This window comes from Littorina saxatilis, unplaced genomic scaffold, assembly GCF_037325665.1.
Source record: "Littorina saxatilis isolate snail1 unplaced genomic scaffold, US_GU_Lsax_2.0 scaffold_506, whole genome shotgun sequence".
NCBI classification, from domain to species: Eukaryota; Metazoa; Mollusca; class Gastropoda; order Littorinimorpha; family Littorinidae; genus Littorina; species Littorina saxatilis.
The window spans coordinates 912-73000 of record NW_027126869.1 but is presented as its reverse complement, the minus strand read 5'-3'; the positions used below and the strand labels follow the sequence as shown (position 1 = coordinate 73000).

Below are 72089 nucleotides of genomic sequence, written 5' to 3'. Positions count from 1 at the left end.
GCACAGATTGTTGGTCTGTACGTCTTTCAGAGATGTCTGACGTATGTACACCAACTGTTACATTTATATGCCTGTGACAAAAGGTAATGTTTTGATGTCTGTGGCCGAAAGGACATTAACAGCCTATACTTCTAATTATAATCACACTGTTTCCTTGTTGATATTTTCAAAACTTGTTTATTTAAAATCTAAACAACGAAGTGACTGTGGTAAGATGAACAAAGTTAAAATCTTTGTTAAAATATTTAAAATCTTCTTGTCGAATTGGGTGAAAAAGTACAATAAGAGTTAATTGATGTGTATTTTTGTGCAAAAAGACCCTTCTACAATGTTTTGTGTCACATCCAACACAGCTTTTGCTGAACAGCTATTTGTGTTTTCACTGGCAGTGGTCAGCTTGATGGTACAAAATACTTTTTCTGTATATTTCAGTCAATATGACCTTTTGTCTCAGGCACATATCTGTATAGCAAATTCAGACTTGTTTCTCATCTTGCACTATCGCATTTGCAGTATGATGTTCACAAATTTGTTTCTGTGTCTACAGGAATATTTTAATCAAGAAATCATAAGGGGTGTCTGAGTAGACCTTGGTTCAAACAGCTGGTGTGTTGTAGTTAAAACCCGCCATGGCCTTCAGTGATATAGCTTAAAAACCTAATGAACAATGTAAGCAAATATATTTAATCAAAATATCCCTTATGTATTTATGTTCGGTACTTTTCTATCTATTTATTTTATTAATTGATACATCTATTTATTTTATTTCTGTCTTTCTTTATTTGGTGTTTAACGTCGTTTTCAACCGTTCAAGGTTATATCGTGACGGCTTTATTTATTTTATTAATTGCTACATCTATTTATTTTATTAATTGCTACATCTATTTATTTTATTAATTGCTACATCTATTTATTTTATTAATTGCTACATCTATTTATTTTATTAATTGATACATCTATTTATTTTATGAATTGATACATCTATTTATTTTATGAATTGATACATCTATTTATTTTATGAATTGATACATCTATTTATTTTATTAATTAATACATCCATTTATTTTATTAATTGATACATCTATTTATTTTATTAATTGATGTACATCTATTTATTGTATTAATTGATACATCTATTTATATTATTAATTGATACATCTATTTATTGTATTAATTGATACATCTATTTATTTTATTAATTGATACATCTATTTATTGATTCAATTTGTCAAGTGCTTATTACTTTTTGTCTTCATTTTATCATTCATAAACCTGCTTTTTTTAACACTTTATATTCCTTCTGTACATTACACAACAATATAGTACTGTGCAGTGACCTGTCTTTTTCATATTCGCAGAAATGCGACGACTGATTGGCTGGCTTTGAATCGGTTTTGTGTAACATTTTGTAAATCAAGAATGCACTTTATAGCTCTGATCATGGGTTTATTGACGAATCTACTAATGGATGTATCTACTCATTTATTCCTTTTGTTGCTTATTATTTCTTCTGTGCGAATTGAAACATTTTGTTAGCAGGGGAAAGGTCTTTTGCTGTTCCTTTTGATGGGGTGTATGTTCACTGGGCTCAAGCAAAGTGTAGAAGATGATGCTTGGATCGACGGGCAAAGTGGCGTGGTGGTAAGACGTCGGCCTCCTAATCGGGAGGTTGTGAGTTCGAATCCCGGTCGCTGCCGCCTGGTGGGTTAAGAGTGGAGATTTTTCCGATCTCCCAGGTCAACTTATATGCAGACCTGCCTGTGACTTAACCCCCTTCGTGTGTACACGCAAGCACAAGACCAGGTGTGCACGGAAAAGATCCTGTAATCCATGTCAGATTTCGGTGGGTTATAGAAACACGAACATACCCAGCATGCCTCTCCCGAAATCGGCGTATGCTGCCTGAATGGCGGGGTAAAAACGGTCATACACGTAAACATCCACTCGTGCTAAAATCATGAGTGAACGTGGGAGTCTAAGTCCATGAACGAAGAAGAAGAAGAAGATGCTTGGATTGTTTTGGGACATGTAGAGGAGCCTGAGTCCAGGACATGTTGTCTCATCAATTTATAAGTATAGGGTCGGATCATGTATAATAAAGGGGGGTTCCAAAAATGAGGTAGGGGTCCAGGGACTGCTGAAGCCCCTTGTTAGGTACAGGGGAGACGCCCTGTTGTGATGTTGAGAAAATGTTACATTTCGAGGTACTTCAGGAGGGGGGGGGGATCCTGGGTTCCGGAACCTCCCCCGCCTTTCTGGTGTAACAATTCGGGTCATTATCTCATATATTTTCAGGATTTTACTCAGGATAAGACCATTTGTTGTTTGGGGCACACGCCAAAAATCAACTGCTTGGCTGCTTCTAGTGAAAATTGGAAATGTTTTCATGAATTAATGTAGCTGATTGACACTGTTGTTATTTACAAAATTAATTCATCAAACAAACATTCCCACATTGCACAGAAGGCAGCTAGGTAGTTGATTTTAGATTTGTGTCGTACAGGAGGATCGGTCTTTTCCCTTGTGAAAACTTGGATAGATATGATATAGTCATCCGAATCATTTACACTTGGAGGAATGTGCCTATTGAGGGTACTGGTATGGTAATAAGGTAAGGCCAAAAAAAAAAATTGTCTGTTTCTGGTAACATGGCTAAAAAAAAAATAGGGTCGGTAGGTAGGGATTTTTAATTTTTTTTTAATTTTTTTATTTTTTTACCCCAAATGTAGACCAATAAAACTAACTGTAAAAATCGCGCAAAGAGACTGGATTCACTATACATAGAGACAAGACACTCCACACATTTACAAATCGTCAGCGGACTTTCGTTTTCACACGTTCTTGTTGTTCATTTTCTCACCCTGTCCTTTACCACCAAAAAAACCAAAACATTTTGAGTTTGGAAAAAAAAAGTTTAGGGTCGGCGCCGAAATTTAGGGTCGGTGGGGTGACCAGAAACAGATAATTTTTTTTTTGGCCTTACCCAAGATGAAGTCAAGGATTTAACAAAATGACATGTTTGAAAAATGGTAACTCCCTTTTTTGATGAGCATATGTGTGAATGCTTTGGGTAGTAACTGCTAAGGATCTCATCTGAAGCAAGCATTCTATTTTCCTCTACCACCCAATATTTGTGATAAAGGAGTCTTTGAGTTTTGGCAAATCACGAGATATTACCTACCAAGGACAAATAATGCCAGTGAGACTGATGATGCTGACATACTTGTTTTTTTATTGCTGCATCTACTCTCAGTAAATGCGTGTGAATAATGCATTGGCATCTGTGTACATATTTACTATCTTTCTAATTTGTTCAGAGTCTATATATACACACATGTTTACACATTTATGTTTTTGTTTATTATGGGATACAATGTGATGATGATACACCACGTGCGAGTTGCATAAGTTGTTGATGTAGGAATTGTTGTTTGTTTTGATGAATGTGTGACCTTTTCGTAACCGTTTTATCATTAATACTAGTAGTAATAGTAGAAGTGTAGTATCATAAAGACCCAAGGACCCTAACTTGATTTAACTGACACTACGGGAATGAGGAAAAAAAACAAAGACAAGAACATTTGATTGACAGATTGACCTTCTCCCCACTGAATTGATATGATGCACGTATCACAGGTAATGGAAAGTGGTTGACTTGTAAGTGTTGTGCATCAGCAGGCCTGAGGGTTAACTGACATTATCAATGGTGGTTCGTAAGCAACTTGGTGCATATTCTACACTGCATGCGCCTCGTGCATCTTATTTGAGGAGTAGTCCGACATGTTCAATTACGAGCTAGCACGGCTTAGATTGTAGGTAAAAGTAGGCGTAAAGTAGCCATTGGTTAGTAGTCTAGGCAAGATTCAGGGTTTGTAGAAGAAAATAAGTTCTACGCTAGTATGTGAAGAGTCTGTGGTTGACAAGAGAGAAACTGAGGCTGTCAGCACAGAAAACAAGTCGCGTAAGGCGAAAATACAATATTTAGTCAAGTAGCTGTCGAACTCACAGAATGAAACTGAACGCAATGCCATTTTTCAGCAAGACCGTATACTCGTAGCATCGTCAGTCCACCGCTCATGGCAAAGGCAGTGAAATTGACAAGAAGGGGTAGTAGTTGCGCTAAGAAGGATAGCACGCTTTTCTGTACCTCTCTTTGTTTTAACTTTCTGAGCGTGTTTTTAATCCAAACATATCATATCTATATGTTTTTGGAATGAAGAACCGACAAGGAATAAGATGAAAGTGTTTTTAAATTGATTTCGACAATTTAATTTTGATAATAATTTTTATATATTTAATTTTCAGAGCTTGTTTTTAATCCAAATATAACATATTTATATGTTTTTGGAATCAGCAAATGATGGAGAATAAGATAAACGTAAATTTGGATCGTTTTATAAATTGTTATTTTTTTTTACAATTTTCAGATTTTTAATGACCAAAGTCATTAATTAATTTTTAAGCCACCAAGCTGAAATGCAATACCGAAGTCCGGGCTTCGTCGAAGATTACTTGACCAAAATTTCAACCAATTTGGTTGAACAATGAGGTCGTGACAGGGCCGCCTCAACTTTCACGAAAAGCCGGATATGACGTCATCAAAGACATTTATCAAAAAAATGAAAGAAACGTTCGGGGATTTCATACCCAGGAACTCTCATGTCAAATTTCATAAAGATCGGTCCAGTAGTTTAGTCTGAATCGCTCTACACACACACACACACACACAGACAGACAGACACACAGACACACACACACACACACACACACACACGCACATACACCACGACCCTCGTTTCGATTCCCCCTCGATGTTAAAATATTTAGTCAAAACTTGACTAAATATAAAAAACATGCAGGAAAAGAAAAGCTGTATTGCTGGTCAGAAGTTCTGAGGCTCGGCACCCAAGAAGCTGAAAGAAGACCATATTGCAAGTGATTTCCCTATTGGCCCCTTTTTCCTTTACCAATGAAATAAAAAGAAAAGGAAATATATTTGCCCTTGTCTTAACTTTCACTGACATATTTCCAAATCCTCTTGCTATTAAGAATTGATTATATTTTTTATAAGTGATGGAATTGTAAACAATTGTCAAGAATGTAATATGTTTTCGGTTCCATATTCCGATCACAGATGCGTCTATACAGAAATACAGTGCTCAGAGGTTGCCAGAGGTCCTGGGTCCCCCCGTGGGTTAGGGGGAAGAATTTACCCGATGCTCCCCAGCATGTCGTAAGAGGCGACTAACGGATTTTGTTTCTCCTTTTACCCTTGTTAAGTGTTTCTTGTATAGAATATAGTCAATTTTTGTAAAGATTTTAGTCAAGCAGTATGTAAGAAATGTTAAGTCCTTTGTACTGGAAACTTGCATTCTCCCAGTAAGGTAATATAATTATTGTACTATGTTGCAAGCCCCTGGAGCAAATTTTGTATTAGTGCTTTTGTGAACAAGAAACAATTGACAAGTGGCTCTATCCCATCTTCCCCCTTTCCCCGCCGCGATATAACCCTTCGTGGTTGAAAACGACGTTAAACACCAAATAAAGAAAGAAAGTAAAGAGGTCCTGGATTTTGGAAGTTTAATAATGAGTTATTACATGATCTACAATATGTACAATTTATGAATGCGGCTATAGATAAGTTCATGCATGAGCAAGAACAAACGGATGTCCAGTTAAAATGGGAATTGCTGAAGAGACAAATACGAGATGAGAGTATAGAATATAGCAAAAGTAAAGCAATGAAAAGAAACAAGTCGCGTAAGGCGAAAATACAATATTTAGTCAAGTAGCTGTCGAACTCACAGAATGAAACTGAACGCAACGCAACGCAGCAAGACCGTATACTCGTAGCATCGTCACTCCACCGCCCGTGGCAAAGGCAGTGCCCGTGGAATTGACAAGAAGAGCGGGGTATTCGTTGCGCTGAGAAGGATAGCACGCTTTTCTGTACCTCTCTTCGTTTTAACTTTCTGAGCGTGTTTTTAATCCAAACATATCATATGTATATATTTTTGGAATCAGGAACCGACAAGGAATAAGATGAAAGTGTTTTTAAATTGATTTCGAAAAAAAAATTTGATAATAATTTTTATATATTTAATTTTCAGAGCTTGTTTTTAATCCGAATATAACATATTTATATGTTTTTGGAATCAGCAAATGATGGAGAATAAGATAAACGTAAATTTGGATCGTTTTATAAATTTTTATTTTTTTTTACAATTTTCAGATTTTTAATGACCAAAGTCATTAATTAATTTTTAAGCCACCAAGCTGAAATGCAATACCGAACCCCGGGCTTCGTCGAAGATTACTTGACCAAAATTTCAACCAATTTGGTTGAGAAATGAGGGCGTGACAGTGCCGCCTCAACTTTCACGAAAAGCCGGATATGACGTCATCAAAGACTTTTATCAAAAAAATGAAAAAAACGTTCGGGGATTTCATACCCAGGAACTCTCATGTCAAATTTCATAAAGATCGGTCCAGTAGTTTAGTCTGAATCGCTCTACACACACACACACACACACGCACACACGCACGCACACACACACACACGCACATACACCACGACCCTCGTTTCGATTCCCCCTCGATGTTAAAATATTTAGTCAAAACTTGACTAAATATAAAAATGATAAACTAAGTTTATATATAATAATAATAATAATAATAATAATAATAATAATAATAATAATAATAATAATAATAATAATAATAATAAATGAGCATTTATATAGCGCAACATCATAACTTTACAATTATGCTCTTTGCGCTTGACACATTTAACATTAAATTAAAACACAGTTATACAAGCATTTACATCTACATTCATAGTCAACAGAATTAAACGATTGTGATTTGAACTTAAGTCATGAACCTTTTAATGAATTATGGCAGGAAAGACGACACAAGGTTCGTTTACAGTTAAAAATACATGAACAGATTAGAACAAAAAGTGCCATGATTAGATCGCAAATAAAATAGATTGCAGAAGGGGAAAAATATACGAAGTTTTTTTCTTAATTTAGAAAAGAGTAGAGGGAATTCGAAGGTTATGAGTGTTTTGACAACAGAAGACGGAAATGTACTAACGGACCAAAAACGCATTTTGGAAGCTCAGAGAGAGCACGTTTTGAAATGTTATAAGAAAAAAGTTCCGAATGAAGGTATTTTTGGAAGAGTTGATACGTTTATTGAGGGAGATGAAGTACCTCAATTAAATGATCTAGATAGAGATAGTTGTGAAAGACTAATTACAGTAGAAGAAGCGGCTAGAACCCTGATGACATTAAATAACGGCTCGGCACCAGGATTAGACGGATTAACAGTGGAATTTTATCAATGTTTGTGGGTTAAATTGAAATATGTTATTGTGAATTCGTATAATTATGCATTTCAGAAAGGGAATCTATCATATTCTCAATCCGCAGGAGTAATAACCTGAATACACAAAGGAAAAGAACTCCCCAGAGAAAATTTGAATAACTGGAGGCCAATCACGTTAACAAATGCTGACTATAAAGTGTTAAGAATGCAAAGTGTAGTTGACAGCATTATACAGCCTGACCAGGTTGCTTTTTTAAAGGGGCGGGACATAGCGTCCCTACTGAGAATGGTTGACGATGTGGTATATAGTGCTCAACAAAATCATATACCCGGAGCCATGCTTGCTGTTGATTTTAAGACAGCTTTTGATTCGATATCGCAAGATTACATGACGTATGTGTTGTCCAAGTTTGGGTTTGGCAACGAATTTGTCAGATGGGTAGAGATACTAATGAAAGAAAGCTGGAGCTGCATTGGATACGGTGGGGGGGCTTAGTGAAGAAATTAGGATAGAAGGCGGGATTAGACAGGGATGCTGTTTTTCTCCTTTGGCCTTCATACTCGGTTTGAATTATTAGCCATTAAAATGAGAGGGAAAAACGGAGTACATGGTATACCAATTAATAAAAGTGAAGATATGTATGCATTGTTGAAAATAGCGCTATATGCGGATGACGTGACACAGTTTTTACGAGACAGAGACGATATTAAACTTGCTTTAGACATGTTAGAACAGTTTGCAAGTATCTCCGGTCTTGAGATAAATACAAGAAAGACAGAAGCAATGTGGTTGGGATCGAGCATAGCGAGGAGTGAGTTATGCTTTGACTTGACTTGGAAAAATAAAATAAAACTAGTGGGTATATTTTTCTGTAATAGTGTACCCGCATCAAACCTCTCAGAAAACTGGGAAAGCCGTTTTGAAAACATGAGCCGCGTCATAAGCACGTGGCATAGAAGGAATCTTGGATATTTAGGCAACCTTTGTATTATGAATAGTTTTCTCGTTCCACAATTAGTTTACGAAATGAGAGTAATTAATTTCCCAGATAAGGTGTTAAACAGAGTTACCACAATGTTTTACCACTTTTTGTGGAAAAGAAAAACTACCAACAAAAAAGCATTTGAAAAAGTTAAAAGGTGTGTGTTAAAATCTGATTTTGAAAAAGGAGGGTTGTGTATGCCCGACATTAAAATTATGCAGCAATCGTTTCTGCTGGAATGGATAAGAAAGCTGCATACGGCTACTGATACGGAAAAATGGTCATTCATCCCAATAGCGCAGTTTTCTTAACTGGGTAGAGACCTGACCTGTTTTCAAGCCAAAGTAATATGGAAGCAATTTAAAAAAGAACATGTTAATTTAGCCCCTTTTTGGGAGGAGGCCCTAAAAGTTTGGACAGAGAATAACACCCACACAGAAATAGAGAACCCACTGTTAGTAACAGTCTGGAATAATAAAAACATTATGTACCGAAATAATGTGTTATTTTTTAAGAAATGGACTAAATGTGGGATCGCATTAGTTGATGATATATATGTGTTAATAACAGGCTGTTATCCCTAGAACAGATTAAAGTAAAAGTGGGTACTTATCCTTCACTGATGTTAGAGTATAATGTGGTAAAGACTGCTGTTACCTCGTTTATGAAAAGATATCCGGCGTATATGCTCATGCAATCCAATGAAAACAATGTTCTGCTTTTCGACCATAAAAGCACGTTCTCATAGATTACATTTAATAAGTAAAACCGAACACAACCCTTGTCTGAATTTCTGGATGCACAAGTTTAATATAGAAATAACTAAATGGCATTGGCTCATCGTAAGGAATGTATCTAAAAAATCAAGACTGAGAGAATTGCACTGGAAGATACTGCATAACATATATCCGACTAATATTTTGTTGTGTAAAATGGGAATTAGAATGAATAACAAATGATCATTCTGTCCAGATAAGATTGATTTTGTGGAACATTTCTTTAATGAATGTTCTGCTATACATCCACTTTGGGAAAGAATTACCAATAAGGTATTTCAGCAGTATAATGTTAATATAAAAATTGATGTCCAAACAGAACTGTTAGGATACATGAAAACACCGGGTACGGTATGTCAAACAGTTTAGTAAATTATATCAATTTACTTATTATTGTGGCAAAAATGTGTGTGGGAAAATTCAAAGACGGGAAACCAATAGAAATTGTGTGCATGTTTAATTCAGAGTTAGATTTGCGACACATATAGATCGAGAATAATGGTAATTGTAAAATAATATTTTGATAAAATTGTCCATTATTGGTATAATTTGTCCATGATAGGTGAAAAGGTTAAGGCAAAAGAAGTAAATTTAAGTTGTTTTTTTCTTTTCCCTCCCCCCCCCCCACCCCCCGTTATTTAGGCTGTTGATTTAAAAAAAAAAGTCCTCTTGCTGTTCCCTCATTTAGCTTCTTCTTCTTCTACGTTCGTGGGCTGAAACTCCCACATACACTCGTGTTTTTTGCACGAGTGGAATTTTACGTGTATGACCGTTTTTTACCCCGCCATTTAGGCAGCCATACGCCGTTTTCGGAGGAAGCCCCTCATTTAGCAATTAGGTATTAAGGTATTGCTTTGTATGCCCATATTGTAGATGTGGAAGCTTAGTACGTGTCACTTTTATTCAAGAATAATTAACTAGGGATTAAACGAAACCCTTATCAAAAACGGGTGTAAGTTATTAATCGTCCACCACAATGCATTTCCTTTAATTCCTGTTTTAAGGTTACTGGAAAGCAATGCAAGAACAAGTGAGATATATGAAGTTAAGCATGTTAAATTAAAAATATCCTACCACCTTGTCGAGCCCGTGACAGATGGTGGAGATGCAGTGAACTTACCGTTGAACTTAACCCCTCTTCCCTAACACACACACACACATACACACACACACACGCGCGCACACGCACACACGAACACACACACACACACACACACACACACACACACACACACACACACACACACACACACACATTATTTTTATGTTTTCTTGGTCAATGATTTGGCCTAGGCTTCCTCGAAGTGTTTTCAAAATGGATTGCCTAAACTCTTGACATATTTAGTATGGATTAATAATGGGGACCATTTTCATAGTCTTTCTTTGTTATTATGGATATAACTGCATAAACTGTTGTAGCTCTTATACTCGTTGTTTCGGCTGTGTTAATGTTGGAAACCCAGGCATAAGTTCAATTTATAAATTCCGTAGTTTCATTCTTCAAACTCGTTTCTGTCATCCTTGAACCTGTGTCAAACCTGTGTCTATTTCATCGGGACAGTTTCCTGGCCTTGTTTTTTGTGCTTTTTTTGTCATTGCTATTAATTATATCATTGTTTTACAAAAACAATTCAATTACAGGAGGGATGTTAATGTTTGTGTACAATAAACGAAATTGAAGGTTTTGTCCTGCTTTGTGAGCAAGTTTATTTGAGTTGGACAGAATAATGTCATCATTTACTTACCAGCATTTTGTTTCATTTTTATTTTCATCACTTTATCGTCCGATCGCTTGGAATTCGCTTCCTCCCAGGACACTGACACAGCCACACACACACAGCTACACTCTCACACACACAAACACACACACGCACACACACACACACACACACACACACGTGTAATGCTCGTGTCTGTGTCTGTGTGTGCCTGTGTGTTCCGGCGGTGTGGAATTATAGGACCCGATGCCCCATTTCCAACATCCTTGTGTGTTTCGATTAAGTGTTTCTCAGAAATGCTCTTCCTACCGATCATGGAAAAACCCTAATGCTTCTGTCCCCAAACAGAAAAAAAACAATACTTCTGTCCCCAAAGGAAATTAAGACCGAGCGTCTATACGCCTATCACTGCATTCATGTTGTTCTAAAAGGGTTTAACTTCACGTGTTTCTTTTTACTCCCCACACAACATGAACAAAAACCATTACTGCTTTTAATCCACCCATACCTTCACCACTGTGTGTGCATGAGCATAATTGGATATGGAAAAATCCGTTGAGCTGTTTTTAATAATTGGATAAATCCGGAAAGTGAGGACGTCACACACACACACACACACACACACACACACATACACATACACACACACACACACACACACACACCCTACACATGTAATAAAATGTAATAATTGTTATGTGCTACTTCGAGTCAGTTTAACCTTACCCATTTATCCAAAGATGTGTCGTCAAGCAAGAATTCTTACTTCTGTTGGAATGCTTTTTTTCCAATTGCGATGATATGCGCAGCATAATCTGGTCTAGTTCGTGACCTAAACGCCGGGATTGCGTGTCGGATTCAAGCGGGTTGGACCACCTTAGAATAGTGATCAGTTTCGACCAGCTGAGAAGTATTAACAAGCCAGTCAGGTGCGCATACCTCTGAAGATTAAAACGAACTTGCTTACACTCGTTGGCTCTCATCGCAACTTGTATAAAAAAAAAAAACAGTGGTTTCTCACAGACGCGTGTGGAGATTACTAGGATGATACTATGCAGCTGCGCATTCATAACTTTTTAATATTTGTTTGTGTGTTTCTTTGATTCTTTCTTTCTCTGGATAACATTCTATGTCGGTCATAATGCAGAGTTAATGGATTTTAAAATGTCAATACAGGAATAAAACATTCACTTTTGTTTTAAACTCAGACTATAATATTCAGTTGACGGAGTAGTCGTACGTTAATGTGACAATCGACTGCAAGTCTGTTACCATGAATTGATAATTGCGGTTAAATAGTCACTCAATCCATGTTACTTCGGTGTATTTTAGCAATGAGTACACCAACCATGTTGAAAATTCTGTCAAGGTTCCCCAAAACCCCATTGCATGTTACAACTGTCTGTTTTGCTATGTTTAAGTGTCTGACACTATGACTGTTTCATTTTGAATGCTACATTCTGACTTTCTTCTGTTGCAGTTTACGTCATAACCATAAGCGCCTAACTTCAGCCAAAGCAACACATTGTGAAGTACATCAAAAGAACACAATGCCTTGGATACCTATAGTAAACCTTTTCATCGTCCTTAGTCTGCTGTTAGTGATTTTGTTCCTGCTAAGGACATATTCCTGCATAGACACCAGTAATGACCAGTTGATTAAAGAAACCAGATTCCTGCTCGATGCTGAAACAGGTCGGAATTCGTCTGAGAAATCTCTGCCTGGCGTAAGGGGTATGTCGCCGCTGCAGATACTATTCTTGATAGCTGCGTTGTTCAAACTTATTCAAGAAAATTGTGATGCTGATGAGAAGCAGTCGCCTGATTCCAAGAAAGATTTGTACAAACACAAACCAGCACAGGAGAATTGCCATGAACGGGAAAACAGCGTAGCATCGTCTGCACACAAAGAGGAAATGGCATATGCCATTGGCAGGCAATGCGCCCTTCAGAGGAACGAGATTTCCGTTTATCCAACAGAACCGGTCTACGGAGCAGAGTGTGATCACGGGATGCACCGTGAACAAAACAGATTCGCCTCATTTCATCAGGTTCCTGATGCAGATCTGCCTCTAGGCACACGACCCATCAAACTTGCAAGGGAAGGATTTTATTTTGACAGGCCGTCGCGACAAGTTCGGTGCTTTTCCTGTGGACACATATACTCTGGTCATTTCTCCAATTGTCGCCACATTCAGGATAGTCATCGTTTCAACCAGCCCCCATCACCACCACCGTCGCCAGCCAGTGGAAATCCTCAGGTAAGCTGTGATTTTACACGATTGTTCATTTTTGTCCTTTCACATTCATTTTGCGATGACCATTTGACTAGCTGGCTGGCTCAATGGTTGAATAGATCGATCTACGGGTGGATGGATAGATCGTTGAGTGATTGATGACTCGGTGGTTTAATGGATGATTTGATGGATACATTGACCGATTGATCGAAGAACGGATGGACGGATAAGATTACTCTTCTACTTTTCATTGAAAAGTTTAAAATTGACGTCTCAAAGCACCAAGCTAGCTTTATCTGATATGTTAACTCTAAGTCTGGAAATGCATCATTTATAATAGTTAAGTTAATAACAAAATAGGTGCATCAGATAAGTGAATAAATGAAATGTATCAATAGCATAACATCCATCTTAACACAAAATAATCGTGTTCAACGGCCAACATTATTCTGATTGTTAAGGCTATGGGCATGACGACAAGGGAGATTAACCAGCAGGCTGTGGTGGAAACTGATGTGGCACACAACCTGAACCTTCCTGCCGGCGATGGTGGACTCATCCAGGGTTCCCCCGCAGCACCTGTCTCCCCGGCTACTCAGGGCCCCGGACAAGGGCATAGCCCCTATGTTCTCCAGCAAGCCGCACCAGGTAAGAAACGCATTACTTAAAATTCATACTGGTGCAAAGACGAGTCAACTTTCAGACACAACTGGGTTGCTTTTTATGGTGTTTGTTTTTGTGTTTACTTGGAGAAGACATAAAGCTACTATCCTTTTACCAGCACAAGCATCAATTGCTATTTTATTTACTCCAGCGGTGACTGTCATGGGTTGTTTTGATGGATTTATGACAGTTTCAGAAGTATGGCGGAAGTTGTTTTTTTTGGGGGGGAGAGGGGGTGGGGGGAAGGCAGGCGCGATTTCTCAAAGGTACAATTAAGCCTTTTGTATGAGTGGTTCTGCAACATACATTGCATTTGAGAATACTTAGTCACGAAGATTCTGCTTATTCTTCAAACAGATCATGCATCCTGGACGTTAAATCCTGGATGACATTTAACAAGCTAAAATTAAATGATGAGAAAACGGAAGTCATGGCTGCCTCCTCTCCACGCATGTCTACCTCCATCCAGCTCCCAGAGTCCATCACGATAGGCAATGCAGTTGTCCCCTTCTCGGTTTCAGTGAAGAACTTGGGTGTCACACTAGACTCCCACCTAACTATGAACGCACAGGTACAAAACATCACTCGTGCCGTCAACTTTGAACTCCGCCGTATTGGCTCGATACGCCACTACCTTTCTAAAGAAGCAGCTCTGACTCTAGTCTCTGCATTCATTCTTTCCAGACTGGACTATTGTAATGCACTGCTGTATGGCTGCCCCCAGTACCTCCTAAACAGGTTACAGAAATTGCAGAACAATGCTGCACGCCTGGTCCTCAGAGTCCGCAAGTCCGAACACATTTCCCCTCATCTCCAAGCACTGCACTGGCTTCCAATAGAGTCACGCATCAAATATAAAATCGCATGCCTATCCTATGGTGCACTCACACAGACAGGACCCGCATACCTCACAGACATGACTCAGACATACACACCGGGCAGGACACTCCGCTCCTCAGCAGACACCTCTATCCTTTCCACTCCGAGAGTCAACACTAAATCTTTTGGTGAGCGCTCTTTTTCTGTTTCTGCTCCTCTCGTCTGGAACTCTCTCCCTGTCACTCTTCGTCACTCTGCCTCCTCTGGCTCTTTCCGCACAGGCCTGAAAACGCATCTTTTTTCACTTGCATACACATGATACCTCCCCCCCTGCGTGCATGGAGTGTTTTGAATTTGTATGTATATATATGGCTTTTTCTTTTGAGTTTTGAGTATTGTTTGCATGGAGTTCGGTATTAATTTTGCTTGTATGGTTTTGCTTGTATGACTTTGTTTTGTCTTTACCCTGTTTGCTTGGTCTTGCGTGCTTGGAGTGTGTTAAGCTTTTGTGTTTGCTTGCATGGAGTATGCTGAGTATGCTATGTTATGTAGATTGTGGGTCTTGTTCATTGTGTATGGTTTTATTATTAGTTATGTTAATTCTAGTTATTGTAAAGCGCATTGAGCATATATATGATTATGCGCTATAGCAAATGTCCATTATTATTATTATTATTATTTCATATTTTTCAACAAGAACTCTTTGTCATCGTCATGCAAATATACTCCCGCCGTTTGTTTTTTTAAGTTAATTTCCTTGTTTCTTTATTTTTCATCACCTTCTTTTCTTTCTTCCCAAAAGTGGATACTCTGATACTCAAAACAAATATATTGGTTAATCTTTCAGTGGTTTTCGGCGCAGCCAATCTCAACTATAAATCTCCGTTTGGAGTGACAGGGGGACACGCACCAAGCAGCGAAACCTGTGATGAAACCGTGGAGGATGCATGTCGTATATGCCAACAGAATCCCGTGGAAATTACCTTCCTTCCTTGTGGACATCATGTTTCATGTCGGTCCTGTGCTGCGGGCCGATATGTTTGCAGCCTATGCCATGAAAGAATTTCAGAAACACATCTATGGAAGGGATGACATACGGGTTCTGAAAGCTGGTACAGTGGAACCTCCCGTAACGACCTCTCCCAAGAACGACACCCTCCTTTTGGCGACCGAATTTCTCCGGACGGATGCTTTTCACACTGTAACTAAGAACGACGCCCTCCTTTTTCCGACGACCGACCTACCAACTTAAGGTCAATAATGACTTTGACCTTTTAACCAATGAGTGTCAAAGTTCGTAATTACGCAGCACACGCGGAACATGCACGCCATTAGTCACGCATCAAGAGTCAGGGGTAGTAGTCTATAGTCAGTAGTCCGTGCAAGTCCAGTGGCCCTCGGCTGTCATCTTCTTTTCTATTGCTGTCGCAATTGAAGGACTGCCCTCGAAGTAGGGGGGGGGGAGAAAGGGGATGGAAGGGGTTGGGTAAGGGCAGTGAGAACGACAACTCAATAATGAATTGCTGTGTACGTATTCTGTGAGTGTGTGATCACCAACTTTGACCTCGGGTCAATGACCCACAGTGCCAATGAGCAAGTTTTACCTATGGGAGGTCTCCTTTGATGTCTGAGAGGAAACTCTTCCTGTCCCAGGTTACAGACACTGACATTCTTACCCGGGGTCAATCACCGAGTTGTACCCATAAGACCGCGCGCGCGTGTGTATGTGCGTGTGTGTGTGTTTCCATTTGAAAAGCAAGTTCCTTGAATTGAATGATTGATCCTACTGATAGTCGTGCGTGGCATCAATCTCTCTATGCTGATTACATCACAGCTTTTACGGTCATTTGATGCTATCTTTCTTATAATTCAAAAACTTGAATCTTTTCACCCATGAATCAAGGTGTTATGATGCTTCAATTGTTGTTCCTATTGTTGTTGTGTTTTTCCCTCCAAAGTCTGTACAGCTAAAAACGTTTCGGCAGACGTTGTTGAATCTGAGCAGATGATAATAATTATTTGAAATCTTCTTTAATTCAGTTTCCTTACAGTAAGAAAAATAGCTTGATTTGCCTGGTAAATATACGACGATTCTTTTTTATCACTAACTTCCACATCGAAAAGTTTGTTTGGATTGCAATAAGGCAAAATGAAAATATATGTTCGTTTAGGGTAACCCGACTAACGCTATTTTTTCCCGCCGACCCTAACATTTTTATGGTCTCCCATAAATTAATTTATGCTACTCCCTGGGTTGTGTCAGAAATTACTACGTTTGTTCACGAATTGCCTCCTCTGTCTACTCCACCAGGAATTAACCGCCTTCCACACTCATCAGTGCTATGAACAAACGCAAAGACATTGGTGATGGTATTGTCGCTGAGTGATTTCACTCAGCGACTGCATTATTGAAAGGCACCATCTTGATGTATATCATCAGTCAAATAATATACATTTAACACATCAATTTTTTTATACATATTTCAACAAAGAAATTTTCATCATGTACCAAAATTAATGTAAGGGCATGGGCTGACTAGATAGATGGACACATATGTATCCTGTTTTATCACACCCGCCCTAACACACAAACAATGACTGCCTTTCCACTTGTATATATGCACTATTGGAAAAATGGCAAAAGGATTTACAACAATGCAAAAACATGTAAAAGATGTCTCGCTATACAGCGGTTGGTTAATTGTCAAACTTTTTCACAAAATATCTACACCAATGCAACCAATGCAATAACAAGTCAAATTGTGTTTTAACCCCAAGGGCGGTAAAAAGCCACCAACCAGCCCAGCTGGTACCGCCCCAGAGCATGACACGGACAGTCCAACAACTACAACCACCGCGCAAGCCACCAAATGTACCCTTGCCCGATGAAATTTCAGATATTATGCATTCTAATAATAATAGGAAGTAAGTGCATTTGATGCCCATCGCCCCGCTAGGCGTATCTGTGCATCAGATGCCCCCTGTGATGCTAGGTGTGTAGCTGCGCCGATCCTAAAATTGTGTGTGTTGTATCTCCCCTCTGGATAGCCACTAAACTGAAGCGCTGGCTTGAGCTCTTTACAAAAACTAGAGCGCAAAACGGCTTCTCCAGTGTCCGACAGAAAAAGAGGACCTGTACTACCCCCCCCCTCATCTGCAAATACCATTGAACTAAAGAAACTGCACAGATGCTGCCTTTCTGGCACGGTTTTACTGTATATCTGACCACTGCCCCCATACTGTGTTTAAACTTGCAAAAAGTTATCAACATACCGTCTTCTTCCATAGAAATATCTTCTCGCTGCAAGTTGTTGTGAGATAATGTCATCTTACCTACACGCAAAAGAGCATGGAAAGCTAGTGCACACATTGCCTGAAATATCAGCCCAGCATGCATACCACCAATGACGATGTGACTGGCCTCTACCACCGTTTCTAGAATATGCAATGTGATGGGGAGCTTTTTAATTTATAAGCCGACCTACCGACCCTTTATGTCCCTTCAAACAGGTTTAAATCTGGTGCGTTTACTGTTAAAATCATTCTGTGCCACTGTGTGAGAAATACATTCTTTAGTTTTTTCGTCCCTTAAAAGGCACAGCATTGAATCTTATCGAACTAGTTTTAGCTCTTCCGTTACGCACTAATTCGTTCTTTCTTTCTTTCTTTATTTGTTGTTTAACGTCGTTTTCAACCGTTTAAGGTTATATCGCGACGGACTAATTCGTTCAGTACACAAAATGTAGTAAATGTTGTGTATGTCAGGGGCCAAGGATATTATTCTGCACACTTTTTGTTCTCACAAAATGCAAAGTTAGCTTTCTGTAGTAAAAGCGGGGCGCTAAAAGCCATTTTGAGATTTGTTTCAAGCATTAAAAAATACTTCCTCATGAAGTATGACTATGAGCTGACCCGTGCAAGTTTTTATTTCATTGCGAGCGCACTAGTTTCATGCGTCAGAAATGTCTTTTGGCACAACGCCAAAACTTTTTATATTTTGACAGTTCCCCCGAATTTGTTCTTGACGGTCGGGGAAACCTGATACTAAGGACTCCCGATTTGTTCTCTAGTCTCTGCTGATGTGTTTTTAAAAAAGAACAAAAAGCAATGCATCGCGATTAAACAACATTCCTCGAACCGCGCATTTGGGAATTTCCGGAAGAAGTTCTTGCAAGCAAAGCGCATACCACTACGAATCTTAGAGTATTTTCTAAAAGGTATGCCTTTTAAAGAGAAGAGAAACAGGCTAAACTACTTGATGTGAAGGTAATGTACATAATCTTTCTGCTAATTTACACTTACATACCATTTCGCTTACGGATTGACATTACAAACCCGTTATATTTGTTTCTGTTCCTCTAAGATGCGCAAAAACACATATGCATTATTTATTATTTATGACGTTAAATAAACGATTTTAAGTAAATTATTTATTAAAAACCAAGCTCTACAAACGAAAACATTTGAAACTGTATTTCTGTATTTACTTTTCTAATCAGTAAGTCATTTTTTACGAATCTTATACCTTGGAAAAAGGATGAATGATGACAATCTTATGTCAAGAGAAAGAGAGGTAGGCTTAATTAGATATTGAGAAGCTACGTAAAATAAGAATGAGTAAGACGTTGTTTACAACACAGTGATCGTTCTTTTGTTTCCTTTTTAAATACTCTTAGCCATCTACTTGGTGGTCCCGCGTATACGCAAATATATTCGGTTAAGAATTACATTTTCAAGTGTTGTTTTGTGCACACCAAAATTGACAATTTCCCATGACAGAGTTTGTTCTGTGGTGGTGCGTATTTGTCTTAACCAGACAAATAACTCTCCCTCGGAGACGTTGGGGAGTTTATTCAGGTTCTTTCATATAGCAACTGCTTTCCGTTGCCTTCTTTCCTGTATTAGTCAACTATCAGAGATCCGTCCAGGCTGGTATCAGAGCAACCTTTCACGGAGACGCATACATACCAATACTCTCCAGCCTGGTTACTCTCTGTGCAAAGTGGATTTTTCTGAGTTAAGCTGCAATCTTAAAGACACAGTAAGCCTCCCGTAAACCATCACAAATACTGTCAGGCTTTTAGACACAGTACAAACACCCTTCCATTTGAACGCTCACCAAACGGGAACATCCTAGGTGCCCTACGTAAAGAGCGAGCAATTTTCAAAGAATTAATTTGGCGGATTGTGTCAGAGACAATCGGACCGTGGTGCGTTTTGGCGCTAGACTTAACTTTTAAAATCTAAATAATGTTACACAAACATTCTTAAATCATAAAAGAATTCTTTTTTCATCAAGACAAGATCAGTACAATTCGAAGTTTTGAAACTTTGAAAAAAGAAAAGCCCGGAAGTAGGGTCACGCAAGGTCATGGTTCTCGTAGCAGACGACGGTTTATACCTATCGCCAGTCCCTCTGAACAGTCAAAAGCCATCGCTAGAGTTCCTTGTGAACCACAGCCGTTTGTTTCGTGCATAGTCAGAGGTACTTAATAATGTGCTATTGCAGTAAGCTCACAGCGAGTTGCATTCAAATTACTACATTGTGAAAAAGGGAAACTTGATCACACGGGTCACGATGGCTCAGGGGTAAGATAAACCACGCAAAAATAAATTCTTTGAAAATTGCTCGCTCTTTACGGAGGGCACCTAGGATGTTCCCGTTTGGTGAGCGTTCAAATGGAAGGGTGTTTGTACTGTGTGTAAAAGCCTGACAGTATCTGTGATGGTTTACGGGAGGCTTACTGTGCCTTTAATTCAGCAACATTATTCACGCTTGCACCCAAAGGAGATATTTTGTCAATTATAAAAGAATCACTGTAGCGAATTTACTTTTTCTTGTGCTTTTTTTCTTCTAAGTGAGCTAGTTTGGATTGTTTCTTCTGTGTTGCTATATTTATGTGGTTAGCGATGACATAATGCAATTTATATGGTAGTATTTCATTGTATTACATTTAGTCAAGTTTTGACTAAATGTTTTAACATAGAGGGGGGAATCGAGACGAGGGTCGTGGTGTATGTGGGTGTGTGTGTCTGTGTGTGTAGTGCGATTCAGAGTAAACTACTGGACCGATCTTTATGAAATTTTTCATGAGAGTTTCTGGGTATGATATCCCCAGACATTTTTTTCATTTTTTCGATAAATGTCTTTGATGACGTCATATCCGGCTTTTTGTAAAAGTTGAGGCGGCACTGTCACACCCTCATTTTTCAATAAAATTGATAGAAATTTTGGCCAAGCAATCTTCGACGAAGGCCGGACTTTGGTATTGCATTTCAGCTTGGAGGCTTAAAAATTAATTAATGACTTTGGTCATTAAAAATCAGAAAATTGTAATTAAAATATTTTTTTTATAAAACCATCCAAAATTACGTTTATCGTATTCTTTATCATTTTCTGATTCCAAAAACATATCAATATGTCACATTTGGATTAAAAACAACCTCTGAAAATTAAAAATATAAAAATTATGATTAAAATTAAATTTACGAAATCGATTTAAAAACAATTTCATCTTATTCCTTGTCGGTTCCTGATTCCAAAAACATATAGATATGATATTTTTGGATTAAAAACACGTTCAGAGAGTTAAAAAGAATAGAGATATAGAAAAGCGTGCTATCCTCCTCAGCGCAACCGCTACCGCGCTTTTCTGGATTGTTAATTTCACTGCCTTTGCCACGAGCGGTGGACAGACGATGCTACGAGTGTACGTTCTTGTGGAAAAAATGCAATGTGTTCAGTTTCATTCTGTGAGTTCGACTGAGCTTGACTAAATGTTGTAGTTTCGCCTTACGCGACTTGTTTGACTACAAATACACGTTGCACTCATTTGTTTTTAATTCATGTTCTTAAAAAGAATATAGTATTCTTACAACGTTTAAGGTGGCTGTAGCTTTTCTTCACTTTATTGTGTTACTTTTGATATGTATATCCTGACTTCGTAGTGTTTTCACTATTTTGTTGTTTGTGTTTTCAACTGAAATTGTCCAGGCAAGACAACAACTGTAAAGCTGTTTTTTCTTCGGGGTTATTTTGTTCATGTTCCCTTTTAAGAGCACATATAGTTCTGTTACAGTGCATAAATAGCGTATTAAAAAGCATTTGATCAATCATCTTTTTTTTCTATGAACACCTTATCATCAAAACACGAGCCCAGCATGGGCAATAGTATCCCTTTGCAAACATTGTTCATGAAGTTTGAGACTTAATCCAAAGGCAATATTTTCAAGTACACCTTATTCTCATTGAGTCGAAGAATTGGTACTGTATTGCAGACATTTTCTGTGTAAGTGTACTTTTTAGATATAGGCTATATTATTGCTGTAACTAAACTTGGCCAAAACATTATTGCAACAACTTTCGCACGCTAACAAAAGCGGTAAAACGCAATCCATTTTAGTTTAACTTTATATGCTGGAAAGGGTAATTATGTCCACCGTTCATATCATTTGTCTGATCGGTGGTAATTTGTATAGGCATCCCGTTACTGCCTGTCAAACAAGGTCACCCCTACAATAGACCTGACAAAAACCATAGCCCCGTGTTTTAAAATCTGCAAAAAATCAGAATGTGCACTTGCCAAACACATCTGACTATTGTTGGAAAGGCCCTTCAATTTCCAGTTCAGAGCATTCTGTTTAGTGCACCTTACTTCTCTCATTGTGTAGCCTTTTGACAAAGGCGGTATGGGTCAACCGTTTCAGAGGCCAAAAAAGGCACGTTTTGCGGCCATTTTTGAGGTGGTCCTCCACTCAAAGAGCCATATTTGCTCAAGTTCTCAATAAATTGCTTTAGACATTTTAGAAGTAATGACCAAAAGGCTGACCTAAATCTGTGTTGATTTTTGTGAACATGTATACTAAGCGTGTCTTATGACGCAACGTTTCCGAAAGACCTAAACAAAAAATCGTGACTTTGCTTGCTTGAAAAAAATGGTTGAGGCAATCGTCAACAGGCTACACAAAGACTAGAGAAGTAAGGTGCATCAAACAAAATGCTCTGAACTGGAAATTGAATGGTCTGTCTAACGGTAGTCATAAGTGTTAGGTAAGTGCACATTCTGATTTTTTGGCAGATTTTAAAACACGGGGCTATGGTTTTTGTCAGGTCAGGTGACCTTGTTTGACAGGCTGTAACGGGATGTCTATACAAATTACCACCGATCGGACAAATAATATGAACGGTGGACATAATTACCTTTTTCAGCATATAAAGTTGAACTAAAATGGATTGCGTTTTACCGCTTTTGTTAGCGTGCAAAAGTTGTTGCATTAATTGTTTGGCCAAGTTTATATGAGCAATGTAAGGTAGATAATTCTTAGTAGTCAATGATTCGTTAAAAAAAATTGCTTTCTCTGTTTGTTTTTATTTGTGACAGTAATAATAAGGAGTGAATGTATGATTGTCACAAAGCATTACTCTCATACATCATTTGTATTTTCATGTTCAGACGTTTATATTACATACGTAATAGTACGCATTTCATGTATACTCCACTGGTGTTTATTTTCTACTTCTTACTCTTTATTGATGTTTATTAGTTTTACTTGTTACTCTTTATTCATTTTAGTTGTTGGGTGAGGAAAGATTTGTCTACATTTTTGTGCAGCGTTTTCCTTCTTCTTTTAATGTTGTATTATCAAATAGACTTTCAATTACATTTATTTCATCGACAACAATTATTATTACCAATTCAGTGCCCCATATGGCTTTTTGACCAATCAGGACGGATCACCTGGTGACCTTCAAAATGTTATAACGTTCAGGCAGGGACCCTTTTTGTTTATCAAGCTAAAAAATGACAAAACAAAGTAAAAATGTAAATCAACAATATCAGCGTGATTTATTCTACAGAATGACACTTCAAATGCTGTCAGATAATACTCTTTATCTAAAAAAAAAAAAATACCGATAAGCGAGTTTTGTCGGTGGGTGCTTTACGGAACAGCAAGGTACCGCCCATCCTCTGAGTGTGAAATGCCAGACCCGCTCACTTGAAATCTAAATGACCTAGGTTCGGAAAATCAAGTGAAATTGCGTCACTCGCGTTACGTCAAATGTATCTTTACGTCATTTCCCATCCGTCTTGAGTCGGTTCTAAATCTGTCGCTCTCTATTCAACAAGAAAAAGCGAAGCAACCGAAACGCATGTTGAACATGGTTTATCTTGTGAGATTGTTGTGTGTCAAACGCATTTGATCTGTGAATATTCATCACGTCAGAAGTATTACTCTGATTGGCTGACCCAGGTCACAAGAATTCTTTGACTGACAGGCATAATCAGGCATAATCAGGTAGGAGCGCTCGGGTTCCCATTGCGGCTGTTCTGTCTAATTCGCGGGGTCGCTTCAAAATTTGTTTTGGTCGAATTAAACGGTAATAAAACCGTTATTTCTAATATGCGGACTGTTAGCAAATGACAACAGTCATGTCTCACAAACGATACCAGCATTCGCCTAAAAGGCTCATGCTTGATATCTTTTTTCTCGACATGCCTTGTTATCATTTGCTAACAGTCAGCATATTAGAAATATTGTGTGTGTGTTCCTAATGTTTGTACATGTGTGTGTGTGTGTGTGTGTGTGTGTGTGTGTGTGTGTGTGTGTTTGTGTGTGTGTTTGTGTGTGTGTGTGTGTGTGTGTGTGTGAGTGTTTGTGAGTGTTTGTGTGTGTGTGTGTTGTCCTTAATAATAATAATAATAATAATAATAAATGAGCATTTATATAGCGCAACATCATAACTTTACAATTATGCTCTTTGCGCTTGACACATTTAAAATTAAAACACAGTTATACAAGCATTTACATCTACATTCATAGTCAACAACGCTTAATTAAAAGCATACACCATCAAAGATACATTACAAAAGATTCTTCCACTAACTAAATAATAAAAACATGAATAAAAAATAGGTAGTGAAAAATCACTAAACCAACAAATAACACTAAAATTAAAACACAGTTATACAAGCATTTACATCTACATTCATAGTCAACAACGCTTAATTGAAAGCATACACCATCAAACATACATTACAAAAGATTCTTCCACTAACTAAGTAATAAAAACATGAATAAAATAGGTGGTGAAAAATCACTAAAACAAATAACACTACATGTAGCCTACTGATGGACTGAGAAAACAAAATCAGGGGTTGTATTTCCTGAAGAGGTGCGTTTTAAGTGCTCGTTTGAATGCTTGGGGTGACTGAGAGTGGCGGATGTGAAAGGGGAGAGAATTCCATTGTGTGGGTGCGCAGAAAGTAAAAGTGCGTTGTCCGTATGTTTTGGTTTTGGTGTGTGGAATGGTAAGGATGCGACAGTCAGAAGAGGCACGGAGTTGTCTTGCTGGAGAATAGACGGTGAGGAGTTCAGAGAAGTAAGCAGGAGACGAACCAGAAAAGAAGTTAAAGCAGAGGGTAGACAGTTTGTAGTCAATGCGGGCTTGAATAGGTAACCAGTGCAGTGTGTGAAGAAGTGGTGTTGCGTGATCTCGTTTTCGTGCTTTGAGAATGAGGCGTGCTGCCGAGTTTTGGACTTTTTGTAGTTTATGCAGGAGGTACAGAGGACAGCCAGAGAGAAGAGAGTTGCAGTAGTCAAGTTTAGAAAGAACAAAGGCACAGACAAGATAAGAGTGTTAGTTGTTTGAGAGGAGAGTGTGTGGCGAATGGTGCTGATCTTACGAAGCTCAAAATAAGCTGCTCTACAGACTAAAGATATATGTTTGTTAAGGGTCATGTCAGATGAAAGGGTGAATCCAAGGTTTCTAGCTGATGGTGAGAAAAGAATGTCGGTGTTGCCTATTTGAACAGAAACAGGTTGGGGAGAGGGAAATGTAGTGTTCTTCTTTTTGCACAGTAAGACTTCAGTCTTATCATCATTCAGCTTAAGTTTGTTATCAACCATCCAAGATTTAACATCAGTGATGCATGTCTGAATGGTCTGGTTTAGTTGTTGCATGTTCCTTGTGTGTGTGTGTGTGTGGGGGTGTGTGCGTGTGTGTGTGTGTGTGTGTGTGTGTGTGTGTGTGTGTGTGTGTGTGTGTGTGTGTGTGTGTGTGATGTTAGTTTTATTATTTTGTGTTTGAGGGAGGATCCCCGAATCAGATATTGAAAGAACTTATTTATGTAGACACACGACTTTACATACCTGGTTCAGGTTCAATCAAAACGTGCAGGCAAAAACCTCACACACATTGACAAAAACTTACCAGGCCAGTAATTGTGCTCACAAGTCAAGCAAGCAAAATAATTAAGACAAGCACTTACTTTCAAGATGTCGCTGGGCATGCCTTTCTGTAAACACTGTTGGAATGTTCACCAGTATCCCATGGCGCCTCCTGCACAGATGAACGGGAAGAGGTCGATAGACTCATACAGAATGTCATCGCTGGTGCCTGGGATTCAAGTTCAGAAATAAAGTGTATCCGCTAACAAGCTAGCTGCGAATGAATCCTCAGTGTTGGCACGGTTTCAAAAAAGGATGGTCGCCAGCTGCTTTGTCAGTTCTGCTCATCCCAACATCCAAAATAATTCTAAATGATAACTGATGTCTTATGTGGCATTGCAAAAACGAGTTAAGAAAAGCTGTGTTAAAACTGTCTTCAGGAGAGCAGCTTCATGGGATACTTGATTATAAACGCGTTGTCATCAAACGTTTTGCTGCAAGACACAGATGGAATAAAAACAAAAAAGAGTTGATTTCATGAAATGAGCTAATTACGTGTATCACATCTTCTGAAAAATTGATTTAAGTTTAAATGTGGTCAAGAAAGGACAAATCAGACTTTAAGTGGCGATCATTATCGCGATCAAGGTAGACCCATCGCATATCGGTTGAATCAATAACGACACTATCCCAGATGTTATACAAGGCAAGTCACTGCTTTGCCCACACATTGCTGTTGGTGTCAGTCAGCCAGTACACAGGAAAATACACATCAATATGTTTCCGACTAAGAAGCTGCCGGGCAATCATTCTTAAAGACTGCCAATGTGTGCTTCTGCTACAGTTTTCCGCTGCTGAACACCTTATACACGGTCTTTAAAATCCAGCCTCGAACTCGGCTCCTCACTTTGAATTGACATTTATATGCTTATTAGCAACGCCTTTCACTGTCTTAAGGTCTGCGTTCAACTGTGCGTCTAATCATCTAGACATTCAAGGATTCGTACATATAGGCTTGCCTTCGTTCTGAGAAATACGAATACACAGTCTATTTCGTACACCGTTACGACTGTACGAGTGTGCGTTAAACAAGAATAGGAGGCATCATATTTCTCCATTGACATTTCTTTTTTTCGGAACTGATGCCTGACTAGCTGCTGTTGGTGTAGTTCTGCGAAGAAAAATGCAAGTTGATAATTAGTTTAATAATCTTGCGCTACACACGATTTCTCAACCATACCAAATTATCCCATGGCACAAAACTAATTAACTATGGCAAAAAACTAAACTCACAAGATAAGTTTGTTTGCTCTTTTAGAGGTCTTTGTGCTTAACCTTCAGTAGAGTATCTCTGTTAAAATAATTGCTAGTAGTTGAACGTCTGCTTGTGTATGTGCCGGCAGTCACTGAGGAGTAAAATTCACGTCAAAAACCAATGTTTATGATCTTCTGGGAAAAGGTGCGCTTTATTTGTGCTTGTCACGGTTTTATACCAGAACACGGTAACGTTGCCACCTATTCAAATGCTAATAACTTCTATTATGTGTTTAGCGAATGTCTTCATATGTATTGTGCGTCATGTTCAGCTTATGCACAGTTCCAAGACAGTATGTCAATTGGTCATACTGTTGTGCTCTTTCCAGAGAAAAGTTCCAAATTTGGGGATTGACTCAACGGTAGGAGGTTCGACATTTAGCAGTACCCACTCTCACCAGATTTAAACCTTCCAGACTTTTACCTTCACGATTAAGGTTCAAGTATACAAAAACATCCTAGATAATGGGTAGTCTGTAGACATTAATCACAGCCAGGTTCAGGGCATCTCCATTCAGGAAAGCATTCGTGTCATTGACAATTCCGGCGGGGTTATTTGGAACACATTTTGAGAAGTTAAACTGAAGTCAGACCATTCAATCTACAGACCAAACACTTTGTGGAATGATCATTTTGACATTGAAGTTCATGCACAACAATTATGAAGATATTCGCTTGACTCAAATTGGCCAAAACATTTTTAAAAAGACCTCTTCGTGTAAGTCACACTTGCAAAAGGCGCGCAAAATGTATCAGTGACATGCACGCATTTTTCCATTGGGAATGGCCTGATCCTGGCTGTAATTGCTGTCCTCAAGTCACCGATTGTAAAAGGTGTGACTACCACTCAATGTCATAATTCTTTCTGTTGAGTCGATCCCCGAAATCGGAGCATTTTTTCGAATGAGAAAAAAACAAGTCAGACCAGTTTACCTAGAAACGTGACACTTTGAGAACCGATTATACATAAGCTGGAGTTAATACACACCAAATATGAAGTAATTCGTTGAAAAGATGAAGTTTTTTTGTTTTCTTGTTTTTTTTGGGGGGCGGGTCACCCTATAGCTTCGCGTAACCCAAATCCCGTTATCTGTTTGTATTTTTGTTAAAACAAAACTGCTGCATCGACACTTGCAGAACTGCAGTAAACACAAGTCTAATCCACAAGCGCGAGTGCGGACCGGAATGTCTGTGCACCTTGTGCCTACAACGGCACGGTTCAGGCGTTTTGTGCTGCAACGCGGTACTGCGACTTGCATATTCATTATGCTTTATTATATTATGCAGATACGCGGCTAGTCTTTTGTGATTGGCTGTAAGGTACATAAAGCTCTTCGAGTGAGAAAGGCTACGTCTTTTTCTTGTTTGTTTGTCTATCTGTTGTTGGGTGGTTTTTTTCTGTATGTTTGTTTCTTTGCATGTTTGATTGTTTCTTTGTTTGTTTTCGATGAATATTTGCAACCATGGAGCTTGTAAGAGCTGTTAAACCGTCATGCGTTCAGGAAAATAGAGTGATTATTTGACAACAGGATGTCGTCGAGTATTTTATTTGTAAACTGCTCGTCTGCAATTAAAAGTTATCCGCCAAAAAATTTTTTATGCAAAACACACACGCGCACACACACACACACACACACACACACACACACACACACACACACACACACACACATTTATTCATGCGTTATTATTTTAAAAACCAATCGTGGTTTTGTTTTTTTAAGAAATACAAACATCTCATTCTGCATATAGTGTTCAGAATTGTTTCCACGAAAATGCCTTGAAAACAAATAGCAATACATGTACACGTACTTGTGTGCGGTTACGTTGAAGTTATTAGCATGGTTGTGGGAGAGGGGGGTGGGGGAATGGAGCCTGTCTGTTATTAGTAGAACTTGCTGCATAGCTAAGTGTGGATTTTCCCGGTTTCCAAAAAAAAAGCCAACTCAACCTATTGAGTCGTCTTGATAACAAAGCCCAAATGTACACCAGGTCCACATACATAAAGAAAGAAAAGAAAACAAGTCGCGTAAGGCGAAAATACAACATTTAGTCAAGTAGCTGTCGAACTCACAGAATGAAACTGAACGCAATGCAACGCAGCAAGACCGTATACTCGTAGCATCGTCAGTCCACCGCTCATGGCAAAGGCAGTGAAATTGACAAGAAGAGCGGGGTAGTAGTTGCGCTGAGAAGGATAGCACGCTTTTCTGTACCTCTCTTCGTTTTAACTTTCTGAGCGTGTTTTCAATCCAAACATATCATATCTGTATGTTTTTGGAATCAGGAACCGACAAGGAATAAGATGAAAGTGTTTTTAAATTGATTTCGAAAATTTAATTTTGATCATAATTTTTATATTTTTAATTTTCAGAGCTTGTTTTTAATCCAAATATAACATATTTATATGTTTTTGGAATCAGAAAATGATGGAGAATAAGATAAACGTAAAATTGGATCGTTTTATAAAAGAAATATTTTTTTTACAATTTTCAGATTTTTAATGACCAAAGTCATTAATTAATTTTTAAGCCACCAAGCTGAAATGCAATACCGAAGTCCGGGCTTTGTCGGAGATTACTTGACCAAAATGTCAACCAATTTGGTTGAAAAATGAGAGCGTGACAGTGCCGCCTCAACTTTCACGAAAAGCCGGATATGACGTCATCAAAGACATTTATAAAAAAAATGAAAAAACCGTCTGAGGATATCATACCCAGGAACTCTCATGTCAAATTTCATAAAGATCGGTCCAGTAGTTTAGTCTGAATCGCTCTACACACACACACAGACACACACACATACACCATGACCCTCGTCTCGATTCCCCCCTCTATGTTAAAACATTTAGTCAAAACTGACTAAATGTAAAAAAGAAAGAAAGAGAGAAAGAAAGAAGGAAAGAGAGAAAGAAAGAAAGAAAGAAAGAAAGAAAGAAAGAAAGAAAGAAAGAAAGAAAGAAAGAAAGAAAGAAAGAAAGAAAGAAAGGAAAAAAAAGAAAAAATGGTCAGGTTTTTATCCTTTCACGTTTAAATCAAATCAGCGCACTCGCCAGCGCATAACTGATTTCGGGTTTTCCATCTCTCACCTCATATTTTCAGAACCAGTTATATGATTGAGTTACGTACCCTTCTTTCCCCATGGTTCATGACAGGGAGGACCTGATACAGCACTGATGTCATTTCGCCGTAGAACGCAGTCATGTGAGTATGCATTTGTGCAGTAAACCTTCTTTGTGTTGTTTAGATATTTGTTTTACAACATTTCCGGTTCATTGTTGTGATGTTATGTTTGTTATCCGGTACGTTTTAGTATTGGTTACAACAATCAGTTAAACAAGGTAAGGCCTGCAGAAAACCCTAGGGTTGAATTTGAAACGTTGGTGTTATTCGTTCCGTATTCTTCGTTCACACGTGAGTACGGTGTTTGTTTGTCTTTCCATTAAGGTAAACTACGTTTTTTATTAAACAGTTATACTATTCAAGGCTTTATCTGTCCTTGTTTCTTGAGGTGGTTATTGATTCTAAATGGTCGTTAAACGACTTATTCATGTTAATATACTATGTTAACAATACTGTCAGTATTTACATTTGTTTTATGTGAAGCCACCTTCCTCCTCCTCTTCTTTTTCTCTCAAACCGTCTTTCTGTCTATGCATCTCCGCTGTGTGTGTGTGTGTGTGTGTGTGTGTGTGTGTGTGTGTGTGTGTGTGTGTGTGTGTGTGTGTGTGTATGTGTGTATGTGTGTGTGTGTATGTGTGTGTGTGTGCGTGTGTGTGTGTGTGTGTGCGTGTGTGTGTGTGTGTGCGTGTGCGTGTGTGTGTGTTTGTGTGTATGTGTGTGTGTGTGTGTGTTTGTGTGTTTGTCCACCTGATGTTAGCCAGTATGTGTGTCTGTCAGTCAGACTGTCCGTCTGTTAGACACTGTTTGTGTGCCTGTTCCCCCCACCCCCCTCCCCCCCTCACCCCCACCCACCACCCCTCTCTCTATCTCTCCGCCCCCCGCTCTCTCTCTCTCTATCTCTCTCTCTCTCTCTCTCTCTCTCTCTCTCTCTCTCTCTCTCTCTCTCTCTCTCTCTCTCTCTCTCTCTCTCTCTCATATTTTTGCTCCCTCTTTGCCAATGATTACTTGATGACTGTGTATTTCCAATGATGATACAACCTTACTCGCATTTGTAACGATTTTTCATTAATATACATGATTTTGTCTTCACTATTTTTTCCGGATATTTTTTTTCTCTTTTGTTTGTTTCTGTTTGCTTGTCTTTTTTTTGTGTGTGTGTGCTTTTATTTCGTTTCTGAATTCTAAAGTTATTCTGCAACGGAGGTATCTTAAAAACAGTATCATAGAAGTAGCCTAACAATCGTAAATCGTTCATATGCTTGGGATGTATTTGTGATGCTCATAATTCTGCTCCTGGTCAGTTAGAATTCATTTACATTGCTCCATGTGATCTTGTTCAATCAAATGTCTTTTTTTTATTTTATTTTTTTAGCTTGAACAGTGAATTTTGAATACTATTATTTGTCGTTCTATTTGTGAGTAGGATACGTATTCTAAACGTGTGCTTTAACATTAATGATAACAATAACAGCACTTTATTAATCATTAAAATGAATACATGTAAACGGAATATTGCCTTATGCCATTTTTAGTTGTGTTTATAATGTAATGCCTATGAACTTCAAGAACCATTATCATTCTCGATGATCAGTGTTGCTTTATTTCACGATTGGTGTTGTGACATCCAATGGGCCGTAATTATATATGCTTTATACCCACGCAAAACCATGAAAAAAAATTTCTTATATGAATTAAAACATACTGTACATAAACAAAAATGCTAATCATCACAACATTTAAAAAAATCAGTTTATGGAAATATGGGTCTGAGCTTAAATTAAGATGTCCGCAATTTCTCTTTTTAGATAAAAAAAAAATAATGAAAACATGAACTTGAACAAACATTAACAAAATAAAATTTAAAAAAACGTTTCTCAGTCTGACAGAAATTAACAGATACCACAGCGGCAGTAACACGTCACAAGAAATGTCTCATTGCCATAACCATCAGTCAAATCACATTTAGTTGAACTTACCACATCGTTGAAGGTAACACAGCCTGTCATACGATCTCATCAACATGGGGTAAGCATCTTTTAATCCGAACACAAATATCTAACTGTGTATAATCTGTCCAAGGCAATAACAAATCAAAAACTATTGAAAAAAAACCACTCAAATATATAAATCACTGAGCTATTGATAATGGACGCATTTAATTCCGGATGAAGGCGTTTCTGAGAAATACTTTCTGTCAAGCGGAAAATTGGGTTTTTACATTTACTCAAGTTTTGAGAGTTCCTGAGATAGATATTCCAAGCTGGTTTTTTTTTCATTTGTTTGATAAATGACGTTTATGACGTCATATCCGTGTTTTTTGTTGTAAAAGTTGAGGCCGCACTGTCACACCCTCATTTTCCATCAAATTGATTACAATTTTAGCCAAGCAATCTTTGACAAAGTCCGGTCAAGGGATTGCATTGCAGCTTGGAAGCTTAAACATTAATTAATGAGTTTGCTCATTAAAGTTGTCATTAAAATCTAATTTTCGCAAACATATTTAAACATGATTGCATCGTATTCTTTATTAAATTCTGAATCTAAAAATATATAGATATGTTATGTTTTCTCTAAAACTGTGATCACAATTAACGAAAATAGGTTAATTAGGTACTACCATTAAAATTTTAGAAATCGATCCATCAAAGATTTCATATTATTCTTTATCATTTTCTGATTCCAAAAACATATAGATATGTTATATTTGCATTAAAAAAAACAAGCTCAGAAAGTTAATAAGAATAGAGAAAAGCGTGCTTTCATGTTAAGCGCAAACGCAACAGCGCTATACTCGTTTGTCAATTTCAGAGCGTTTTCCACGTGAACAGTGTCAGCGATTTACTTGCCACGGGGGATTGACGAAGCTGTATTGTTTGGGTGAAAAAATGCAGTGCGTTCAGTTTAATTCTGTGATTTCGACAGATTAACTAAATGCTGTAATTTCGCCTTACGCGATTGTTGGCTCACGTAAGTGTAGCCTATGCGATCGTAACTTTGTCTGTCTGTGCGTGCGTGCGTGCGTGCGTGCGTCTGTGCGTGTGTATGTCTGTGGTAGAAACTCTAACATTTGAAGACGTCACATTACATTGACGTCACATTATGACGTAAGAGGGTTAGACGTCACGCGAAGGAAGTACTGACAGTCTCGGTCATTATTATTTTGAGCGCGCCGAGACTAGTTGGCAGTCGTGTCCTTGTAAGTAGGCTACATGCAGACAGACAGATCTAGATCTAGTGTCTCGCTTTCTTGCACAGTTTCACCTATGCTCTTTCTGTGTGTGTGTGTGTGTGTGTGTGTGTGTGTGTGTGTGTGTGTGTGTGTGTGTGTGTGTGTGTGTGTGTGTGTGTGTGTGTGTGTGTGTGTGTGTGTGTGTGTGTGTGTGTGTGTGTGTGTGTGTGTGTGTGTGTGTGTGATGGAGTGATTGTGTGTGATGGAGTAATTGAGTTTGTGTTACTGTTTGTCGATTTCTTACGTGAGCCTTGATGGCTTCGCCTCTTGTTTTGTTTGCGCTATAACAAGCTAATCGACACAACCACTGTGCTTCCGTTGGTCAGGGAAAAAAAGGCATGTGGCCAAAATACGTGTGTGTGTGTGTGTGTGTGTGTGTGTGTGTGTGTGTGTATGTGTGTGTGTGTGTGTGTGTGTGTGTGTGTGTGTGTGTGCATGTTTGTGATGCAAAAAAACATTGGTATGGTTGGTTTCTGATGGTTGAGTTTTGTCCTTTTGTTGTTGTTGACAGAATTGTCTTTCAAATGATTTTCTTGGGTTTTTTTGTTTTTAAAATACTGTATCTCCCCCCGGAGACGGTGAGGAAAAAACAGATAGATAGATAGATAGATAGATAGATAGATAGATAGATAGATAGATAGATAGATAGAGTAACAGACAGACAGACAGACAGACAGACAGACAGACAGCTTACTAGATAGATAGATAGATAGATAGATAGATAGGTAGATAGATCCGGAGAGAGAGAGAGAGAGAGAGAGAGAGAGAGAGAGAGAGAGAGAGAGAGAGAGAGAGAGAGAGAGAGAGAGAGAGAGAGATTCAGATTCAGATTCAAAACTTTAATACAAAGGGATAAAGGTTTTAGGCAATGCCTAATCTTCCAACCTGTCCCTTTTAGACATACATGACATTATACATTACAATTATATATTTATATAACATGTATTGAACAGCCAAACGAATAACTAATTAACTAAGAATTTGTAATCAGGTTAAAAGTAACAAAACACTAGTTATAATAACGTGGTTCATTGATTAATAAAATGATGATTAAGATGTTATGCAGTAACAGTTATGATTTTAAAGCGTAGGGAGAGAATTATTTTTGACAAAGATATTTTCGAACATTTTTTGAACAGAGAGAGAGAGAGAGGGAGAGAGAGAAAGAGAGAGACAATGTCTGACAATTCTTTATTTTATGAGGGTAACAGAATAAGCATTGGTATACTTTTTTGCATCTGGCCCTCGCCCTAAAGAGGGACTACATCTACTATGATAACTACTACTACATACATACATAATTAGTGAAACAGTATAAGTTTATTAACAGCTATTGTGTTTTCAGCGTAGCAATAGGCCGACGAGTCGAAGACGAGTCGCATTATACTTGTTCGAGTCTAAATATCGGATCCTATTGCTACGATAAAAACACGTTTATATAGCTATTCTGACATTAAATTCTGTGTTAAAATCATGTTTTTGTCATCAACAAGTATCAGAATGGTCCATGTCGTTGATTGCAGCATAGATGTGACAGGATCGCCAACTCGTTGCGCGCGCTCAGCAAGTAGCGGAAAGCGGAAAAGACGATTGTGACAGTAAGTAACTTTACTTCCGGTGCAGTCTTTCAACACATGGAGAAGAAGGAGAATTTCGAAGGGGAGGTGGAGTTTGTGGCTCAGGTAAGTGAAAAGCAAACAAAGCAATACAAAAAGATCATTGCTGATGATTGAAATGAGTCATGTGAATCAACAATAAAGATTGATTGTGGACGGCACGTCATTATTTTTGTTTTTAACACTTGAAACGCGAGAGCATCTGACACACTGGTAAATCCGAAGCTGTGCACGCAAGCTGATCAGCAGATCGTTTTTCTGCAGAATTCTCGCTCACATCGGCCACTATTTTAGCTCAGCGAACCGACACATTTGCAACAGAACAATTTCTGAATGTTAGAAATTCGGCTATAGATTTATACCCTTTCTATTCCATGGTTGTTGTTTTTTTCAGGGGGAAAGTACCGACATCTCAATCGCTGAAAAGATGACAGCATCACCACAAAAGAAACTCCAAGAATTGCCAAAAGTAAGTAAAAATATTGACAGATCTATGTAAAAGACTATGAAAATTTAGAACTGGAACAACAGATATTCAAGAAATAACCGATAAGTGATATATTATAACTGAACCATTGATTGATTTGAATGTACATCATGCATGGAAGTAAACAAGAAGAGCAAACGCTCGATCGAGTCACTTTCGCAGTTCTGAATATTATATGAGGCATCAGATGGACAGGAAGAAATTGCTATTCACAACACAATGAGTCACGTTCACATAAAATTTGAGCCCGGTCACTTTTATAGTTTCCGAGAAAAGCCCAACGTTAAGTTGTGTGTTGCCGAACAGAAAAGGCTAGTTATCTCCCTTGTTTTTCTGATAACGTTCGTAAAAGGCTACAGATGTAAATACTTTGATGTAAAGAATAATCCTACAAAGTTTCAATCACATCCGATGAACTTTGTCAAAGATATAAAATGTCTAATTTTTCCTTTGACGCTGACCTGTGACCTTGAAAAAGGTCAAAGGTCAACGAAACCATCGTTAAAGTGTAGAGGTCATTGGAGGTCACGACTAAACAAAATATGAGCCCGATCGCTTTGATAGTTTCCGAGAAAAGTCCAACGTTAAGGTGGTGTCTACGGACGGCCGGCCGGCCGGACGGCCGGCCGGACGGCCGGCCGGACAGACTAACACTGACCGATTACATAGAGTCACTTTTTCTCAAGTGACTCAAAAATGGTGCAGGAACTGAAGTCAGATCAACACATCAAAAAGATCAGTGCAATATATTTGTTTTCTCTCCCCTCTAGCATAATTCTGTTTTGATATATGTATGCTTGATGTCTTCTGTTGTTTTTAAATTCATTGTCACTTCTAAATTGCATGCTTTATTGCAGAACGCTTGTTCTTTCTGCCTTTCAACTGCCTTTCACCGGAGCTCAGAGAGCTTGTCGACCTATTCTCCACCAAATCGTTCAACTTCAAACGTCTATCAACTGCCATTAATAGCTATCATCCAGCTATTTGTATGGACAGTTCGACTTATTTCTCTAGAAATTTTGTTTTACTAAGGGTTTATTGTTCTGCTTTTTTTCAGACATTCCGTCCCGCACCAGAATTGCCAGAGGTTGCAACTACAACTTTGAAGAACTGTGTCGTGATGTACAGCAGCTTCCCGAGTCGTGGTGCCTCGCGAAGAACGAGGTGAACCAGGTGGTTAAGGTTGTTGTGCTGGAGCCTGGAGGCCAGCTTGGTTAAGGTTTGACTTTGAGTCAGCATTTTCAGTGATTTTTCTACGCAGCCGATGGTGTTTGGATTTAAAGTGTAAAGGAAAAAGTCCCTCCCGAAGCAGCGTGCTGCAGTTTAGACTGGCTTGGCGACAGTGTTGAAGTGAGTGACAAGTAACATTTTCAGTAAATCGCTTTGTGTTACAATTATTCAACACCAATTCTGAGCCAAGAGAATGAATTTTTTTTTTTATTTGGAATGTTGTGTTTTATAGGTTAGGTGTGGAAAATTGGATTTGACTGTAAAGCTCTTTAGCAGAGAATGTAAATAAACTTGACCAAGAAATTATTGCGACAAATTTCAAACTCCCAAATTAAAGCATTGATTAATTCCCGTTAATTAATTAATTAAATTAAATGTCACAAGAATGTATGCTTTAATTTGGGTGCAACATGTTGAAACTTTGTTTGAGAATGTATCTACTTCATTGATTAAATATATGCATGTGTATGAATAGGAATCTTTCTTGTGTCAAATTGTGCGAATTGAGACTGAGTGAGATAGTGAATGTTGGTACATTACAGGGCCGGACTAAGCAAAGAGGAGGGGGGTGGTCCAGGGGGATGTTCCTCTGCCCCTTGTGAAGGGTAGGTCATATTCTGAGATAGGAAAATGGTCGCTCCTTGCATGAAACGGCATAAAATAAACAATAATACATTTTTTGTAAATAAGTGAGGTACATGTTTAGGTTGGGGAGGGGGGGTTGCGCAACCCCCATAACCCCCCCCCCCCCCCCCCCCCAGCCGTAGTCCGGCCCTGCATTAATTGTCACTGTATGGTGTGTGTGTGTCACTGTGACCAGAGATACATATGCTCTATTTGAGTTCATACAACTTCCAATTCCATTCAAACGTTAACAAAGTGTTGCTTTCTTTCTTTCTTTCTTTATTTGGTGTTTAACGTCGTTTTCAACCATTCAAGGTTATAACAAAGTGTTGCTGGTATGCGACTGAACATGTTCTATTAGGAAAGCAAAGCAAATTCCAGTGTACATAGTGGTCAACATAAAAACAATCAGACGCATCGATGCAAGACATTTATCAAGTGGCTGACAATTGATTTTGAAATGAAAACTGTTTGCAAAATATCTCGCTGTCAAAATTATATCTTGAACAAGTACACAAAGGAATTAGGTTTGAACCATAGCAAAATGAATATGTTTCAATTTTTCATGTTGCAGACTTTAAATTTACATGGACTCATGAAAATACAGAACAGGCACTGAACAAGCCATGTGATACAATACTGAACCAAATAGGAAGAGAAGTACATTTTAACGACAGCAGATTTTAACACCAAAAATCGACACCTAAGACAACAATCAAGAAGTTCAAATTCAATGTACATGCACTTGATCAGATAGGATAGTTTGTACTGCATGAAGAAAGATCATACACAACACACTACAGAGATCCTTCCTGATTGTTCTCAACATTGTATGTTTTCAGCTTTTTCCTCAAACTCCTTTCTTTCCATGTGCATTTCATTTTGTCCAACATTGTATGTTTTCAGCTTTTTCCTCAGTCTTTTCTTTCCATGTACATTTCATTTTGTCCATCATTGTCTTCAGTTTGTGGTGGAGTCTTATTTAAAAAAAAACAGAACATTTTGCAAAGTGTCTTCTTGAACAGCTTGTGAAAGATCAAATGAATACAAAGTGTCATAAAAACACACCGGAACAGCATCACTGTTCCTGCATGGTTCAATAAAGTCATCTGCTTTTGCCTGTGTGTTGATGCACAGGTTTCCCAGAAAATATGTTCCATGGACATCAAATCACCAAAGGGAAGTAATCGCTCTTTATGCATACGACATGTGTAATAGATTAAGCGAGAGTTGTACGGAACCGTTTCTCCTGGCACGAGAGGATGAAAGTCGCTTGTATATTTCAATGCTTGTTATTCTCTCAGGTGCCAGGAGAAAAGGTTTTGTACAACTCTCGCTTACTCTATTACACAGTCATGTCGTAGGAATAAAGAGCAATTACTTCCCTTTGGTTATTTGATATCATCAACGCTTTGCCTCATTCTGTTTAAGATTTCTGCTTTGTATTGCATGGACAGACACATCTGCAATACATTGGGCTTGACAAAGGTCAGTTTGCCCTTGTTCAGCATGCTTGTCATGTCAGGGGTGGTTTCACTCTCTTCACTGTAGGATTCAGGTGCGCAAGTCAGGGCTTCCAAACACTGCAATTTCTCATCTCTGTACGCACTCTTTTGGAGACACCAAACTCTCTGTTTTAGCTTTTTGGCAACACATCCTCCAACATACTTTCCATTGTCCTCTTCATCCTCTTTGATTTCTAATGCACTTACTGGTTCCCTAGTTTTTCTTCATAGGCCTTTAAGACACCAACAGTATAAACATGTTCAAGGCAATCCAGGCTGAAACTGCAGGGGATACTGTCAACTCAGTAATGCCTGAATGCTGGGTTGAAAAAGCAGAGTAGTACCTGGCCCACGTCTTCTCCTTGGCAGCATTCCCAACCTTGCCTCAGGGAACTAGGCAGTCATGAAGAAGCAGAAGTTTCTCTTCCAGATCTGCACCTAAAACACAGAAAATAAAATATTATAATTAAAACAACACACAAATATAGCAGAAATCAACCCAAATGTTCATGACAATGTGCAAAGCAAACATGTGCAAGTCAATTAGATTTAGAGTCAGAATACTATGCAATAGTACATCAACTCTGCAAGACAATGGATATTATGCAGAACATCATAATTTCGTGAACAAAACAATAAATCAAAAGTGATTGACTGTGTCCCAAAGGACATAACAATCAAGAATATACTATTTTCATTAAATGGGATATATATTTGTTTTTGAAAAAATCTGTGCTGGTAGCTTCCCGTAAGGCATTCGGAAGAGCGTTCCAGAGACGGCCACCTGAATAAACTAGACTAGACTTAAATAAGTCTATCCTAGGAAGAGGAGTGTTAAATTTCATAAGGTGGTGTGAATTCTTCAAAGAGAACTTTGAACAAATGGTTTGGGGTAGAGTTTCGGATATAATTGTATGCATAAAGATTCCTTTGTTGAAAAGCAGTCTTGACTTTAGAGGTAAGATCCCTAAATGTATGTAGCCTAACTCTGTGAGGGTAGTGTGCTTTAGTAATACTACTTTTAGCGCTCTTTTAAGTAATCTGCTGAGTGGTTTTAAGGAATTTTCACTTGCTGAGTCCCATAGAGTGGATGCGTAATCAATAACAGATTGAATATGAGCAATGAAGAATAACTTTCTGGTGTGGCAGTTCAGGAAGTGTTTAATTCTAGATAAGAGATACTCTTTCTTTGACACCACTTTACTAAGTTGCTCTATGTGGGTTGACCAAGACAAGTTGTTATCAATATTAACACCCAGCAGTTTGTGATGAGAGAGAGAGAGAGAGAGAGAGAGAGAGAGAGAGAGAGAGAGAGAGAGAGAGAGAGAGAGAGAGAGAGAGTGTGTGTGTGTGTAGAGAGAGAGAGAGAGAGAGGGAGAGAGAGAGAGGGAGAGAGAGAGGGAGAGAGTGTGTGTGTGTGTGTAGAGAGAGAGAGAGAGAGAGAAAGAGAGAGGGAAAGAGAGAGGGAGAGAGAGAGAGAAGGAGAGAGAGAGAACGAACGAATGAACGAACGAACGAACTTTATTACTCAAGGATGGAGATTTTAGGCTCACGCCTAGTCTTACAATCTGTCCCTGCTAAACTAAGACATAAAAATAAAGACAATAAAAGGACAATTGTCAATCGCAATCATACAGTATTACTAATTACAACATTACCTATTCGACTACATAATGCATAATAGAACATTGAAATGTACATGTATGTCAATATAATACAAAGAAAAGTCGACTCGCACACACACGCGCGCCGCATGCCTGCAATGACGTTCGCACTCAATACAACACACACACTCACACACACACATACATACTAACACACACATACACACTCACACAAACACACATACATACACACACACACACATACACATATGCGCACACACACATACACACGCACGCACGCACACACACACATACACACACACACACACACGCACACGCACAACTTCATCATCATCATCATCATCATCATCATCATCATCATCATCGTCGACATCCTTATCATCATCAACAAAATATATAGAGGTTAGTGATAGCAATGCATTCTTGCTAGAAACAGCTTTATAATGTAACTGTTCGTGACAACAGATATTTGCGAAGCTGCGATTTGAAGTGTTTAATCGCGCAGAGAGAGAGAGAGAGAGAGAGAGAGAGAGAGACAGAGAGAGAGAGAGAGAGAGAGAGAGAGAGAGAGAGAGAGAGAGAGAGAGAGAGAGAGAGAGAGAGAGAGAGAGAGAGAGAGAGAGAGAGAGAGAGAGAATAAAACATTGAAGAAAGGCAAACACTAAATACTGTGCGGTAGATATGTTTGAGATCAGCGTTCATCATTCTCTCTTTAAAAACTAATTCACTTACATCTTAAAGTTGTGAAATAGACATTATTAAACAGATGTGCCCCACTTAAAAGTATTTACAAAATCATGTTCATAATAATGTGTTCAATTAAGTATGTCTTAAAACATTTAAATGTATGTACACAGTGATGCACTCACCTTTCAACAGACCTTGAATTGTCGGCTTTTTTTTTCAATAAACATTTTTTTATTTGGCTTTCTCGAACCACATTTGTACGTACACGTTTACATGTGCCTTTTTACGTGTATGGCTTTTTTGTTGTTGCTGAATTTAACGTTGGTAGTCTGAAGAATTATGCTTCATACTGACGGAGTAGGCTATATTTTTGCATCATAAATATCACGCAAAACAATGTCCATGAACAATTCTTTATTCTTTTGAAAATGTTCAGGTAAAAAATATCTGGCAATGAGAAATGTTAACGCAGCGCTACATACGCATGTAGATAGTTCCTATTTCTTTTAGTTAACTTTTTTTATGGGTGTGTGTGACGAAGGCCCACGCAGACAAAATTCAGACGTGGGCCTGTACTGCTTAATATTTTGCTTTAATTCATGCAGGCCATACCTTTTCCTAGCATTGTTCTTGGATTATCCATCTTCATTTTCGTCACACATGTTCACTCCTTTAAAACAAAACAACTTTTTTCATCCTGACAATTATAATGGTAGCATTTTGTTTCTCACTTTCATCTTCAAAGTGGTTGTTTTAATATCACAGAATTCGGTTTCCCTATCTCCGGCGTGAATGCTTCATAGTCTCTCAATGATATTCGTCTCAATCAAGAAAGCTGGAAAAAAGTACATTCTTTATTCTTACATTTATGTGAGTCACTCATCAGCCACCTGGTCATTTGGTCATGCTCTCTCTCTCTCTCTCTCTCTCTCTCTCTCTCTCTCTCTCTCTCTCTCTCTCTCTCTCTCTCTCTCTCTCTCTCTCTCTCTCACACACACACTCTCTCTCTCTCTCTCTCTCTCTTTCTCTCTCTCTCTCTTTCTCTCGCTGCTCTCTAAATCTCTCTCTCGCTCTCTCTCTCTCTCTCTCTCTCTCTCTCTCTCTCTCTCTGGCTTGCTTGCTAGATTACTCTGTTTAAAGGTTAGCTTTTATCTTAAACATACATGTATTCATACGTTTGTAAGGCCAACAAAATAAATAGGTGTGGTTAAGGTAACATAGCCACAAAAAAATAGGGTAGGAAGGTAGGCAATCACTTTTTTTTCTAATGTATACAAATTAAACCTACTTGACAGGGAAATAAGTGTGCGACTATGTATATTCAAGCGTGTAGCATTCGCAACCGAAGAAGATGCCGCCATTTTTGTCATGGCAAGCGTCTGTTGAGCCTTTTTAGTAGAAGGAGTTATTTCCCTTTCATCGTCTGTCGTCTGCATGACGACTCGAGCGCTTTCGCTTTCATTGCTTTTTCTGCACTCGTTTTTTTGTTTTCATTTTTTGTTTTTGTTTTGACAAATGTACTAAAAAGTTATATGGTCGGCCCCTATTTTTAAATTTAGTCAAGTTTTGACTAAATGTTTTAACATAGTGGGGGAATCGAGACGAGGGTCGTGGTGTGTGTGTGTGTGTGTGTGTGTGTGTGTGTGTGTGTGTGTGTGTGTGTGTGTGTGTGCGTGTGTGTGTATGTGTGAGTGTATGTGTGTGTGTGTGTCTGTATGTCTGTCTGTCTGTCTGTCTGTCTGTCTGTGTGTGTGTGTGTAGAGCGATTCAGACTAAACTACCGGACCGATCTTTGTGAAATTTTACATGAGAGTTCCTGAGTATGAAATCCCCAGACTTTTTTTTTTCTTTTTTTCGATAAATGTCTGTTATGACGTCATATTCGGCTTTTTGTAAAAGTTGAGGCGGCACTGTCACACCTTCATTTTTCAATCAAATTGATTGAAATGTTGGCCAAGCAATCTTCGAGGAAGGCCGGACTTCGGTATTGCATTTCAGCATAGAGGCTTAAAAATTAATGAATGACTTTGGTCATTAAAAATCTGAAAATTGTAATTAAATTGTAAACAAGTCAGCAGGACCTGACGGTGTCAAGCCTAAGGTATTGTCCATCTGTGCTGATCAGCTGTGTAAGATTTTTCACACCATGTTTTCCATGTCTTTGTCTTTGTGCAAAATTCCATCTGCTTGGAAAACTTCTTGTATTGTGCCAGTGCCGAAGAAGCCTAAGGTGTCATGTCTGAATGACTATAGGCCTGTAGCTCTCACTTCTCACATTATGAAAGTTTTTGAAAGACTGGTGTTGACTGTTTTGAAGGTCCAAGTTGCTGCTTTTCAAGATTCTTTGCAGTTTGCATACAGGGCCAAAGTAGGGGTTGATGATGCACTACTGTTTATGTTACATTCTGTGTACACACATCTGGAGAAGAGCTCTGCTTGTGTTAGAGTTATGTTTTTTGATTTCTCTTCTGCCTTTCAGACTATTCAGCCTCATCTTCTGGCTCAGAAGTTACAAAACATGTCTTTGCATCATAGTACAGTGAAATGGATTCTGGATTATTTAGTAGATAGACCACATGCACAGTTTGTACGATGGAATGGTACTTTTACATCTGACATGATTAACACTTTCACCGGAGCACCACAAGGAACAGTTTTGTCACCCTTTTTGTTCACCCTGTATACATCTGATTTTAAAGTACAAGGAGAGTCATGTCATCTTCAGAAATTTTCTGACGACTCTGCCGTGGTTGGTAGTATTCTTGATGGTGATGAGAGCTTGTATAGAGAACATATTGATGATTTTGTGTCTTGGTGTGATTCCAACTTTTTAGTATTAAACGCAAGCAAGACGAAGGAAATGATTTTTGATTTTCGCAAAAAGAAAGACACTGTCCATCCTGTAGTCATCAAAGGTGATGCGATTGAGATAGTCAGCGAGTACAAGTATTTAGGTGTAGTTTTAGATAACAAGCTAAGCTGGTTTAATCATGTTGATAAGACGCAGTCAAGATTGTTTTTCCTGCGCAAGCTGAGATCATTTCATGTGTGTAACAAGATGCTGTACATGTTTTATCAGAGTATGGTGTGCAGTGTGATGGTGTTTGCATCAGTGTGTTGGGGAGGGAATGCCACTGCAAGGGACACTGGCAGGCTGAACAGGCTGATAAAGAAAGCGAGTTCTACTGTAGGCCAGAGCCTTGACACCCTTGAAGTCCTTGTTGAAAGAAGGCTTGCCAGTAAGTCCAGAGCTATTCTGTTCGACCTAGGGCATCCCCTCCACGACGCACTGATGGATCTCCGCATCACCCGGAACGCTCGGTTTCTCATGCCGAGGTGTCGAACGGAGCGTTTTCGGCGTTCTTTTGTTCCTGCAGCTGTGAGATATTTTAACAACAACCGAGCCATTGTACTGTCCACAGACTATAAGTGATGCCTTTTAAATGTACCTCTTAGTGATAGATTTAATATGATTTGATGACTGTTTGACCTTTGATCATAACTAGTGCTGTGATAATGAGCTTTAGCACTGTTGTGATGGTGATGCCCAATTGAGTCTAACTACCTGATGGCTAATCTACTGTGATACCTGTGATAACTGATGATGATTACTGTGATTGGTTTTATGTGTTTGGTTGGTCTCTTCTTTTGGTAGTGCAATAGCGTTAATTATGGATTGTTGTTATCATCATTTGCATGGGGACTTGTCTGTTAGTCCAAACAGTGATATGGTTATTGTGATATTCTTGGCTGCACTTTAACATGGAATGTATGTATGTATGTATGTATGTATGTATGTATGTATGTATATATGTAGGTATGTATGTAGGTATGTATGTAGGTATGTATGCATGTGTGTTGGTGTGTCGGTGTGTCAAGTGTGCAAGTAAAAAGGGTATTGTAGTTGTACATATATTACTTTAGATATTTTTTTGTTATCATGGGTTTTATGAATTTTCTTCTCTTATTCTTTTATAATTATTAATTAATGACCTATATGTGCTGATGACCAATTTAATTTCCTTTGTTGGATCAATAAAATGTTATGAGTTATGAGTTATGAGTTATGAAATTTGTTTTTTTTTATATAAAACGATCCAAATTCATCTTATTCTACATCATTTCCTGATTCCAAAAACATATAAATATGTTATATTCGGATTAAAAACAAGCTCTGAAAATAAAAAATATAAAAATTATGATCAAAATTAAATTTCCGAAATCAGATGTAAAAACAATTTCATCTTATTCCTTGTCGGTCCCTGATTCCAAAAACATATAGATATGATATGTTTGGATTAAAAACACGCTCAGAAAGTTAAAACGAAGAGAGGCACAGAAAAGCGTGCTATGCAGCACAGCGAAACCACTACCGCGCTAAACAGGCTCGTCAGTTTCACTCCGTTTTGCACAAGCGGCGGACTACGGTCATTGTGAAAAAATGCAGTGCGCTCAGTTTCATTCTGTGAGTTTCACAGCTTGACTAAATGTTGTAATTTCGCCTTACGCAACTTGTTTCTTAGGCCTAATGAAGTTCATTTTCACCTTCCCATTCCTTTTCTCTGGCTGCTCCCTCTTCCCTTTCTTCTTTCCACTCTTGCCTCGCTTGCCACGCGTCCCATCGCCCTTGACTCACCTCACCCCACTATGATACGGGTGCGAACTTACTTCGGTTGAGCCAAAAACAAATTGCGAAATACTAGGCCCATGAGTTCGAGTCAACCTTTCAGTCTTTGCTGTTGTCTTGTCACACAAACTATAAAACGTGCAACATTTATTTGATGCAGTTCATTTTCGGGTGAAAATTTTGGAAAGATATTTGAAAGGTAGGGAGGCATTATTCACATTCAGTTACTTCGTCTTATCTACCACATTGTACGAATAGGTCAGTCTTTTCATTTCTATGCAAATTCTGTCATGTTTGCTGTTGTTAAACATCTATTTTGTGGTTTGATGTTTGTTTGTTTCTTTCTTTCTTTCTTTCTGTGAGGGTTTTCGTTTTCTTTCTTCATAGCTTACCTTCTAATCTTTCTTTTCTTTCTGATTTTCTTTGTTTCTGACTTTCTTTCTTTTTCTCTTGCTTTCTTTTGTATTCTGTCATTCTTTATTCCCTTGTGCTGGTATCAGAACCAATTTTAAATGGTTTTCTTGATAACTGTCATTTTTACATTTAGTCAAGTTTTGACTAAATGTTTTAACATAGAGGGGGAATCGAGACGAGGGTCGTGGTGTATGTGTGTCTGTCTGTGCGCGTGTGTGTGTGTAGAGCGATTCAGAATAAACTACTGGACCGATCTTTATGAAATTTTACATGAGAGTTCCTGGGAATGAAATGCCCAGATATTTTGTTCATTTTTTCGATAAATGTCTTTTATGACGTCATATCCGGCTTTTTGTAAAAGTTGAGGCGGCACTGTCACACCCTCATTTTTCAATCAAATTGATTGAAATTTTGGCCAAGCAATCTTCGACGAAGGCCGGACTTCGGTATTGCATTTCAGCATGGAGGCTTACAAATTAATTAATGACTTTGGTCATCAAAAATATAAAAATTGTAATTAAAATTATTGTTTTATCAAACGATCCAAAATTACTTTTATTTTATTCTTCATCATGTTCTGATTCCAAAAACATATAAATATGTTATATTCGGATTAAAAACAAGGTCTGAAAATTAAAAATATAACAATTATGATCAAAATTAAATTTCCGAAATCGTTTTAAAAACAATTCCATCGTATTCCTTGTCGGTTCCTGTTTCCAAAAACATATAAATATGATATGTTTGGATTAAAAACACGCTCAGAAAGTTAAAACAAAGAGAGGTACAGTAAAGAGATACTCGCTAATACCATAAATATTATATATGCATTCTTAAACGGATTTTTGTTTTGATGTACAATTTTTATTCAATTTTCTTTTCATGTTTGCTTGCTTTTCATTTAAGGCTGGGGTTCACACCTGAGGCCATATTTCAAAGTGGTTAGGCAGTTTTAAAGGTTTGTTTTTATGTTAGTTCAGTGTTTTGTTTATCAGAAAAAAACAAAATGAATAGAGCTTGTCGCGCAAAATTTTGAGATAGCGACTGAAGTTTGAGCATAGGTATGAGATTTTTTCACGCAAACCCTACTGAAGAAATTGTGATATTGTATTGTGAATATGTTAACAAAAAAACAATCGGATGATCAGAAACTGAAGAAGAGAAATAGGGAAGCAAAATAGAACATCAAACATAGTGATTTTACAAGTGAATTTGGAAAAAAAAACCTTATGTATCCATTTTTGAAGCCCAATTTGAAGCATGGAACACAGTCAAACATAAATTAAAAGTGTTAAAGTGGTTACAGTGTTCAGAAATAGTGTTAAATAACAAGTTGAGTTATCCCTCTTCACAAATTTTAAAAGAAATGCACCTCTTGTCGCGCACATTTTTTAACTGTGATGCTTTTACTACCCCCACCCCCTACTCATTTTTCAGAAAAGAGTGCATATTATCTTCCAAATAGACAAGCAAGGTAGTCAGATGATCAAAACTTCAGAACAAAAATAGGGAAGCAAAATAGAACATGCAACATAGTGATTTAACTTGTGAATTCAGAAAAAACACACTTTTTTACTCATTTTATTAGCTGAATTTAAAGCTTGGAAGACAGAAATAAATAAATTAAAAGTGCAAAACTGGTTACAGTGTTCAGAAAGAGTGTTAGATACCAAGTTGAGTTATCCCTCTTCATCACAGTTAAAAGAAATGCACCTCTTGTCGCGCAAAATCTTGAACTGTGATGCTTTTACTACCCCTACCCCCTACCCATTCTTCAGAAAAGAGTGCATATTATCTTCCAAATAGAAAGGCAAGGTAATCAGATGATCAAAAACTTCAGAACAGAAATAGGGAAGCAAAAAAGAACACCCAACAGAGTGATTTAGCTGTTGAATTCAGAAAAAAACCACTTGTTTACTCATTTTATAAGCTGAATTTAAAGCTTGGATGACAGAAAAAAATAAATTAAAAGTGCTAAAGTGGTTACAGTGTTCAGAAATAGTGTTAGATACCAAGTTGAGTTATCCCTCTTCATCACAGTTAAAAGAAACGCACCTCTTGTTGCGCAAAATCTTGAACTGTGATACTTTTACTACCCCTACCCCCTACCCATTCTTCAGAAAAGAGTGCATATTATCTTCCAAATAGAAAGGCAAGGTAATCAGATGATCAAAAACTTCAGAACAGAAATAGGGAAGCAAAAAAGAACACCCAACAGAGTGATTTAACTGTTGAATTCAGAAAAAACACACTTGTTTACTCATTTTGTAAGCTGAATTCAAAACTTGGATGACAGAAAAAAATAAATTAACAGTGCTAAAGTGGTTACAGTGTTCAGAAATAGTGTTAGATACCAAGTTTAGTTATCCCTCTTTATCACAGTTAAAAGAAACACACCTCTTGTCGCGCAAAATCTTGAACTGTGATGCTTTTACTTCCCCCACCCCCTACCCATTTTTCCGAAAAGAGTGCATATTGTCTTCCAAATAGAAAAGCAAGGTAGTCAGATGATCAAAAACTTCAGAACAGAAATAGGGAAGCAAAATAGAACATCCAACATAGTAATTTAACTGTTGAATTCAGAAAAAAACACTTTTTTACTCATTTTATTAGCTGAATTTAAAGCTTGGAAGACAGAAAAAAAATTAAAAGTGCTAATGTGGTTACAGTGTTCAGAAATAGTGTTAGATACCAAGTTCAGTTATCCCTCTTCATCACAGTTAAAAGAAACACACCTCTTGTCATGCAAAATCTTGAACTTTGATGCTTTTACTACCCCCACCCCCTACCTATTTTTCAGAAAAGAGTGCATATTATCTTACAAATAGGAAAGCAAGGTAATCAGATGATCAAAAACTTAAGATAAATAGGGAAGCAAAATAGAATATCCAACATAGTGATTTAACTGTTGAATTAAAAAAACACCTTTTTTTTCTCATTGTTTGAAGCTGAATTAGAAGTTTGGAATTCCTCCGAAAGCGGCGTATGGCTGCCTAAATGGCAGGGTAAAAACGGTCATACACGTAAAAATCCACTCATGCTAAAAACATGAGTGAACATGGGAGTCTAAGCCCATGAACGGAGGAGGAGAAGAAGAAGAAGTTTGGAAGACAGAAAAAATAAATTAAAAGTGCTAAAGTGGTTACAGTGGTTACAGTGTTCAGAAATAGTGTTAGATACCAAGTTGAGTTGTCGCTCTTTATCACAGTTAAAAGAAACACACCTCTTGTCGCGCACAATCTTGAACTGTGATCCTTTTACTACCCCCGCCCCCTACCCATTTGAACACAAAAGAGTGTATATTCTCTTCCAATTAGAAAAATAAGTAATTTGCAACTGGACATTTTTAAAATACATATTTTCTGTCAGTCCAAGGATTGCTTAGTCCATTAAAAACAAACAGCCTAGGATTTAGCGCACCCATTTTAAGAAAAAGTTAACATGATAATTGATATATATATATCAGACTTTTTTTATGCAATTACTACTGAAGATTCCAGACCAGGTAAAACAATCATTTTATATTCTTTGTCACATTTTTTACTTTTTTTATATAAATTTATCTATAGCGAGTCTTGTCTCTTTGTGTCATTTAGTTATTTTGAAGAATTCTATCCTGGCAAAACAAATTAAAAATCCCTACCTACCTACCCTATTTTGTTTACCCATGTTATTAGAAACAGACAATTTATTTTTTATTGGCCTAAAGATCTTGAAACATTTGTTTTAATAGAGAAATAACAAGTACAGCCTTTAGCTGTGTCACTCGAATTTCTTTGTCAGGCTGAAACTTAGCTGTTGCGTTGAAGTCTGCTGTGTGTGTCTGGGTCCAAAGCAACTTTCACATTCTCATCTACACATTCTCATCTACACACTCACGTTACTCACACAATTATACAATTCTACCCACCGTGGAGGCGTTCGGGGATGGGGGTCTCGCACTCGGGCGAATCACACCACAAAATACAAAGTATAACGTACACAGATTTTTCTATTGAACCAAAAGGCAAATTAAATCATGAATAAATCAATCAAGCAAAACTTCCACACAATGACACATTCACTCTCGGTTCACACTGCGCTCTGGGCATGCACACTTGGCAGCACGTATACGTTCCGACGCCGTTTGTCTTCCTGCAAGTCCAGCACAGGCACACGATTGTCCAAGAATCACAATAATCCTCGTGAATGTCACAGCAGGCATAGTAAGGTTACGTAGAAAAGTCCAAAAGGGTGCGTTAATGGTGGTAATCCGGCACACACACACACACACACACACACTGACACTGACACACACACACACACACACACACACACACACACACTCCGGTTTGGTAAGTTACCTGATAAATAATGTAGCCTGTAGATTTAACGGGGAGACTGATCAGACAGGAAGAGTAATACTTTCACATTTCCGATGTTCAGCGATAAACTTGTTTTCTTCGAGAGTTCGATTTTCGTGCGATTCTGGCGCGTTGTCACCAAGAACGTTAAAAAAACCAGGATATCATCATGATGCCTCTCTACAAAAACCAGGTCTAGGAACTCTTCATCTAAAGTCAGTCAGAATTAACCTCCTCAACACAATCCTCATCTTGTCCCATAGTGATTTCTGCCGCCAAAGAACATGTGGTTCTCAACTCAAAAGACCGATTTGTCGTCTTCCGGCATTGCGAAATTCAGATCTACCCCAACTTCGTGCATTGATCTGAGCAATAAAATGTAGATGCGATAATCTGCAAACATCTCTTCAACACAATCTGCATCTTGTCCCATCGTGATTTCTGTCGGCAAAGAACATGTGGTTCTCAACTCACAAGACCAATTTGTCATCTTCCAGTGTGAAATTCTGATCTGCCCCAAGTACGTGCAATAAAATGTAGAAGCGATAATCTGAAAAAAATCTGTTCGCGTGAACGCTGCCACGTTGTCATCAGTCCAATGTCTTTTATCCAGAGCAGGGACGAACACACTTTTTCATCAGCAGTTTGTTATGTTTATCCGCAGACTGCTTTCCATTACTTGTCTGTTTTAGATTGACTCGTATGGTTCTTCAGCCAGGCAAGAAGTGCTTGTTTACAGTGACACGTTCTCACGCACGACATGTCGTAAATGCAAGTTCTAACGATTGTTTTTTATTGCACTGATAGAGAATGTCGATAGTTGTAAACTTCTGACATTTCCTAATGTTTATTTCATTATTTTGCATACGGATATGGCTAATAAGTGGATAATCTGTTACGACACGAAACGCGTTCTAAATCCGGGAAGGGAGGCTACTCCAGCGTACTGTCAGGTGTGTTCTAATACCTTAAACTGTACAATAGCCGTCATTTATATGTATTTTTCTAGAAAACTGTAAACACCACTATAAGCATTATGCTTGTTGTTGTTTACTCTATATGCGTTTTTTGTAAATAATGCACAAACGTTGAATAAAACAGTTTAAACCAGGTACAGAAAAAGCGAGGTACAGAAAAAGCGTGCTATGCAGCACAGCGAAACCACTACCGCGCTGAACAGGCTCATCAGTTTCACTCCGTTATGCACAAGCGGCGGACTACGGTCATTGTGAGAAAATGCAGTGCGTTCACTGAGTTTCATTGTGTGAGTTCCACAGCTTGACTAAATGTAGTAATTTCGCCTCACGCGACTTGTTTTTATTTGACATTATTTTTATCAAATAAATATATGTTAAAAAAATTTTTGTAAAAAGAAGAAGACGAAGAGCAAGCACAAAACCGTGTGGTTGTCATGACCTTTATTTATCACATGTTCGCATTGTAAGGCTTCATCAGGATCCGGAAAATTCAGAACATCATATCATACACTTAAACTGAAAAATAAGCCAGCTAAATATTAACCGAAACTGAAGGTCAGCTGTTATCAGATTTAATTATGTTACTCCTATTCCTATAATCAGATGTGGAAAAAAAACCAAAATATGATTACTTAACTCAGCATTTATAAAAACTGTATGAAATTTCTAAATGTGAAGCATGCTGAAGAAAAAAAAACCCGTTTCTTTAAAAACGCAGATGTTTAAATTACAGCTGGTTAAGTGAACTGGTTTGGCAAAAAAACAAAACAACTAGTGATTAAGTTATGTCCACCAAAATGTTAAACAAGTAAGGCGATAATACAACATTTAGTCAAGCTGTCGAACTCACAGAATGAAACTGAACGCACTGCATTTTTTTTCAGCAAGACCGTATACTCGTAGCATCGTCAGTCCACTACTCGTGGCAAAGGCAGTGAAACTGATTGACAAGACAGAATAGCGCGGTAGTGGTTGCGCTGAGCACGCTTTTCTGTATCTTTATTCTTTTTAACTTTCTGAGCTTGTTTTTAATCCAAACATATCATATCTATATGTTTTTGGAATCAGTAACCGACAAGGAATAAGATGACATTGTTTTTAAATCAATTTAGGAAATTTAATTTTAATCATAATTTTCATCTTCTTATTTTTCAGAGCTTGTTATTAATCCGAATATTACATATTTATATGTTCTTGGAATCAGAAAATGATGAAAAATAAGATAAAATGGTTTTTGGATCGTTTTATTAAACAAATAATTTTTATTACTATTGTCAGATTTTTTATGACCAAAGTCATTAATTATTTGTTGAGCCTCCAAGCTGAAATGCAATACCAAAGTCCGGCCTTTGTCGAAGATTGCTTGACCAAAATGTCAATCAATGTCATTGAAAAATGAGGGTGTGACAGTGCCGCCTCAACTTTTACAAAAAGCCGGATATGACGTCATTAAGGACATCTATCGAAAAAATTAAACAAAGGTCTGGGGATATCTTTCCCAGGAACTCTCATGTTAAATGTCATAAAGATCGGTCCACTAGTTTACTCTGAACCGCTCTACACACACACACACACACACACACACACACACACACACACACACACACACACACAAACACACAGACACACATACACCACGACCCTCGTCTCGATTCCCCGTCTATGTTAAAAAAACATGTTATGTTCTAAAAGTACTGCAACTGTCCCGTTCATGTGAAAAGGTGTCAAAATCACAATCATCTTCTGTAGAAAACTAATGGACATTAATTTTGTGCAATCGTTGTTTTACATAAATCGTTGTTTGGTATTGTTATTACCCTCGGATTGAGAATCATGATACATGCAGTATGATAATTAGAAAATGGTTTATAATATTCATCCTATATTGATAATAACATTTAAAATGGGTATTGTTGGGAATACACATTGTACAATATTGTTTCCTTAAAAATAGTATATTGAGCATTCATATTTGATTGACAGAAGAAACATGGTATTTGGTTGGATGTTGCATATAGAATTAATGTGAGGTTTGATGTTAAGATGAATATAACTGAGTACACATATACATATGTGTGTGGCTCCAAGCACGAGAGAAGATTTACACTTAGGCAGTGAATTATATAAACCATTGATCATTATTGCTAAAATATGTATTGGCAAACTCCGGTATGGTAAACCAATGAATGTTCGTATTTTGTTTAATTTTGAACTAAATCTAAACATGTTAGACTAAACTGTTGTTGTTTAGAAGATTGTATTAAACAAAATGATACCCTAAGAAGGATACTCCTCGCCAAAAACAGAAACAAACAAAATGAGAAAAACAGATAAAAGAGGCAAAAGAGATGGGAATAATTAAATCAGTTTGCATGTAATTGAAGTTAATGTGGGTATTTTCCAAATGTTCTGATAAACAACATAGGAAACTGTGTAACTATGCGCGCGCTACTGAAGGTATCTCCCTTGAAAACATATTCGCAAAACGATAACTTGCAAAGTAAAGCACACACGTGCATACAATATGAGGAACACACGCGCGCGTGTTTTCTTATCTTATCTTACACGCGCACGCACACACGCACACACCCACACACACACACGCACACACACACAAGCACGCACGCACGCACGCGCGCGCACTCACACACACACACACACACACACACACACACACACACACACACACACATACACATACACTTCTTCTTAATTCACATTCCGTATGCTCCGAAAAACCTGACGTGATTCATAATCGACAGCTAATCGGGCTACAGGACGACCCTGACAGCAACTTTAGCCATCATATACCATCAGATTTAAATTTAGCATGAACCTAAGCCCGAATAGAACTTCCCTTTCTTGCCTTTTCGCGCCACGATTCTACTACGATGTGTCAGTTCAACACAACCATATGTCCGGAAATCCCCACAAGTCTATTCAGAGGAGCAAATACGGCTAGCAATGTTGGTAAAACAATATTAACGCAGGGGCGGACTGACGTTGGTCCTCTGTGGTGCGTGTCAGCCACATTATTAGAAACAGAATCGTTTCTATTGAATGTGTATCTCGAAACCGTGAACACGTAATTTCAGCGAAGCTCTGCAAATCAGAGCCATAATCAGTGCATATATAAATTATTCAAAACCAATTTGTTTTTGTCTTGCGTGTTAGGTTGATCACAGGATAGAGTTTGCTGGGCGTGATGTCTGTTTATTTCCTTGGTTGTTTATTGTGTTCACATCCATTACAGGGCCGGACCAAATGAGTTGTAAGGGGGGGGGGGGGGTTCCTCCTTTTTTTTTTTGGGGGGGGGGGCAAATCAGCGAAGTGGCGAACTAGGGAGGTCCGGGGGCATGCTCCCCCGGAAATTTTTGAAAAACGGTTAAAATCTGTGCAATCTGATGCATTCTGGGCCTTGTTTTGAGGGTTAAGAGCAGCATTGTTTTGGTGCTAAAACTAGTAACACAAAAAAACTCAAAGCAATGTACATGCTTTTTCCAGGGGTGGGGTTCCGGAACCCCTGGAACCCCCCCCCCCCCCTGGGTCCGGCCCTGCATTAGATAGAGAAATCAAATATAACGAATGTACAAAGCATGAATTGTGTTAGCTTTTGTTAACCCATTTGTATGGTAGTGGTAATGATGGTGGTGGTGGCGAGTGTGTGCGCGCGCGCGCACGCGCGCGTGTGTGTGTATGTGTGTGTGTGTGCGTGTGTGTGTGTGTGTGTGTGTGTACATGTGTGTGCTTGTGTGAGTGTGTGTGTGTGTGTGTGCGTATTGTGTTTGCTTGTGTGAGTGTGTGTGTGTGTGTGTGTGTGTGTGTGAGAGTGTGTGTGTGAGTGTGTGTGTGTGTGTGTGTGTGTGTGTGTGTGTGTGTGTGTGTGTGTGTGTGTGTGTGTGTGTGTGTGTGTGTGTGTGTGTGTGTGTGTGTGTGCGTGCGTCCGTGCGTGTAATGCACTATACACATTACATTATTTTTCTCTTACTTTACAAAATAGCGAACGGAATACATGTTCTTAATTTCTATAGTAAATAGGTTAGTTGAATACCGATCTAAAAATATCTGGACGCTCATGGTTTTCGCTTTCTTTCCTGTCTGTCTTCTTTTAAGCTTTTTAAATATGACACTGCACAAAATCAACAAGTCGAGTAAGGCGAAATTACTATGTACATTTAGTCAAGCTGTGGAACTCACAGAATGAAACTGAACGCACTGCATTTTTTCACAATGACCGTAGTCCGCCGCCAGTGCAAAAGGCAGTGAAAGTGACGAGCCTGTTTAGCGCGGTAGCGGTTGCGCTGCGCTGCACAGCACGCTTTACTGTACCTCTCTTCGTTTTAACTGTCTGAGCGTGTTTTTAATCCAAACATATCATATCTATATGTTTTTGGAATCAGGAACCGACAAGGAATAAGATGAAATTGTTTTTAAAACGATTTCGGAAATTTAATTTTAATCATAATTTTTATATTTTTAATTTTCAGAGCTTATTTTTAATCCGAATATAACATATCTATAATTTGTTTTTTGAATCAGAACATGATAAAGAATAAAATAAAAGTAATTTTGGATCGTTTTATAAAAAAAATAGTTTTAATTACAATTTTCAGATTTTTAATGACCAAAGTCATCAATCAATTTTTAAGCCTTCATGCTGAAATGCAATACCGAAGTCCGGCCTTCGTCGAAGATTGCTTGGCCAAAATTTCAATCAATTTGATTGAAAAATGAAGGTGTGACAGTACCGCCTCAACTTGTATAAAAAGCCGGATATGACGTCATAAAAGACATTTATCGAAAAAAAGAAAAAAACGTCTGGGGATATCATACCCAGAAACTCTCATGTAAAATTTCATAAAGATCGGTCCAGTAGTTTACTCTGAATCGCTCTACACACACACACGCACAGACAGACAGACAGACAGACAGACAGACAGACAGACAGACAGACAGACACCCACACACACACACACACACACACACACACACACACACACACACACACACACACACAGACACACACACATACACCACGACCCTCGTCTCGATTCCCCCTCTCTGTTAAAACATTTAGTCAAAACTTGACTAAATGTAAAACCGACAATAAGACTCGTCACACTTCAGTGAAATATTAAAATGCTGTTGGCATACCATGTATTCTACTGGTTCCCTGCAAATATTTCTTATTTGAGTTAACTTGGCCAGATCAAGGTAATGGGAGGGTTGAGGCAAAAGTGTAAAAATAAAATCAGGAAAATCGGAGACAGTCTTTTTACAATTAGTCAAGTTAGTAAATTCTTTCTAAATCGATTTTGGACAATTAATTTTAATTATAATTTTCATATTTTTAATTTTCAGAGCTTGTTTGTAATCCAAATATAACATATGTATATGTTTTTGGAATCAGAAAATGACGCAGAATAAGATGAAACTGTTTTTGGATCGTTAAAAAAATTAATGACAAATTTCCGATTTTTAATGACCAAATTCATTAATTATGTTTTAAGCTACCAAGCTGAAATGCAATACCAAAGTCCGGCCTTCGTCGAAGATTGCTTGGCCAAAATTTCAATCAATTTGATTGAAAAATGAGGGTGTGACAGTGCCGCCTCAACTTTTACAAAAAGCCGGATATGACGTCATCAAAAACATTTATCGAAAATATTTTTTTTAAAAGTCCGGGGATATCATTCTCAGGAACTCTCATGTCAAATTTCATAAAGATCGGTCCAGTAGTTTAGTCTGAATCGCTCTACACACACAGACAGACACACACACACACACACACACACACACACACACACACTCACACACACACACACACACACACACACACACACACACATACACCACGACCCTCGTCTCGATTCCCACTCTATGTTAAAATATTTAGTCAAAATTTGACTAAATGTAAAAATAGCCATAGAAAATTCTCATAACTGCGCCCTTGCAAAATTAGTTGAAAGACTGATGCAAACATGTAAACAGTGGACATATTATTATGTACAAATGCCAATGGCTGCCAAGTGCTTGGATCTCTCGCCACTTCAAAACGTAGATGAGTGCGTGACAATTTTAACGTCCGAACAGGTGCATAATTTTTATGTTGATTTTCTAATTCAACAAGCATAATCATGACTATTATATGAAAACTCCACTCTGTTCCAGAAAATGAAGTTCTCCAATCTGGCAGACAGGGTGTGTTGTAAAAAGGAGGAACCGGAAGATGAGGTCTTCATACTTGAATCGAACATTACGACTGCATGTAATATCCTGCGCAAACCACAGTCAACGTTGTGTTCCGACGAACAAGAATGGACATCTTCATTTCCCACAACAACAGTAACGTCACAGACTCAAATTCCACACTCTCTTAAAACCGCTACTGAAAGCGTCACCCCCCAAAACTGTGCAGAAAAGTGTTCAGCAGACTTATCAGACTTGAAAGTCAACACTACAGCAGCTACAGCATTCGATCAGCCAGAATTTTTAGATCCAGAACTGGACAGAACGGAGAAAACTCTTCCCTCAAATCCTGTGAAAGAGGAAAATTCAGCACTTGAAGCAGAACAGACTCTTCAACCCGAGGAAACTCTTATACCAATTGACTATTACAAGTTAATAACACAAAAGAAGACATATCCAAGTAGCCAAAAACTACAGGGGGAAAAACTACACATGTTCGACTTGTTTGCGTCCTTTTTGAAATCACAATATCGTCGGTTCATCGAAATGCCAGCAATGACCGACAAAAACTTTAAACTTTGTGAGTTTGAGCTTAAAGATATTGTAAAGATATACAAATGCGTGTCAAATTATTTTACACCAGCTTCTGAGCTATTCACTTACCCTGCAACAGCTTTACCAAGTGACGACCTCGATGGTGTGGTTGACCTTGACATGACAAAGGAGACAGATCGTCTTCTCACGTTCTACTCCAACCCCCAATTCCCATTAGACCCAGGAAAGTATGCAGTCCGCCTCGCACACGAAGGCTACTTTATGGACAGCGACTCGGGGTCAATCAGCTGCTTCTACTGCGGAGAAGCGCCAGAAAACCACTGCCCTAACTGTAACCAGAAGGTCTGCAGTGTTGCTTTCTCTGACTTCAGCGGGCAGCCTCCGCATATTTCAAAGCAGGACCGCCTGCAAATGATGGGCGCTACGCCGAAGAGAGAGAGGCAAGCTGACATATCGTCAGAGGAGAGAAGAGAGGGGAGAGTTTACATGGATCGCAGCAAGAGGTTTGAGTCTTTCAGGGTCCATCGCCCTACTGGTGACTTTGAAGCTCTTTCTTCCGCTGGCTTCTACGCTGGTAAGTAAACGACATTTTTAGACGTAATTATATTGAATGAGCTGATGTCCGATTGCTAAAAATGAAGAACAATACTGCTTATTTCTTTTCTCAGTCGGATTGATTAAAGCAAGGGACACTACAAACGCAGGAAACTATTCCTGGTCCAAGACTTATTATGTCCCCTTTCTGTCCAGGCACAAAGAACGTAGATTATTTCATTTGAGGGTGTTCAAGTCTCCCAGTGTCCTGCTGTGTATCAGGGCAGGAACCTTTAATTGTCTGTTCTGAATGGAACCCATTTTAAGTGAACAGCACAGGGCATTAATTACTGCTGCTCTGATAAGCATTTTGTGTTTTATAGGGCCGGAGAATCTGGCAAAGGAAAGGCTTCCCAGCGCAGCCTGAATGATGCCTCCCCTCCTTTATATATATAAAGATATTGAGGAGGATCTGATGCTCCCAATAGGCTGTCTGTGAAGGGATACTTAATTCTCTCTCTATCTCTGCTAAGAGATTTTAACAAATCTCGAAGAAAGTCTCTGCTGACTTTCAATTGTTTCTTTCACAATTTCTGATGTTTTATAATGTGGTCACCGTGAAAGTTGCATCGCCTTTAAAGCGATCCAATTGAATTAAGCAGAAAACTTCTTCTTTACCAAGTCCTGTGTTGAACAGCAGTGAAAAGTTGACCGCTTTTCCTGTTTAACCTTTTCAAAATTAGATCTAACTTGTTCGCGTATCCATTTCTGGATCTGCAGGCTGGTACAGAGTTACCTCCCTTTAGGCTTTTTCAAATTTCCCTTGTTTTAACCTAATTTCTTGGTTAAAACTTGTCTAAATTTCTAAATTCTTTCTTAATAAATATCAATTCTACACTTTGGCCTTAAATCAAAGTGTTTCCCTTCACAGATATCCTCTTGGGGTTGTCAGATGAGGGTAGTCTCCCATGCCAACAGAAGCTACCATTCAGAGAATGGTTTGCTTCTTAGTTGGATACCATGGGTTGACAACTCTCGCCATCAGTACCACCTGACCACTGATGAGACACAATAGTGTCGAAACACGTGTCTGGTCTAGGTACAAATACAATGGTCCTCCTCAGGACTAGATTACCTTGCGATACGTCCCCCACAAAGGGACTTTGCTCTGTAAATCTCGGTCCCCCTTGAGGAGGGTCTGATGCTCCCAATAGGCTGTCTGTGAAGGGATACTTTTTTCTCTCTTTCTCTGCAAAGAGATTTTAACAATCAGTCTCTGCTGACTTTCAATTGTTTCTTTCACAATTTCTGATGTTATATATGTATATATATATATATATATATAACATCAGATATTGTGAAATATATATATATATATACCGAGCAACAAAAGAAACGCGAAAACAATCGTCATTGTTTGATTGACAAAATCTCGAACAATTATAGAGTTAGAATTATCAAACCACAAAAGTTTGATGAAGGCATGTTTGACCTTGCTTTTGTGTGATTATTTTGATGCTGCGACTGTTTCAACACACGGGACAAGCAGGTTTAACGTTAAACACATAATGCGCGCTCGCACCACGTGCAAGTGGAGCAGGAGAAATCTGATGTGTGAGATGTCTTCACCAATGCATTAGCAACCAAAAGAGACCACGGCACGCTTGCTGCCAGTCTCACTTTTGAAACAGCCAGGATGCCAAGATTGACACCACCAAAATCCCAGGTCGATTTAAAGTTGGGGATGATCCAGAAGCGCTGGCATGTGCTTTAAACGTTAGCAATGTTCTGTTCACATTAGAAGCACTGCAGTTATGCAACGCGGTGGATTATTTGCATTACCTCAATAAGAAAAGATCGCAATTTCCTGCCACAACGTCTTCGAGATCGATTCAATACAGCCACGGACACTACCAGGAACATCATTGGAAGCCACCAGTGTCCGATCAGTGGCCAGAGAGCGCGATGAAGACTGACTGAGCGAGACCTCCAAAATGTCGTTAACGTTAAACCTGCTTGTCCCGTGTGTTGAAACATCGCAGCATCAAAATAATCACACAACAGTTAGGTCAAACATGCCTTCATCAAACTGTTGTGGTTTGATAATTCTAACTCTATAATTGTTCGAGATTTTGTCAATCAAACATTGCAGAATTTTTCTTTTGTTGCTCAGTATATATTGTATTGTCATTGTTTGTTTGTTTGTTAGTTGGTTTTTTGTGTTATACATATTGAAACAAACATAATAGATTCGCTAACCTAGAACAATGTATCGGTGAAGACTTTAGGTCCGTGTTGATATTTAAACCTACAAATTGACAAATGTATTCATATCATTTTACGTACGCGACTTGTCTTCTTTGTGCTGACAACAATTGGTCGACTTTTGTGTGCTTCTTGTCCCTTGAACCTGGGAGAGGGGGGGGGGTGACATACAGGCAGGACTAATGCTACGTTTTTCTTATTCTCAATAGAATAATTGTATTCACATAATAATGTGTTTTCAGTGGGCAGAGAAACGCTGCAGTGTTTCTCCTGCGGGCTCCAACTTACTGCGCAGCAACTGAACCCACCGTCGGGGATGGACGCATCTCATTACATCCTGGCCATGCATCAACAGCTCAGCCCGCAGTGTGAATTCGCTGCGCAACTTCTGCCACCTCCTGGACCTTCTGCTGCTGGTGCATCTTGTGCTCCCCCTGACCCACCGTCTCTCCCTCCCCCTCCTGCTCCACATGGACCTACTCTTGAACTTCCTTCACGTCTCCCTCCCCCTCTTGTGCTCGACCCTCTACGACCTCTTCCTCCTTCTCCCCCTCCTCTCTCTGCTCCCCCTCCTGCGTCCCGTGCCCCTACTCTTGAACTTCCTACGCCTCTCCCTCCCCCTCCTCCGCTCGATTCCCCACAACCTTTCCCTCCTACCCTTATTCATGCTCCTTCACATACTGCTCCCCCTGCACCTACTCTTGAACTTCCTACGCCTCTCCCTCCCCCTCCTCTACCCCCTGAGCTTGATCCGCCACAACCTCTACCTCCTCCTACGCCCCCTCCTTCTCCTCCACCTCCTGCGCCGCCGCCACCCTAGTGAGCAGTTCTTCTTTCTTTCTTTATTTGGTGTTTAACGTCGTTTTCAACCACGAAGGGTTATATCGCGACGGGGGAAGATGGGATAGAGCCACTTGTCAATTGTTTCTTGTTCACAAAAGCACTAATCAAAAATTTGCTCCAGGGGCTTGCAACGTAGTACAATATATTACCTTACTAGGAGAATGCAAGTTTCCAGTACAAAGGACTTAACATTTCTTACATACTGCTTGACTAAAATCTTTACAAAAATTGACTATCAGATCTATACAAGAAACACTTAACAAGGGTAAAAAGAGAAACAGAATCCGTTAGTCACCTCTTACGACATGCTGGGGAGCATAGTCACCATCCCTTTCGTAAGTCATACTACTCAATCAATCAATCAATCAAAGACGCTTATATCGCGCATATTCCGTGGGTACAGTTCTAGGCGCTCTGCAGTGATGCCGTGTGAGATGAAATTTTATACGGCCAGTAGATTGCAGCCATGTCGGCGCATATTTATCTTTCACGGCCTTATTCCAAGTCACACGGGTATGGTAGACAATTATTAACTGTGCCTAAGCAATTTTGCCAGGAAAGACCCTTTTGTCAATCGTGGGATCTTTAACGTGCACACACAATGTAGTATACACTACTATACAGAGTGAATTGATTAGTTACATATCTAGGCAATCAGATAGTCAGCTAATTGGTTAAAATATTGCCTGCTTGCTTGCTTCTTTGGTTGGCTAGTTTGTTAGGTTAGCTGATTCATAGGTCCCTTCCTGCTCTTTTTGCGTCCAATTTCCTTCCCTTTTTTTTTAATTTTTTTTTTTTACGACTATGGAAACACGATTTTTGTTTTTCTACTGTGTGAGAGTTTCACCACTTTCATAAAAGTTAATGACAAGTCTTCGTTTTTTTCATAAACCTGCAGGTAGAAATACGCTGGGTTGGCTACACTATAGTAAGGTTGTAAAAACAAGTCTAGTTCTTTCATTGTTTAAATGTTGTGTCTTATTTTTCTCAACGGGTTCCTACAATGCGGATGCCCTCTTCACACCTGCCCCACCGTTGACGTCTTGAGGCGCCAGACGTGCCCCGGCGCAGCGGAGGTCCACGAGAAGCCGTGGGTAACGGCATAACGAGCCACTGTGACGGACCCCGGACCTTGCTTTCAAAACGTTATTGACAATCTCGCATGGCCGGGAACGACGACGACGATCAAGAAGAAGAAGAAGAAAAAGAAGGATATGTCCTCATAAAGGGACACAGAAACACTACATGTTCAACAACAGTCCCCTCCCCCCCCCCCCCCCCTCTCACAATGGTAGCAGACTTGACGCGGAGGATTGGAGAGGAGACTTGGATTAAGTAACCATTCAATCCTCTGCAGCAAGAAATGTTTGGACTTGCATAAAAATGTATATATGTCTTTCTTATGTTGCAAAGATTGAACTTGGACACGAACAAATGACAAAGAAAACTAAATCAATTACCTTTCTCTTTTTGATTTCCTTTGTAGAAAGCAGTTCAGAAGGCTTCGTCCGCGTCGGGAGGTTTCAGTCAGTGCCAGTGGGGTGACATATGTGAATGTTACTTTTGAAGCACATAGCGATTACAGTTAACGTTTCTTGTAGCAGTTTATATGGCGGTCTCAGAAATGTTCCCGTTATGTAACATAGGGTGACCACCACATAATTGCAACCCACAAACATGCTAATAACTCCTGCATTTGTTCAGCGATTTACTTCATATTTGGTGTAAATTGGTTCGAGATATCGGATGATAAGTTCACACAGTTAAGTGTGTATGATAAATGTTCTGACTTTCATGCTCTTTCAAAAATGTATTCCAAATTCGGGAATTGACTCATGAGTATGAGGTGTGGTACTGAATGATAGCCACTATAACCCTATTTTTACTCCCCTGATTTGTACCTGTTAGTTTGTTGGAGGATCGTGCATACAAAAACCATCCTCAGACATTATATGAGTTGAAACAGCAATTACAGGGAGTCTGGAGGGTTCAAGTCGGATGCGTGTGGCTAAACTATTCAGTGTTAAACCTAGCTACTGTTGCAGACAATCTCCGAATTTGAGAAATACTTTTTTTAAAGCGTACAAATCAACCCACTTGAACTGCATACTTGAAGCTTTATGGTATCACCATCCCATGTCTCAAGCTAAAGTATACTTAATATGAAGTAATTCGCTGTGCATATCTGGGAGTTATAAATTTTACTTTAGATGGTTGTATCTATTTTGGCCCACCCTGTACGTTGTGTGATTTTTCTGATTTGTCAGACATGAGGTCTCCATACTTGAATCGGACATTACGACATTACATTCTCAGCCTGCTCCCAATCTTCTTCTTGTCGATCACTGGCCTTGTCCCAATGAAATGAAGTAATTGAGTACATTTCCCAGGAATCCGAAAGTACAGCATAAATTATATCGATCAAATTCACGAACGGTGTCCCAAATCCGTCAACAGACCGCAGTGCAGTTGTGTCCCTTGAATACAAAAAAGTGAAGTTTATGAAATAAATCATTTTAAAGTCAAAATAGTTGCTTTCTCAAGTCAATATTGCCTCAGTTTTAACACACACCCGGCCGGCCGTCTGAAAAAAAGGAACCTTGAAACACATTCCTTGAATCTGGGACACAGTACCGAACACTCCCCTTGGGATGCAGACTGCAAAATATCCTCGCGTCAGTCAAAACACTTCGTCATTTGTCTTTCGCAAACATGCACATGCAGCAAAACCAAGCAGTGTGAAACACGGTTGCAATTTAAACAAACATATTTGCACATGACTGGCTACGGGTAGGCTTACACCCAACAACATCTTCACTCAAGAGCGAATTATCGCATAGTTGGAATAAATCGAAGGAAGAAGAAGATGGGGAGTAACTCCATAACTTTCCCCCAGATCAAACCAATTCCTATTGTTATTGTTTCCCTTTGACCAGTATTGAAGTTTTCATGACATTGTGTCCCTTACTTTTCTCCTTTTTTTCGTCCGCGTTCAACGGTTAAAACTCCCGTGTTTTCGTGCATGACCTTTTTCGCCCCGTCATTTAGGCACCCTGGGGTGTTGCGTGCTTGTTATTTTTTTGTGTTTTTAAAACCCGTTGAACTCTGACATGGGTTACAGCAACTTATTTGGATTTTAAAAATCTCCAAATCTCGTTGTTTTCACTGCATCTATGTATTGTAAGAATTCGCGCCAAAAGTAAATGTTAAATGTACTGTGCCACAGATTAATGTACAGTTAACTCTTTCAGCACTTCTTCGGATGCAGCCTGTACAGTTTGCCCATCCTGGAGGGCCGTTTTCCTCTCACGGCAAATTATCATACATGTGTATCTCACTAAAAATCGAATATCTCTAGAATTTCTTCATCAATTGCAACAAAACAGCATTCATAGTTGTTCAAAAGTATTTTCTTACCTTCATATAGGGTGATTGAATTCCTCAGGCATGTTAATATCCAAAAAATGTCATTTCATTGAGTCACATATATCCAAAGAATGTAATTTCACTGAGTCACAAGACCAGTTGATGTCGAAGGTTCGTTGATCAAACTGTCCCTTTCTTCGACATCAAACTGTGCATGGTTGGTGATTTGTTGGTCGCAACTCACACTCTCACTCGTTTCCGACACATTACTTTCCGTACATTCGTCCGAATCAGGCTCAAATTACTGTCTTCGTCAGCAAACACTTGTTCGAGCACCTCAGCTGTAGTAAACCTCTTTCTCCAACTCATGTTTACTTTAAAAATTGCCAACAAACACTGAAAACCGACGAAAATTGGCGGAAAACTGCATCACTTGATGAAGAGAGGAAGCACCCATACAGTTATCTCCCATTTATGCAAATTCTGAAGGTTATAACCTTAGGAAATTTCCAGAGAACATGTACTCACACCCGCGCAGGTAACTGTACTTTTGTGCCGGTCTGGGAGACGGGCACAGGGCTGAAAGAGTTTTAAACATACAGATACCAAGTGTGTCATTATAAGATGTTTGATGGGTTGTTGACAGACCAGCTTTTTTGTCGTCCGAGGGGGAGCATATCGTCTTTTGTTTCATATTTATTGACCAAGGCCGAAGGCCGCGGTCAATAAATATGAAACAAAAGTCGATATGCCCCCCGAGGACCGACAAAAAAAGCTGGTCTGACAACAAACCACCAAACATCGTTTTTGTCATCATTTTGGTAGTGAGAAAATAAGATAACAATCAACACAGGGAGCCATGCTCTGAAACACGGGTTCCGTGCTGATAACCACACGAGTTCCGTGCGGATAACCACTGGCAATCAAAGCTGGCGTGTGAAAGCAACTTTCTGTATTTTAGAGTTCATAAAATGTTGGGATGAATATGTCAGGTTTGAGGATGCACAGTTCTGTTTGTTCATCTTGGTATTCCACTCCCTCGGCTTTCAGTTGTGAGTAATAAGCTTATAGTAATCGAATGTGGAAGCTACGTTGAGTCAAAGGTCACAGAAGATTTGCGTCGTGCAGCGAAGGAAAGAATCGCGATCTTGTTTCCGACTCAGTACCTCTTTGTTTTTCATTAGACCTGTCAATCTGCTTGCTCGGCTTTGTGAGATGTTTGCATATCTTGTTGTTATTTTCTTTGCTTTTATCATTATTTCTTATTTGTGCTTCGTTTATCGATACAACGTCTTGTGCACGGGTCAAAATGTGTGTGTCAGCTCAGGGGTCAATTGGTTTGACTTGAACTTGACGTTCGTGTTTCTCACACAAAGATACACGCACTCCATGACTTTGTAAGAAGACATGACATATCGGTAGGTTTCATTTGTTTGTGACGAATTTATTGAAGTATTTTTGGTTTTTTGTTTACTTTTGCCAGTTTGTTTTTGGAACTTTGCAAAGCAGTGTCTTGTCGTCTGTTTAGGTCTGGGGAAACGCCAATGAAAAGAGCCGAAGAATCCTCGAGCGTTTCTATTGGGTTTGCTTTTGATTATCCATGTTATAGAGCTTCCTGCAACTATGGTAACCGGGGATTTATTCCCCGGGGAACATGAGATTTATTTACCAGGTGCTTGTGAATGAAAACTCGTGAAAATGATGACAAATAATGTTATTGTTTATCGATAAAAAAAATAGTGCAAAAAAATATAAAAAATAAAAGAATAAAGAGCAAAATACAATCTCTACACATTGTCGGGCAGACTAATTCCATCAGACATGATTGTTATAAAATCATAAATACATAAATGGACAAGAATGTATTAATCAATGCTGTTGTGTCTGCGGTGTCAAAATTTGCGACATCAACATAATAATGAATCCACACATATACATATGCATAATTATGTACATGAACTTAAACATTTTCATTTACAAAATACTCAAACGTCTCAACCCTAATTCGCAATTAAACATTACATTTAAATCAATAGGCTTACCATATCTAAACTTGCTGATACACATTTTTGCTATCAACAAAATATGATTGATAATTTTGTTTGTTGGGGTATGCATTCCTGGTAAATAACCAAACAATACATCATGTTCTGTTAATATAACATTTTCTTTCGTTTTTACACAAATACATCCAATAACATGTTCCCAAAATAACTTCATTTTTCTACATTTCCAAAAAAAGTGCTCACTATAATCTATTTTGTTACAAAGACTACACATATCATTTTCTTTCAATTTCATCTTGTGGAGTAAAATGTTTGTGGGGTAAATATTATGTAATATTTTCCATTGAAGTAACTTTAATATTTCCTCGCTTGTACATTTAATTGCCAAGAGCCAATATTTCTCGTCAATGGAAATATTATGAGAGTAAGCATAGAGTGCTGTCCTGTCACGTAGTCTCAAACCAAATTGGAAATCCATAGCATTATCATTATAATCTCATCTCATCCAAAATTATATTATTAGCTCTTTATTCTTATTTAGTACGTTCTGCATTGAATTTTTTTTATCCTCTCTTTAATCTGTTCTTAATTGGGGTTTTTTTGCATTTACTGTATGCCATGTTATTTGTTCTATCAATCAGTCATGAGATTGTTCATAAAATGTGAAGTGCATTGGCGTTTTTGCCCTGTTCTATGTGTATATAAATCAAAAGCCATTAATTTGCACAACGCGGAGACCAGAAGATTATGCCATTGTTTTAACAATACTCTCCGTGATTAGAAATCACATGCTCCTCGCTTTTCATCAAATTACTTTTATGTTTTTGTCAAACAATCTTTGACCAGGTCCGGACTATGCATTTCAGCTTAAAAGGTTTTAAGTTAAACAATTCTGCTTGAAAATTGTATAACAATAACAGATTATAATTAAGCATGATTGCTTATTTCATGAAGCCATAATAGAGTTATTTCTAATATGCTGAGTGTTAGTATGAGTTATTTCTGATATCGTTTGTGAGACATGTCTGTTATCATTTGCTAACAGTCAGCATATCAGAAATAACGGTTTTATTACCGTTTAATTCGACCAAAATAAATTTCGAAGCGACCCCGCAAATTAGACAGAACAGCCGCAATGGGAACTGGAGCGCTCCTACCTAATTATGCCTGTCAGTCAAAGAATTATCGTGACCTGGGTCAGCCAATCAGAGTAACACACCTTACGTGATGAATATTCACAGGTCAAATGCGTTTGACACACAACAAACCATGTTGAACATGCGTTTCGGTTGCTTCGCTTTTTCTTGTTAAACAGAGAGCGACAGATTTAGAACCGACTCCAGACGGATGGGAAATGACGTAAAGATACATTTGACGTAAGTGACCCAATTTTACTTGATTTTGCGACCTTTGATAATTTAGATTTCAAGTGAGCGAGTCGGCATTGCACACTCAGAGGATGGGCGGTGCCTCGCTGTTGCGTAAAGCACCCACCGACAAAACTCGCTTTTCGGTATTTGTGAGATAAAGAGAGTATTATCTGACAGCATTTGAAGTGTCATTCTTTAGAATAAATCACACTCATATTGCTGATTTAAATTTTTACTTTGTCTTGTTCATTTTTAGCTTGATAAACAAAAAGGGTCCCTGCCTGAACGTTATAACATTTAGAGGGTCACCTAGAATCCGTCCTGATTGGTCAAAAAGATATATGGGGCACTGAATTGGTAATAATAATATGAGTTATTTCTAATATGCTGACTGTTAGCAAATGATAACAGGCATGTCGAGAAAAAAGATAGCAAGCATGAGCCTTTTAGGCGAATGCTGATATCGTTTGTGAGACATGACTGTGATGTAGAGGTTACATGCCGAGTCTCAGTGATTATCAAAAATAATGGTCGAAGTTAGCGGATCATGAAAAATGCGAGCTTCAGCGAGCTTTTTCATGACCGCGAACTGAGACCATTATTTTTGATAATCACTGAGACGAGGTATGTAACCTCTTTATCCCTCCTTTCTTCAGTTATTCAAAGAAAAGAGGAGTTTTTGTGCGAAAGTTTGATCGAATCATATTCACCCAACCAGTCTACCTGCGCAGGCAATCGATTAATGCGCGGTTGTATAGTTCCGTGCAAATGATTCAATTTTGTTAACACTTCTTGTCAGTTTCCATGTTTTGAACTAAAATCAAGTACACAGTTATGTTGTCATTCTGCTGTGGCGGTAAAGGCAGATAGTGTGTGTTCTGTTCATGTTTTGGTATCGCTCAGAAAATGTTCTTTCCTCGAATGTGACTAGCAGACGAAGTTTTACACCCGTGTTCCAACGTTAAAAACTGTATGAAGTTAAGTTTTCTGGGGAAAAATAGTGTATGAAACCGCTGCATGTTCTTCAAGTTGATTAAATGTTTGCAATTGATTGCGTATGATCTGTTTATAAAATGAAATATTGTTGAAAACTGACCGTCGGATTGCAGTCTTGTCGATGAAGCCGAAATCTGGAAGGGGAACTACTCGTGTCGCTAGACAAAGTATGAGAGTTACTTTTCCTTGGAATCTTGCTAGCGATAAACGACTTGTGCACGGCAGATCTGAATTCAGAAAACAACCAAACTCATGGATTTTATATTGAGATTCATGTGTTCAAGCCTGTAGTTGCTGGTTTAAATGCGGTATGGTTGTATTGTTTGCTCCAGAAATGTATATTTTGTACTTTAGAGTGTTCTGAACTTTTGAGTCGCAAAAAGTAGATCCACAATGTGTACAGTCTCTACCCATGAGCTATCGAGGATTCAGGCCCGTTGTTGGGTAAGTGATTTTGGTTGTTGGGTAAGTTACCGAAAAATAACTAGCCCTACAAGTTTACAGAGAGAAAGAAGCAGAGGGGGGGATAACATTTGTTAACATTCAGCATATTAGAAATAACGGTTTTACTACCGTAATTCGACCAAAACAAATTTTGAAGCGAACCCGCGAGTTAGACAGAACAGCCGCAATGTGAACTTGAGCGCTCCTACCTGATTATGCCTGTCAGTCAAAGCATTCTCGTGACCTATGTCAGCCAATCAGAGTCACACACCTGACGTGATGAATATTCACAGTATTCACAGGTCAAATGCATTTGACACACAACAATCTCACAAGATATACCATGTTCAACATGCGTTTTGGTTGCTTCGCTTTTTCTTGTTGAACAGAGAGCGACAGATTGAGAACCGACTCCAGACGGATGGAAAATGACGTAAAGATATATTTGACATAAAGCAAGTGACGCAATTTCACTTGATTTTTCCGAACTTAGATAATTTAGATTTCAAGTGAGCGGGTCGGCATTGCACACTCAGAGGATGGGCGGTGCCTTGCTGTTCCGTAAAGCACCCACCGACAAAACTCGCTTTTCGGTATTTTTTTAGATAAAGAGAGTATTATCTGACAGCATTTGAAGTGTCATTCTTTAGAATAAATCACGCTGATATTGTTGATTTAAATTTTTACTTTGTCTTGTTAATTTTTAGCTTGATAACATTTAGAGGGTCACCTAGAATCCGTCCTGATTGGTCAAAAAGCCATATGGGGCACTGAATTGGTAATAACACATTATAACAGGCATGTTATTTAACGTAAATTGAGTGACGCAATTGCACTTGATTCTCCAGAACTTTTACAATGACATTTTCAAGTGAGCAGGTTGGTTTTTGCACAACAAGCTGCTTCACCAGATATATATACTGTATATCATTAGCCACATACGTGTGTCAGTATGTGGTTGGAGTGTGTGTGGGTTTATGTGTGTGTGTGTGTGTGTGTGTGTGTGTGTGTGTGTGTGTGTGTGTGTGTGAGTGTACCCATGTTTCCACAGGTTTGGTTGCCTAAATCACCATAAGGCAACTATCCACACGTGGATGGCAACCTAAACTCTGGATGGCAACCTAATTGTGTGGATGCTCGCTTCATTTAACACCGTTAAATTGACTTTTTTGACGGAAAGAATGTCATAACAATGTTCAAAATGACATTCTTTCCGTCCTCTATAGGCGACGAAATAGGTCAAATTTTGTGCATTTTTTAGTGCAAAATTCTTCGATGCCGGAGCGAGTACTGCACCCAGTGCTGTTGTAGTGCAAGTGCACTAGAAAGGCACTACACCCAGTGCCGCCTCTTAGGTAACCATCCACACTTTAGGTACGTGTGCACTCATCCGCCTTCGGACTTTAGTGTCTTCATGCTCACGTTCTTATAGCTACTAACATAGTCAAACGCAAACACAGTTGCACATTAATAAACAGAGCCAGTCAAACACACACACACACACACACACACACACACACACACACACACACACACACACAACACACACACACACACACACACACACACACACCCACACCAAATAATGGAATCCAAAATCTTCTTTTTTTTGCAATTTTTATTTTTGTTTTCCTAACATTTCTTGTCAGTTCTTTTCATTTCCTTTCACTTCCCTACTTGCATAACCAAAATACGGTTCGAAGATGTTTGTTTTTGAATGCTAACAAAATCAGACAGTTCGATCACCACAAAGCTAAGAAAAGAGAAAGATGGAGAAAAAAAAAGTAAAACTCAGCCGCTGAAACTAGTCGAGGCCAGACTGCAGAAAACCGTGGACATAGCGTTCGTCGTCAAAGACAAGGAGAACACTACACAGCCGTTAATTTCCAGAAAAGGATTCCAGGATCCTGGGTTTATTCTTGCTGCTGTGCTGTCTGCTGTGGAGGCAGGTGAAGCGTCTAGGAGGAGAGGTTCTTGTCGAACTGGTACTCTCCCAGGCCGCTGCCCACACGCTTGAGGTTGGT

The 72089-nt window shown here is 38.6% G+C and overlaps 2 protein-coding genes and 1 long non-coding RNA gene across 3 annotated transcripts; 2 read left to right on the top strand and 1 right to left on the bottom strand.

The window, feature by feature from the left end:
* Positions 1-14139: 14139 nt before the first annotated feature.
* On the top strand, positions 14140-14847 carry LOC138955366 (uncharacterized). Its single transcript, XM_070326979.1, has one exon. The coding sequence runs from the start codon at positions 14140-14142 to the stop codon at positions 14845-14847; it is 708 nt and encodes a 235-aa protein (XP_070183080.1).
* Positions 14848-37581: 22734 nt separating this feature from the next.
* Positions 37582-67498, bottom strand: LOC138955364 (uncharacterized). The gene is made up of 2 exons (XR_011452212.1): positions 65301-67498; positions 37582-39262 (listed from the first exon to the last, which is right to left on the bottom strand). It is a non-coding gene; the product is annotated as an uncharacterized lncRNA (long non-coding RNA).
* LOC138955363 (uncharacterized) lies at positions 57679-63950 on the top strand. The gene is made up of 2 exons (XM_070326976.1): positions 57679-58815; positions 61283-63950. Exons 1-2 carry the CDS (start codon positions 58179-58181, stop codon positions 61858-61860), a joined length of 1215 nt encoding a protein of 404 aa, XP_070183077.1. The 5' UTR covers positions 57679-58178; the 3' UTR covers positions 61861-63950.
* Positions 67499-72089: the final 4591 nt, after the last annotated feature.

Coding starts and splice junctions, on each gene's coding strand:
- LOC138955366 (XM_070326979.1), top strand. CDS start 14,140: ATGGCTGCCTCCTCTCCACGCATGTCTACCTCCATCCAGCTCCCAGAG.
- LOC138955363 (XM_070326976.1), top strand. CDS start 58,179: ATGTTCGACTTGTTTGCGTCCTTTTTGAAATCACAATATCGTCGGTTC. Junction 58,816..61,282: donor TTCCGCTGGCTTCTACGCTG/GTAAGTAAACGA, acceptor ATGTGTTTTCAG/TGGGCAGAGAAACGCTGCAG.